This window comes from Gossypium hirsutum, chromosome D06 (genome assembly GCF_007990345.1).
Source record: "Gossypium hirsutum isolate 1008001.06 chromosome D06, Gossypium_hirsutum_v2.1, whole genome shotgun sequence".
NCBI lineage: Eukaryota > Viridiplantae > Streptophyta > Magnoliopsida > Malvales > Malvaceae > Gossypium > Gossypium hirsutum.
This window is the reverse complement of record NC_053442.1, coordinates 43,765,521-43,837,609: the sequence shown is the minus strand read 5'-3', so window position 1 is coordinate 43,837,609 and position 72,089 is coordinate 43,765,521. Positions and strand designations below refer to the sequence as shown.

The following is a 72,089-nucleotide window of genomic DNA, read 5'->3' as shown; positions in this document are numbered from 1 at the left end:
ATATTTCCCGAGAGAAGCTTTGGTGTTAGATTTTATATTCTTCCCTTGTTTCTTGTAAAAGAGATCAAATTACACATGCTTTTATCATTTATGTGATGTAAAATTTTGAAATTTAATGGTTTTATATTTTTCGTAATTTTTTATATATTTAATATTTTAATAATTTAATTATTATATTTCATGCTTTAGTAATGTAAATCAGTTTGGTATAAATTAAAATTTTCTAATTATTCATTTTATGTAAAAAAAACTTTCAACTATTAATTATATATTAATTTAGGCAATATTTTAGATCAATATTATATAGATATTGGATTGATTAAAAAAATTACATGCATAATAAATATAAATATTTTGATAAATTCAACAGTTGAATTGTTAAAATATTAAATGGTACACATATATCACTTACAAATTCGATTGAGAGAGATTATATCAACATTATTTAAAATTTGGTCATTTTAAGGATGAAATTGGATTGAGATAAAATTATAAAATTTTGACAGAAGAAAATAAAAAAAGGATTAAATTATATTATTGCTTTTAGAGGGGAAAAATATAACTTTTATTGAATTAAAAACTAAAAGGTTTAAAAGGGATGAAGAAAAAAAAGTATTAGTATAACAAAAGATTGTAAAGTATTATTTAAGGGTAGGGGTGAGCTTTTGATCGAATCGAATGAAAAAATTTTGAGTTAATCGAGTTGACGAATCATATTTTATTATCCTAATTTGATTTGAAATTTTCTCGAATCGAGTCGAGTGAGATGGAATTCGAATCGAATCGAATCAAATATATTTGTTCGAGTTAAATTTTAAAAAATAATTTTGGGTCCTTGTAACCACTGTAGACCCCGACGGCCCGCCCGAAATATGGCAGGGTTCGGGTAAAAATATAGGCCCGAAATATGGGCTTGGGTAAAAAAATGAGGCCCGTTTAAAAAATGGGCCGGGCTCGGGCTCAACTTTTTTGGCCCGGGCCCGGCCCGGCCCAAATATAATAAATATATTTTTTTATTTTTATTTTTTAATTTTAAAATACTTTAAAAATATTTTTTTTATTTTTTTATTTTTAAAATATTTTTTTTGTGTTTATTAAAAACTGGGCCGGGCTCGGGCTTATTATTTTTTCCCGGGCAGGGCCTGGGCAAAATTTTAGGCCCATATTTTGGGTCGGTTCGGGCCCAGGCCTAAGAGTCGGGTCGAAATTTTTTTCGGACCCGGCCTGGCCCATGGACAGGTCTAAACCACTGTCACCCACCGTAATAAAATTTGTCCACCGTAATCAATTTTTTTTATTAACTTTCATCACCTTATAATTTATTTATTAATATTTTATATACGGGTTAACTTCTTTGCTTGCTTAGTTGTTTCATTTATCTTCAGATTCTTGTCACTATGTATTTTGGAATTAAAATATATATTAAATTTAAAAATGTGATTTTTTTAATAAAAGTTATTTTAGAGATAAAATGTGAAATTGATACTGTCGAAACCGTTTTTGAAAACAAAAATTTAGTTGTCGACTTTTTAAAAAAAAATAAAACTGGAGTCGCCACCGATCCTTTATTTAGGTGTGACCGACCCACCTTAAAAATTATTTTGGTCTGCGAATTTTGAAAACAGGTTCGGGAGTCAGTTACGCACGAGGAAGGGTTAGCACCCTCGTAACGCCCAAAAATCAGTACCAAATTGACTATTTAATGTCTTAGTGTCGAAAGTTAAAAAAAAAGATTTTAAAATAAGCTTGAATGATGAAATTTGCAAAAGGATAATCAATTGTTCAAGTCATGTAAAGAAATCGAGTCCCAATACGTTAGGGTACAATTCCTCATAATCCCCAAACTTGAATATCACTTTTATTTTATACGAAAAATCTTCATTTCGAGAAAGTAACATGCCACACCCAATACGTTAGGGCACAACAAGTTAAGTTCCCAAAAATGATTTTTATGCATTTTGAATAAAAAATATTCTCGGTCATTTAAGATTGACAAAGAAAATCGGAACCCAATACGTTAAGGCTCAATTTCCCTCAAAAATCCCAAACTTCCAATAATGCTTTTATCCAAAAAAACCTTTAAGTCAAGAAGATAACTTTGATGAATGGTAAAAACCAAAATATATTTTCAAAAAGGGTATGTTAAAAAAATAATGTACAATATGATACAAAAACTTTAATGTAAAACACATATGAGTACATATTTACAAAATATATATACAAGTACAATATACAAGCAAATTCGAAAATACGAGTGGGCACATACTTAGCATACAAATATAAGTGTACATATAAAAAGGGTAAGTGAAGAAATACATACAACAAATTTATAATAATTTCTAAAAATATGCATGTATATATGTAATGACAATAAAATAAGAGTATAAAAACATGCAGATGTGTATACATTTTCAAAAAATAAGAAAAATGTATTAGCATATACATATAAAATATAGAGTATATAAAAGTAGAAAATAAAAAAAATGAAAACGTATGCATATGCATATATATTTACAAGAAAAGAACAATATATATAAATATAATATATAAATAAACTATGGGAATATATATATGTGTGAAAATCTGTATGTATATAATATAAAGAAAATGTATGAATTATAAAATGAAAAAAAATGTATATGTATTATAAAACGTATGTATGTTATAGAAAAATAATAATAAAATCATGATAAAATAGTATAACATAATTTAGAAAAAATAATAATAAAACAGTTTAAAAAAGGGTTAAACTGAACTAAAAGGGGAAAAATGGGTAAATTCGGAGTAAAAAAAAAGGACCACGTTGAATGCGCGCGCAAGAGTGGAGGACCAAAAGGGAAATTATCCCCTCCTTCCAAAACGCTTCAAAAGAAATCTTTGTATTTTTCAATCTTTTTCTTTTGTCTTTCTCTGTCTCCCTTTTTACAAAATCAAACGGCTTTATATAGCCTAAAACTTATTTGTTTTACACTATATTTTCGCTAATGGACTCTCTGAGTCCGTGTTTGCAGGTGCGTGGAGAGTTTGGCATGCGTGGAGGCCGAAACTTGCCGCGTCCGGATGCTGCTAGAGGCGCTGAAGGCGGGGGCTTGCGGCGCTACTTGCTGCTAGTAGGGTTTTCTGTTTTTATTTAAGCATTGGGCTATTTAGTTATTGGGCTAGGGTTAAATGTTGGGTCTATTAGGCTGTTTGGGTATTGGGCTTGTAAAAAATTGAGTCTTTATTTTTCCATGCGGGCCCGGGTAGATTGGGCTTATTACAGCTGCCCCTCTTTGCTTGTTGTCGTGTAACGGGAACAGAGCAAAGACTAAAAAGCCCAATTGTGTCTGGTTTTACTAAGCTTCAACTTCTTCAATGCTTCATTTCTTCAAGTAGCATCATTCCTTCCTACTGCATCTTCAGAGGTATAGGAAGTAGTGCTTCAATCTACTCCATTGTAATGTCAGGGAGATAGGATTCGTATGTTGTAGCTTCTCAAAAGAACAAAATTTACTATCTTTGATCTACTCCACTGCAACTTCAGGGAGATAAGTCCTATAGCTTCAACTTGTTCTGCTACAATTTAAGGATAAATCTTGACGCAATCTGCTCTACTGCAACTTCAGAGAGATGAGATCTGCGGTCTTAGTCCACTCCATTGCAACTTTAAGGAGATAGGATTGGTTACTTCTGTTTGCTCCACTGTAACTTCAGGGAGATAAGACTTATATCTTCGATCTACTTCACCACCAGTATGGGAAGACAAGATATACTTTCTTCGATCTACTTCACGCCAATACATGAAGACAAGATCTGCTTTCTTCGATCGATTCCACTGCCGACCGGGGAGATAGAATTACTGGCTTCAATATACTCCACTTCAACTTCAGGGAGGTAAAATCCGCCATCTTCGATCTGCTCCACTACTGCTTAGGGAGATAAGATCTGAAATTTTCAATTTGTTTAACTGCAATGTCGGGGAAACCAGATCTGCCGTCGTAGCTTCAATCTATTCTACCGCACCGTCAGGCAAGTAAGATCTGCCGTTGTGGCTTCAATCTTTTTAATTGCTATATCAGGGAAACCAGATCTGCCGTCGTAGCTTCAATCTGTTCTACTTCACTGCTAAGGAAGTAAGATCCGCCGTTGTGGCTTCAATCTTTTTAATTACAGTATCCGGGAAACCAGATCCACCGTCGTAGCTTCAATCTGTTCCACTGCACTGCTAAGGAAGTAAGATCCGCCGTTGTGGCTTCAATCTTTTTAATTGCAATATCAGGGAAACCAGATCCGCTGTCGTAGCTTCAATCTATTTCGCTGCACTGCTAAGGAAGTAAGATCTGCCGTTGTGGCTTTAATCTTTTTAATTGCAATATCAGGGAAACCAGATCCGCTGTCGTAGCTTCAATCTATTCCGCTGCACTGCTAAGGAAGTAAGATCCGCCGTTGTGGCTTCAATCTTTTTACTTTTCAACCCGCTCCATTGTTACTCAGGGAGACAAGGCTTTATGATTTCACCGATCTGCTCTCTGTGGAACATGACCTGTATGACTCACTTTATGAGCCTAATTATGCCTAATGATTAGGACGTCATGATCAGAATGAATCTGTAACACCCCGTACCCGAGACCGTTTCCGGAGTCGGACACGAGGGGTTCACAGACTAAATTCGCTTACTATCGCAGTCCATTTTAAAATTTTCCAGGCAGTTGGCTAACTGCGTCACTGTCACCTTAAAAATCATATCTTGAGTTTCACAACTCGAAAATCAGTTTTGTAATTTTTCCCTGAAACTAGACTCATATGTCCATCTACATATTTTTTTCTAGAATTTTTGGTCGAGCCAATTAGTACAGTTTATTAGTCAAAGTCTCCTATGTTACAGGGATCGACTACACTGACCTTTGCGCATTACGATTTGGATATCTCCCTGCACAGAGCTTCAACACTGATTCCGTTTGTTTCTATAGAAACTAGACTCATAGAGGAATCTATAAATATATGGCATGACTCCTAATTATCTCTGGTTAATTTATAATGAATTTCCAAAGTCGGAACAGGGAATCCAGAAACCGTTCTGGCCCTGTCTCACGAGAACCTGAATATCTCTTAACATACTGTCCATATGATCGTTTCGTTACTTTCCTATGAAAATTTATTCATCAAGGTTCATTTAAATAATTTATTCACTATTTAATTCCATTCCTAATATTTTTAGTGATTTTCCAAATCTACATCACTGCTGCTGTCAGCATCTGCCTTTAAGGTAGACTTTACCTATTTCATAGTTTCCATGATTCAACTAGCCCTTTTAGCATAAATAGCACAAATTATGATAGTGATTAACCATTCCCATGGCCAATCCTTGTTAAGCATATCCACACCTCTCAATGACCATATCCATACCAAATGATTATAACATTATGCTCAAACATATATAAGCCATTTTCGCATGGCTATCCAAAATTATACAAATCCAAAGGGTCCTTGACCCACAACAAAAAAGGTAGTCCTATACATGCCATTTTCAGAGTTCAACCAAAAGTGTACCAAAAGGGCTTTGATAGTGTGGGAGACTTCGACTTCCAAAAATCCCGAGTCCGATAGCTGACGAGCCAAAATCTATAAAAGAGAGAAACAAAGAAACGGAGTAAGCAATTTATGCTTAGTAAGTTTTGAGCAAGGGATTCCAACACAACAAAAGTATAGCATTCATATAGCTAAACGGATAATTTCATATGCACAAATTTTCAATATCATACTTGCTTCACATTACCAACCCTTATGTTCATACACAAAAGATCAACTTAGCCAAAGGCCGGTAGCTCATTTATCAACTGAGCGAATACTTATTTGTAAGGGCTCAACTAATTCAAAGCACATACGAAACATACCTCAATGTTGGGATGTTACAAGCGTATTAACTGAAATTTTTACAGCAAAATCATTCATTCCCAAATCACGTACCTTCGGAATTTAACCGGATATAGCTACTCGTTCAAATGCCTTCGGGACATAGCCCGGTTATAGTAACTCGCACAAATGCCTTCGGGACTTAACCCGGATTTAGTAACTCGCACAAATGCCTTCGGGCTTAGCCCGGAATAGTATCTCGCACAAATGCCTTCGGATCTTAGTCCGGATATGGTCACTTAGCACAAAGCCTTCGGGACTTAGCCCGGACATCATTCGAATAACCATGCACATTTAACAATAAATCATGACACATTCGTATTTCATTTTCATTAGCAAAACTCAAACACAAGACACTTATCACTCTTGTCATTTCGGCTCAATAGTCACACACAAAGAGCATGATTTTGATTTGCTTAAAACATGATCTAATCAAATCATAATTTAAGCTCTATTACTCAAGAACTTACCTCGGATGTTGTCGAACGGTTTCGACGGCTATTCGACCACTTTTTCCTTCCCTTATCGGATTTAGTTCCCCTTTGCTCTTGAGCTTAATTCAAACAAATTTAACTCATTAGAGTCTCATTTTGCTAGCTTATGGCCGAATATGACAAGGAGTTTGATAGGTCATATGGCCACCTTTTAGCTCAAATACACAATGGTCATACGCATTTTTAATCACATTAAGCAATTTAACACAATTCATTTGAACATCAAAAGAGAAGCTCAAGGTACTTAGCCCATATATGCATTAGACATTAGAGTCACATACGTACGAAATCACGAATCGAATTCAACTTATTAGCTAATATTCCCCTTTGCTGAATTTTCTAAGTCAAAATAAAAGCATCAATATGCTTGCCTCTAACCGAACACATACAACACAAATCTATTTCATGTGGCCGAATATACATGTCTAGGTTGAGGCCGATTATATGCTTAATACTTCCTACAAATATGGTTGCTTGTATTGACTACATACCATTTGTTTCAAATTCAAAACTCGGCTAATACACATATACACACTAGTAAATCAAACATTAACATTTGCTCTTCACCTTACTACCATTTCTCATCCAAACAACGTGAATAACAACCATATTTCTCCTCTACTTTCTACCATGGCCGAATGCATCACAACACCATACCATTTCAATTTTGGTCATGGTTAACAAAGAACTTAATGTCTCACTCAAAAATGCTAAAAAGAAGATTCAAAAGTCATCAATCACCATCACATGTATCATTACAAAGCTTTACACTTAGCATGCAAATGACATCAACACAAATCACCTTAGCCGAAACTTAACTCATCTTCATGCCTCATCACCACAACATCAAACATCAACCAAGAAGACAACACCCATGGCCGAATATCATCTCCATCTCATAGCAAAGATTTAAACCATGGGCTAGGTAGAACTCAAACTAACAACTAAAAACATGCATGAATCTCAAGGACAACATCAAACATACCTTAGTCTAGCAAACCACCATAGCCGATTTTCTCAAGCTCTTCCCATTCCTTTCTTTCCTCTATTCGGCCAAAGATGTTCAAGAATGAACACTTTTTTTTTTGTTTTCTTTCTTCAATTCACGGCAATGGGGGGGAAACATGGATGAGACAATTTTTTTTCATCATCATTTACCTTTCCATTATTATTTTATTACCCATACTCCTTATTTTATTTATTGTTTCCTCCCATGATGCACCAACACAACATGTCTATGACATGTTTTGCCCATCACCCTTTGTCCATCCTAATGTCATGGCCGGCCACTACTAGATGGGGGAAAAATTGACATGCAAGTCCCCCCTTTTTCAACATGCACTAATAGGTCCTTATGTTTTGATCTATCACATTTCAAAAAATGTCACACATAAGTCCTATTGACTAAATTCACATGCAATTTACTAAGTCGAAGCTTAAAATTTTCACACATTTATTTTAGACAATAAATATCATATTCAAATAATTTGGTGACTCGGTTTAGCGGTCCCGAAACCGCTTTCCGACTAGGGTCACTTTAGGGCTGTCACAGAATCAAATGCTCCTAACTAGACATGTATGAATGACATTTGAATGCTATGTCATGGGAATGATTCATTAATGTCGAAATTGTTATTGCCCATTATTCCTGAAGGCCTCTTTTGTGACGACAACGCTTCGAAAAAACTCGAAAAACTCTTAACCCAGGCTCTTTCTTCTTAAATATCTCCACCCTTTTAATCCGGTAAGGTCTAAACAATTGTCCTGTTTCAGGTTCCTGTATTATTTAGAAATTTCTAGAGTAATATGAAAAACTTCCTTTGTAAAAGTTTTATTAGTCCATTAATTGTCATTCTAATGCAACATGCTTGCGAAAAGATCATAACGATGAATAAAACAAAATTAGTTTGGGAGGATAGCTCGCAATGGATTGTCAATGATAGAGGAATTGTCTGGGGACATTTATATTGAAAAAGAATGAAATATTTTAACAACAAATTCAATACAAATACTATGAATAGGTGCCCCAGATATCTCTGCTTGAATTTGTCTATACAACTTTTTGAAGACCCTTCTGAATTCAACACGTGTTTAGGAGATTCACAGTATTTTGTTGATGCCCCAAGATGTCGTCTATTCCTTTCTGCCGATTTAGGTACAACAAGACTACCACGTGACAATCAAAATTTGAGCCGCCCTTTTCAAGTTTTCAACTCAAATCCCCTTTGGTCTTAAGGTGCCCTTTGCGGGTTTTCACCTTAGCCTCTCCATTTTTTTTGTTTTTTTTTTGGAATCAAAGCGCCCTTTGCGGGTTTTCACTTTGGTTCCTTCCCCTCTTTAGGTAAAGTATCTCTTGACCGAATCTAAATTTACTGGATTAGGCAAGTTTCTTCCATCCATTTCAGCCAGGATCAGGACTCCTCTAGAAAAGGCCTTTTTTACAACATAAAGACCTTCCCAATTCGGCATTCATTTCTCCCTAAAATCTTTTTGTAGAGGAAGAATTTTTCTCAACACCAGGTCCCCCTCGTGAAATTCTCTGGGACGAACCTTCTTGTTGTAGGCTCGCATCATTCTTTTCTGGTACATCTGACCATGCTGAATAGCCTTTAGCCTTTTTCCCTCTATCAAGTTCAACTGATCGTATCGAGATTGAACTCATTCTACTTCATCCAATTGTAGCTCAGTCAAAACCCGGAAAGAAGGGATTTCAACTTCGATGGGCAAGACTACCTCTATGCCATAAACTAAAGAGAAAGGCGTTGCCCCGGTGGAGGTCCTGATTGACGTTCGATACGCAAGGAGGGCAAACGGTAATTTCTCGTGCCAGTCCCTGTAGGTCTCAGTCATCTTCCCCACAATCTTCTTTATATTTTTATTAGCTGCTTCCACTGCACCATTCATTTTTGGGCGATACGGCGATGAATTGTGATGTCTGATCTTAAATTGACTGCAGACTTCTGCTATTGAGCTGTTGTTCAAGTTCAGCGCATTATCGGATATGATTCTTTCAGGCATTCCATACCAACATATGATCTCTCTTTTCAAGAACTTACTGACTGATGACTTTGTAACGTTGGCATACGAAGCAGCTTCTACCCATTTGGTGAAGTAGTCAATAACCACAAATATGAAACAATGCCCATTTGAAGCCTTCGGAGATATTGGCCCGATAACATCCATACCCCACATGGAGAAAGGCCATGGAGAAGTCATGACATGAAGAGGTGAAGGAGGTGCATGCATTTTATCACCATATATTTGACATTTATGGTACTTTTTGGAATAATTGATGCAATCCCCTTCCATGGTGGACCAGTAGTACCCGAATCTCATAATCTGTCTGGCCATTGTGAAACCACTAGCTTGCGTTCCACAGATGCCCTCATGGACTTCCTCCAAGATTTTCTTTGCTTCCACGGCGTCCACATATCTTAGCAGAACTTGATCCTTTCCCCTCTTGTATAAGATCTCCCCATCTAAGACGTAATCAATGGCTAGTCTTCTCAGAGTTCTCTTTTCATTCTCCGTTGCCTGGCCAAGATACTTACGATTTTTTACATACCGTAGTATATCTTGATACCAAGGACTATCATCGATTTCTCCTTCTTCAATATTGTAACAATGAGCCGGGTTTTCTTAGATACTCATTTGGATTGGCTTCATATCCCCATGTCCGTTCACCTTGATCATGGAGGCTAAAGTAGCTAGTGCATCAGCCATCTGGTTCTCATCTCGTGGGAGATAGCAAAAAGTGATGTCCTCAAACTCCTTAATCAATTCGAGGACCAACTTTCGATAACTGATTAATTTGGGATCTCTCGTTTCCCATGCACCCCTGAGCTGATATATCACCAATGCTGAATCTCCATAGACCTCTAACACTTTGATTCCTCGCTCTATAGCTGCACGAATACCCATGATGCATGCTTCATATTCTGCCATGTTATTTGTACAATCAAAATCCAATTTGCAGGTGAAAGGATAATGATCACCATTCGGGGACACTAAGACTGCCCCAATTCTATTGCCCACAGCGTTCGAGGCTCCATCAAAGTTTATCTTCCAACCGTGACTTTCTTGTGGATTCTTTTCAGTAGCCGCTATACACATCAGGTCTTCATTTGGGAAATCAAAACTCAACGGCTCGTAGTCCTCCAGAGCTCTACTAGCTAGAAAGTTAGCAATTGCACTCCCTTTCACAGCCTTTTGGCTCACCTAGACAATATCAAATTCAGACAGTAAAATCTGCCATCGGGCCATTCTCCCATTCAAAGCAGCTGACTCCATCATATACTTTAATGGGTCTAACTTTGAGATCAGCCAAGTCGTATGGTATAACATGTACTACCTTAATCTTTGGGTTGTCCAAATCAAGGTACAGCATAATTTCTCAATAGGCGAATATCTCATTTCACAGTCAGTGAATTTCTTGCTGAGATAACATATCGCCCTTTCTTTTCTTCCCGTTTCATCATGTTGACCTAGCACACACCCCATGGAATTGTCAAATACCGTTAGATACAATATCAGAGGTCTATCCGGGCTAGGTGGTGACAGCACCGGAGTATTAGACAAATACTGCTTCACCTTGTTAAAAGCTTCTTCGCATTCTTCATCCCAAGTACCAGGATTATGTTTCTTCAAAAGACGAAATATAGGGTCACATTTCTCAGTCAGTTGTGAAATGAACCTAGCGATGTAATTCAGTCTTCCGAGGAAACCTCGAACTTCTTTCTGAGTGCGAGGTGGAGGTAAATCTCGTATTGCCTTGACTTTGTCTGGGTCAATCTCGATTCCCTTTTCACTGACTATGAAGCCTAGCAACTTTCCTGACCTGGCCCCAAAAGTGTACTTCGCTGGGTTAAGCTGGAGCTGGAACTTTCTCAATCTTAAGAATAACTTTCTCAAGACCCGCACATGTTCGCCCTCTGTTCTAGATTTCGCGATCATATCATCAACGTAAACCTCGATTTCCCTGTGCATCATGTCATGGAACAAGGTTACCATGGCTCTTTGGTATGTCGCTCCTCTATTCTTCAATCCAAACGGCATCACTTTATAACAAAACGTCCCCCATAACGTAATGAACGTAGTCTTTCTCATGTCTTCAAGATGCATCTTTATCTGATTATACCTAGAAAAACCATCCATGAAGGAAAACAATGAAAAGCCCGTAGTATTGTCTACCAATGTGTCGATGTGGGGCAATGGGAAATTATCCTTTGGACTAGCCTTGTTCAAATCCCGATAATCCACACACATTCGTACTTTTCCATCTTTCTTTGGAACTGGTACGATGTTAGCCACCCACTCAGAATACTTGACTTCTTGCAGAAATCCGGCATCAAACTGCTTTTGGACCTCCTCCTTTATCTTCAACACGATATCAGGCCTCATCCTTCTGAGCTTTTGCTGCACTGGCTTACAATCTTCTCTTATAGGGAGACGATGGACTACAATGTCGGTACTCAACCCTGGCATATCCTGGTATGACCATGCAAACACGTCATTAAACTCTCGGAGTAATTCGACGAGGTCCTGTCTTGTCCTTGCAGAGATATCTGATCCGATCTTCACCTCTTTACCTTCCTCCAAGCTCACAATTTCTATTGATTCCCTGTGAGGTAGGATTTGCTTCTCAGCTCTTTCTACCATCTTCAACAAGTCTGGAGACAAACCACAATCTTCGTCATCCTCAAAATCATGCGATCCCTCTAAACACGTGTTTCGTTCAAAATGAGACTCTAAATTCATAAGAGTAACATTTGTATCATTGATATCATAGGACCTGTTATAAAAACAATATGGATTCAGGAATTTGTTTGGTGCAATATGGTCATGAATAAAATGCAGATGTAGTTTGGGAAAAATTCAAAATAACTGCTCTTATGGAAAGAAATATTTGCTCCAAAAATGACTGCAAACATGAACTTTATTAAAATAACGATTTTTTGGACATGAGCCTATTTCACAAAGGGATCCTTATCACTTCTAGGCTAAAAAGCAATAAGGGTGTTCTAGACATTACTCTGAGGAAATCCTAAAAACTACAGGTATTTTTTCTGCAGTCCAGTTGTTTAGCGCCCTTCCCGACTCGTAAGAATGAAAATCTGGCAAAGTTCATCCTCCCGTCGCTTCTTCATACACGGCATGAATACCCTCTAACTCCGTGTTAATGCTTCTGTCCCCTAGCATTCCTGGATAGACAAATCCTCCCGATACAAAAGTCTTGGATAGGTGAGGAAAGGTCATGGGTTCCCATTCAACTTCATCCCCTGTCAAACGAGCCCTTCTTCTCATTTGTTTCTTCTCTCACTCCAACCTCATTTGCTTAAAATCTGGCTTATAACCTAAGCCAAAACGATCGTGCTTTCCCTTCAATACTGGGACCTCGACTCAACCCTGAAGATATCTCCCCAATCCTTTCCCTGGTAAAGCTCCTTTTCCAACTGTCAATTGCAGCCCCATCTTTGTGGTCTTTGATATTCTCGGCATCGGGATCTTGTTTCCCTCAAAGATGAATGTTGCATTTACGAACTCTAAGGAACAGAAAGAGCACTCAATTGCATCATCACTCGTCTCCAAATAAGGTGCATCGTTAGTCACAGATGCAATGATATCCTCTTCAGCATCTATCGTCACTACCCGACCTTCTGACACCAGCTTCAGTTTTTGATGTAATGATGACAGTACCGCACCTGCTAAATGAATCCAAGGCCTTCCTAATAGGCAACTATAAGAAGGCTTGATGTCCATAACCAAGAAATCTACCTCATAGACAGTTGGGCCAATTAACAAGGGTATGTCAATTCTTCCCATGACTTTCCTCTCGGTGCCATCAAATGCTCTCACCACATTCTGACACGATTTCATATGCAAACTATTCACAGGTAGCCTGTTGAGCGTGGATAGGGGCAATACATTTAATGCCGATCCATTGTCTACCAGAACTCCCGGTAATATGCACCCTTTACACCTTGCAGTGATGTGTAAAGCTCTAGTTGATCCCATACCCCCAGGTGGTATTTCGTCATCGCTGAAAGAGATAAAGTTATCAACGCTTATATTACCGACCAGTCGATCTAACTTGTTAATAGAGATATCGTCGGCCACATAAGTTTCATTTAGCACCTTCAGTAGTGCATTTCGATGTCCCTCCGAGTTCAGGAGTAAAGCTAGCACAGATATGCGAGCTGGTTGTTTGTGTAGCTATTCCACAACGCTATACTCGCTATGCTTTATGAACTTCAAGAACTCTCTAGCTTCCTCCTCCTTGATTGGTTCATTGACCAACCATTCAGGTTCAACCGCCTTCTTCTTCTTTCCAACCGAAGTTTCTTCTTTTACTGGCTCTACTCGATCTTTCATCTGTTCGCAGTGCCTTCCTTTATCCTGATCCTCTTTACTGACCATATCCTTCTTCCCCGAGATTGTCACATTACAATCGTAATTCCAAGGAACCATCCTGTTATCCTTATATGCAAACACAGCCGATTTTTGAATGATTACTTTTGGTGTTATTCGTGCCCCAACCTCACTGTTCTGAGGTCGTGAGATGATGACCACAGGACGGTTAGCCTTCGGGACTCCCAATGCCATCTCTGACGTGCATACATGACTCTCCTCCTGAACTCCTTCACAAAATTCCATCTCCTTATTATCCATCATACCCTGTACCACGGCTCTGAACTCCGTACACTCTTGGATTTCATGCCCCATTTCACAGTGGAACTCACAGTAGTTCCTCCTCTTCTCACAGCTTTCTTCTAAAACAATTAGCCCCCTTTTCACCATCTTTTTCCAGACCTATCTCAAAGGAGTCTTCACGTCCGCAATGTCTACCTTAATTCTTCTGTCTTCGTCCATTATATTTACCCCACCATCAGTGTGATTTGGTAATGGGTTTTCTGCCTTGGTCGAGTCATCAAATTTAACACACCCATACCAATGAGCCTTTCAACCAACTTCTTAAAGGCCGTACAGTTCTCTATGGAATCCCTGTTATTCTCGCATGATAGTCGCACTGTGCATTCACATCATACCATTTGGGATACGAGGGTTGCAAGGGCTTCAGATAGAAAGGGGAAACTACGTGTGCGTCAAATAAGTTTCGGTATAGTTCCCTGTATGACATAGGAATTGGTGTGAATTGGGGCCTCTCAACATTTCGCCTTGTACCGACCTCCTGTCTCGACCAGCTTTACTGGCTGGCAGCCACCTTCCTTGGCTGACTCACTGTTACTGACTTCGAGTAACCCTTGTTGTACATGCTCGTGTTGTTCACCTCGTTTTCCTTCCTCTTCGAAGCCGATCTTCTATTACTCTCTCCAGCATCAATCTTCCCACTCCTGATGGCGCTCTCAATCATCTCACCATTCATGACTATGTTAGGAAAGCTTTTTGTGGCACTTCCTAACATATGTGTAATGAACGGTGCCTTCAGGGTGTTAATGAACAACATGGTCATTTCCTTTTCCAGGAGCAGTGGCTGAACTTGGACTGCGACCTCCCTTCATCTCTGCGCGTACTGCCTAAAGCCTTCGCTCGGCTTCTTCTCCATATTTTGAAGGGTGATTCTATCAGGAGCCATGTCTGTCACATGACTATATTGTTTCATGAATGCTTGCGCCAAGTCCCTCCATGAACCAATCGTGGCACAACTCAACTGATTGTACCACTTGGATGCTGCCCCTCTAAGGCTGTCTTGGAAGCAATGTATTAATAGCTGGTCATTATTAACGTATCGAGCCATTCGCCTGTAGAACATGGTGATATGAGCCTCTGGGCAAGTCGTCCCATTGTACTTCTAAAATTCAGGCATCTTAAACTTATGAGGGAGTACTAAATCTGGCACTATACTCAGCTCTTTTGCGTCAATGCCTCGACAACTCTCAGTGACCTCCATCGCCTTGAACTTCTCCTCGAGCCACTTGCATCTTTCCTCTAACTGTCTCGGTAACTCCTCCTTCACTCTTTCCTTCTCAACCACTTCATCAAAGTCAAGAATGGCAGAGTTAATAGGATTATTTTCGGGATTAGAACCTAGCCCAGTTTGGAGGTTTGAAATACCAGCCCGAAGCTGCTGAGGCATGATAGTGACAGTAGATTTGTGCGGGTATTCAGCTTGAGCTCGCATATGTGGAGGGGTGAAACCTGGAGGGTAAAAAATTTCATCATCAGTTCCCTCATCGACATTTGCCATGGGGCCCTTTCCTTTATCACCTCCCTTAGTTATCAGTTGGGTTAACTTTGCCACTATATCCTCTTGGGATTCTCGCATCTTCTCAGACATCTCTTGTTTCATCTTGTCTAACCGCTCCTGCATTTGTAGCTGAAGCCGGTCTTGCATCTCCTTCTGGTACTGTTCGAGCTTTTCTAATCTCTAATCCATATCTTTTGTCTTTGCTCGAGTGCCGTATCGGTGTCGGGTTGGTTGGTTGGTTTTCAGGTTAACTGAGCAATGATTTTAACTTATTAGGATTTAATAAAGGTCTTTAATGCATATGATGTGATGCATGAGGTGAATGTAAAAAATGCGTTAATTATAATTCAATTTCACTCAGAAAACTTTACTAGAGAAAACATTTCTTTACATAAAATGGCTATAAATAAGGCCTTGCCCTAATACTTAGCACTTTAATCTCCCTAAGTAATGATGCCAACTTCTGCCCCTGATCTAATTCCGATTCGTACTTCACACTTAGTATATCAGCCTGTATTGCCAAAGTCTGCAGGTGCTCAGCTACCCCTTGAATCTGAACCACAGCTTCTCCCATAATGTGATCCCTTCTTGCAACTTGACCCTGGAGATAGTGAAGCTGTTCACTTTGATGATCTTCGTTTGCTTCCAGATGCTCAATCCTGGCTTCATAGTTCTGTGATGTTATCTCTAATTCCTCTATAGTTTTCTTCATTTGCTCGATCCTGCTTAAACTTGCTTACAGTTCTGCCACAGAATTTCGATTTCGGTATTGATAAACAATCTTCTCAAGTTCGGCCACTCTAGCCTTTAGTTTATCTCTTTCATTCTGGCTTTCTCACAAACTCCTCTCAAATGACTTATTTTGCTTTTGAGCCTCCTGAAATCTTTTTTCCCACCTATCAGCCTTGGCCTTTTCTTCTTGAACCTTTTGATGCCACTGCTCTGAGGTTTTTCCCAATCCAGCAGTTCTCACTGACAAACGTAATTTCTTATAATCCGTCTTCAAGCTGTTCAGGTCTTCCTCGACTTTGCGCTTCCCTTTTCTCAGGCCTTCGGTTTCCAGTTTCTGAACATCTATGTCCAGCCTTAAATTCATTTTCTCCTCTTCCATTTGCTCTATCTTCTTCTCAAGCACAGAATTTTTTCTTTCAAAATCTTGCTTTATAATTTCTAGCTCAGAAGGGACCATATGTACATGCTTTTCCACAAATTGACTGTCTCCTTAACCTAGTACAGGTATGTTATCATTGATCCTTCTATTAAGCCACTCGATATATTCAGGCGTCGTTGATGGACCTACTGCCAACCTCTTCAATCGGCGAGTTTGGCTCCAAGCATTAGTCATTTCTCGTATCTTCTTCTTGTAACCATCACACTTATACGAGAATTCACACTGAGCTAATCCATGGGTTGTTGGTACGAACTGCCTTGACCTATACTGTCTCAGTACTAATAACGGTGCATAGCCAATAGCCCCCAAATCCCAAGTAAAGGGACCCAGTCAAAATCTCCACACCTATATAAGATCTCATCTGACAGCATCCAAGGAGCTCTCCATTCAATATCCCCCTCTTGAAGATTCTGAAGAGTTGCCATCCATTTTTCCTCTGAGATACCGTCCTGCCTGGGTAATGCCCCTATTTCCTTCAAGGGCGAATAATTTTCCGAAAAACCCGATAGGAAACCTTATCCACCTTCCAAAAGTGACTGTGAAACCATGCTAAAAGAAGTTGCTTGCATCCAATGAATCTACCCTCACCTACTCTTCGACATTCATTCAGAGATCTGAAGGTTTCTGCCAGAATTGCTGGAACCGGTGTAAACCCCTTGTCAAGACGGTCAAAAAGGTTAGTGACTGCTTCATCAATATGTCCCAAAACTTTAGGAAAGACAACCAAACCGTAAATACCCAAGGCAAAGACATCAACCCTCTTCCTCGTATCTGGGTGCGCTAGAATTAAATCTTTTAGGTTCCTCCAAGGAAATCACTTACTATCTCCCTTTTGTTTGATTCGTGCTGCGACCCATTGCTCACTCATCCCTGTAATATTCATCAGTTTCTTCAAAAAGGTTGGAACATTAGCAGCTCTTGAATAGACTTTGTCCACTTGAATTTTTGAACAACGAAGCAATGTCGTGTATTCCTCCACTGTAGGCACTAAATCAACACTTCCAAAGGTGAAACAGCTATAAGAAGGGTTCCAAAATTGGGCTAAGGCATGGAACAGGTGCTTATCCACCTTTACGTCGAGCAAGTAAGGTAGGTCTCCATAGCTAGAGTAGAAAAGCTGCTTAATCTCATCATTCCACCGGTCCCAAATTTCCTTTAATTCTTGTAAGTTATTCTGAGTCACGCTAACACGAGTGAAGTCCCATAACTCTGACACATATCCCTCGGCCAAACTATCGACTTTCTCTTGCTGCATTGTCTCAGACCAAGTTTAGACAGCCGCATTATCTTCCACCTTATCAAGAAACCCTTTTTCCATGATAAGCTTTCTATTTAGCAACCGAATATGAACTAACGCCCTTTTAGGATGAAATGCTATGCAATAATGATGCCATGCAATCAAAACAAAAGAAACCCAAGTCAGTATCACATATAGAAATATAATCAAATACAAACATGAAATAGTAAGAAACACTTAATCAGGAATCCACTAGGGTTTTGGGATAGTTCTACCTAGGTCAAGTTCCTAAAGCTCACTATATGAGGCTTGGTTTCTAGAGTAAGGGTACCCGAACCAGCAGATTCCTCGATCCTCACCCATTATAGGCTCATGTGGACCGAGTTCGGTTCAGGGGGACACATTTCCCTATGGTTGCACGAAGATGAAAATCTCACGAAGACATAGGTACGGATGTATCCCGGAAGTAGTTCACTACCCTGCACGGAGGTGAAAACCTCACGAAGGACTAGTTTCTCGCTCCCACTTAAAGGGTAAAATGCAAAATCCAAATGCAAAGTTGCCAACATCAAAATGAAAAAACGATGAATGCGAAGGGAACTCGTGAATTTTTAAAACTTTTGATTTTCGACACAAAGACAAACATAATCAATTTATGGCTTGACTCTCAGGGTCCCTAGTGGAGTCGCCAAGCTGTCGAAACCGTTTTTGAAAATAAAAATTTAGTTGTCGACTTTTTAAAAAAAAATAAAACTGGAGTCGCCACCAATCCTTTATTTTGGTGTGACCGGCCCACCTTAAAAATTATTTTGGTCTGCGAATTTTGAAAATAGGTTCGGGAGTCAGTTACGCACGAGGAAGGGTTAGCACCCTCGTAAAGCCCAAAAATCGGTACCAAATTGACTATTTAATTTCTTAGTGTCGAAAGTTAAAAAAAAAGATTTTAAAATAAGCTTGAATGATGAAATTTGCAAAAGGATAATCAATTGTTCAAGTCATGTAAAGAAATCGAGTCCCAATACGTTAGGGTACAATTCCTCATAATCCCCAAACTTGAATATCACTTTTATTTTATACGAAAAATCTTCATTTCGCGAAAGTAACATGCCACACCCAATACGTTAGGGCACAACAAGTTAAGTTCCCAAAAAGGATTTTTATGCATTTTGAATAAAAAATATTCTCGGTCATTTAAGATTGACAAAGAAAATCGGAACCCAATACGTTAGGGCTCAATTTCCCTCGAAAATCCCAAACTTCCAATAATGCTTTTATCCAAAAAAACCTTTAAGTCAAGAAGATAACTTTGATGAATGGTGAAAACCAAAATATATTTTCAAAAAGGTATGTTAAAAAAATAATGTACAATATGATACAAAAACTTTAATGTAAAACACATATGAGTACATATTTACAAAATATATATACAAGTACAATATACAAGCAAATTCGAAAATACGAGTGGGCACATACTTAGCATACAAATATAAGTGTACATATAAAAAGGGTAAGTGAAGAAATACATACAACAAATTTATAATAATTTCTAAAAATATGCATGTATATATGTAATGACAATAAAATAAGAGTATAAAAACATGCAGATGAGTATACATTTTCAAAAAATAAGAAAAATGTATTAGCATATACATATAAAATATAGAGTATATAAAAGTAGAAAATAAAAAAAATGAAAACGTATGCATATGCGTATATATTTACAAGAAAAGAACAAAATATATAAATAAATATAATATATAAATAAACTATGGGAATATATATATGTGTGTGAAAATCTGTATGTATATAATATAAAGAAAATGTATGAATTATAAAAAGAAAAAAAATGTATATGTATTATAAAACGTATGTATGTTATAAAAATAATAATGATAAAATCATGATAAAATAGTATAACATAATTTAGAAAAATAATAATAAAACAGTTTAAAAAAGGGTTAAACTGAACTAAAAGGGGAAAAAATGGGTAAATTCGGAGTAAAAAAAAGGACCACGTTAAATGCGCGCGCAAGAGTGGAGGACCAAAAGGGAAATTATCCCCTCTTTCCAAAACGCTTCAAAAGAAATCTTTGTATTTTTCAATCTTTTTCTTTTGTCTTTCTTGGTCTCCCTTTTTACAAAATCAAACGACTTTATATAGCCTAAAACTTATTTGTTTTACACTATATTTTCGCTAATGGACTCTCTGAGTCCGTGTTTGCAGGTGCGTGGAGAGTTTGGCATGCGTAGAGGCCGAAACTTGCGGCGTCCGGATGCTGCTGGAGGCGCTGAAGGCGGGGGCTTGCGGCGCTACTTGCTGCTAGTAGGGTTTTCTGTTTTTATTTAAGCATTGGGCTATTTAGTTATTGCGCTAGGGTTAAATGTTGGGTCTATTAGGCTGTTTGGGTATTGGGTTTGTAAAAAATTGAGTCTTTATTTTTGCATGCGGGCCCGGGTAGATTGGGCTTATTACAGATACCAATATAAAATTTTAACACGAATAATTTATGGCATCATTAAAAATTCAAATTTAATATAAATATTCAATATGACTAAAAATTCAATAATATAAATAATGTGAAATGTGAAATTTAAATTAATAATATAAATAGTAGATATAAATAAAATTATTACTATTTTATGTTTAGGAATTTTTTTTGAATAATTTTGATTTTTTATTTGGGAGTAAAGGGTGAGAAGTAAAAGTTTAGAGGTAAAATAAAAAGTTTTGGGGAGTAAAAGTTTGAGGGAAAGTAAATAGGGGGTTAAATTTTGAAGGGAAAATATTAAAAAAAAATTGGGTGGTGGGATGGGAAGGGAGTAAAAGTTTTAGAGGGAAAGTGGGAGAGAATAAAAATTTGGGGGAAAAATAAAATGTTTTGAGGGTTTTGGGGAGTAAAATTTTGAGGAAAAGTAAATGGGAGAGTAAAACTTTGGTGGGAAATGGATTTTGGGTAGATAGGGGGTTGGGATGGGAGAGGAGTAAAAGTTTTGGGGGGAAAGTGGGAAGGAGTAAAAGTTTTGAGGGAAAAATAAAAATGTTTGGGAATTTGGGGTAAAAATGTAAAATATTATAGTTGATATTCGATTTATTCGAATTATTCGAGTTATTTGAATTCGAAAAATCAACTCGATTCGAACTCGAAATTTTAAAAAAAAAATTGAGTTGGCTCGAATAACTCAATTCATTTAACTCGAAATTCGAATTTTTTTCGATTTTTTCGAATCAAATTGAGTTTTACTTACCCCTATTTAAGAGTTATAAGTTTTAATAAATGACTAACTCGTAAAGTAATGACCCACTTCTGAAACTATATGACTCATCCTTCAAAATATTATTATTTTCAAACAAATTATAAATAGTAAAAAAAAGTTTATTCTTCGTAGGCGAAGTCAAAAGTAATACATTGTAGTATGAATACAGCTTTATTCAAAAATCGAAAGAAACATGTTTTATGGAAAGCGACTGAGAATCCAATCGCTATAATCCTCCCTGGACGTGGATTGGGAAAGGGTTTGCATCTAAAAATTTCTTTGATTTCACAAACCTTAAAATCAAATTGTAAACACATATTGACTTGAGAGGCTTTGCATCTCAATCATGAAATATGAATCCAATCACACACTAATTTCATTAAAACTTAGAAAATTACAAAAACTGAAACTAAAAAATCATAACATATTTTTTAAAAATTAACAAAAAATTATTGTAAAAATAAAAATTCCTTAAATTTAAAATTTTCATTAAAAATTGAAGAAAAACCCCTAAAATTTCAAAGAATTCATAAAATTCTAAAAAACAAAAAAACTAAAATTGATTTAATGAAATTTTAGGAGGGTTCCATTATTAATGATTTTTTTTCTATTTAAAGGAAATTTTATTTTTTACATTAATTTAACAATATCTTTTATAATTTTCAAAAATATGTTATGAATTCTTTTCATTTTTTATAGTTTTCTAAGTTCTAAAATGGGGAAGTTGGATATTTTTAGATTTTTAATATTTTTTTATTTCTTGATTTTTTTAACTTTTTTCTTGACACGGAATAGCATGCTATTGGTTAAAAAATTATATTAATGTAAATTTTTAACAGTTTTTTTTAACATTAATATTAATTAAGGTAATGAGATAGATCAATTGTCAAGAAAATGTCCTTTTTTTCACAAAAATTACAGAAATGGGCCAGTTTTTTCAAGAATGACTGGAATGGTCCGTTTTTATAAAAACGCGCCGAGCTGGCGTCGCTTTCAGGGGAAACGCAGAAAGCACATCTAGTTCAGCCTTTTTTTTTCGCTGATGTCAGGTAAAACACACTTATGTGGAAGCGTTTTTGTAAAAAGCGTCCACGTGGGTAGCCTTTTGCCCGTGCTCCAACAATCAACTCCAACAACTATTTGAACTAGCCATTGGATCCTCAACGATCCAAAAAAAAAGTATAAACCCCCAACAATTTTCACACAATTCTCACAAATTCTCTCCTAATTTCTCAAATTTCTCACAATTCTCAAAAAACTCTCAAATTATTATCCTAAATTTTATTTTTATCTAAGTTAATATTTTTCTTTTTAGTAATTCCAATAAATAGTATTTTTATTAAAAATTTGTTCATGTTCAATTTAGTAATGGCCAGGTCTTTAATCTGTCTTGATGACAAGTACATCTTCATCAATCAATTACAAATGGTAAGAACAAATTTTTAAAAAATTTAATTTTTTTTATTTTTTTATTTCATAGTTATAATTGAACTTAATATTTTTATATTTTTTATGTAAATAGGTGGAAGATCAAATTTTGCAATGTCTTATTTGTAATCTATCCGGTCGTCCATCACCATTTATTGAAACATACTTGAGGGAAGTTAATTTTTTCCACGTGGCCTACTTAGGCTGGAGGTGTAAGTTGGACCCAAAACTCATAAGTGCATTGGTGGAGAGGTGGAGACTAGATACACACACATTTCATCTTCCATGCGGTGAGTGTACTATCATTCTAGAGGACGTGCAGTTACAGTTGGGGCTACATGTGGACAGATCAATAGTCATTGGGTCTGCTTAGTCTACTAATTGGAGGACCATCTATTTCAAACTTTTGGGTGTGGTACTGGAGATGATTACTGGAGGTTCGGATTGAAATGGCCTGGTTACAAAATAATTTCGCGGAGCTGGTGGAGGATTCTACTGCAGAGAGAAGAGTATGACACGCTCGGGCGTACATCCTTCAGATTATTTGAGGTATTTTGATGTCTGATAAGTCACGAAACCTTGTACATCTAAAGTGACTGCTGAAACTCGTTGATTTTAAACAGGCTGACGAATTCAGTTGAGGGTTCGCAGTGTTGGCGACATTGTACCAGGAGATGTGTCAGGCGATGAAACCAAAAAAAATTAAAATTGGTTGTTGCCTTTTACTACTACATCATGGGCTCGGTACCACCTTCTATTTTTACGTCATCGAGTGGACTATCCATATACATTCCAACTCATAACAAGGTAAAATTCAGTATAAATTAATATTATTAAATTAATTTAAAATAAAATTATTATGCTAATTGTAATAACCCAAATTTGTCCGACCCAAATTAGAAATAAATAAACAAAAATAAACCCAAAATCTTAAAATGTCCACAGTCCATTACAGCAGGCCTAATGGCCCAAATCCACTATCCAAAAAAAAACCAGCTTTAACCTAAACCCGATTAGCCTAAACAGCTTTAACCCAAACCCAACTAGCCTAAACCCAAAAACCAAGCCCAAATACTCGTAGCCCAAAACAGAGAAAATCAACACCTAAGCCCTAAAGACTAAAATCTGAAAACCCTAGCCTGCAGCAGCTTTGGCTCCCAGCACCGCAATGGCCAAGCTTCCCCCTCCCCCCCCCCGCGCGTGCTGTGCCACCACGCACGTGTGCATCTCCTAGCTAGCCTCCGTACACGCCCCCGTACGATTTCACTTGCAAACAAAATGAAGACAACACAGCAAAGAGGAACGAATAGGGGATTTTCTATTTTATTTTTTATTTTTATTTTTTTCAATTGTATTCGACGATTTTTCGGTTAAAAAAAAGGATATAAGAGCCGAAAGGAGGATTGGTACTACTACTTACGCGATTAAAATACAGAGAAAAATTCGAAAAGACGTGATTTTTCTGGGTTCTTCTTTTTTTTTCATTCACAGTTTGTTTCGTTCTTCTTTTTTCGTTTTGGTTTCGCTGATTATTAGTAAGGAGGGAATAAAGGAGGGGGAGGGTTCAGAAACCTTATCTGGTGGCCGATCTTCTTTCTGCTACGTCGCGATCGGAGTTGGAGGGTGGGTAAAGGCCCGAGGCGTCGCTTCGTCAAAACGGCGCAGAGTTTTTTGCTTTAGTTTAGGTTGTTTAATGTAGACGACACTCCTTTAGGGTTTACTTAGCCTTAAGTATAGGATTCAGACGACGTCGTTCAGAGCCCAAACACTGGCACTGAAACGGCATCGTTTGATGGCCCGACCCAAGCGGTGACCCGGTCCAGGAAGGATCCGCGCGATTATGAAGCATTTGGTTTATTTATGCGACGGGTCCCTCTGCGTTTACGGCTTTTGTAATTTGATTTTTTTTATTTATTTGTAATTTGTACCATATATTTGTTTTCGTGTTCATTTAGGTCCAGATTTGAACGGCACCGTTTTGTGGATAATTGAAACTATTTTGATGCTTGTGTTTAATTGCCTGATTAGTCCCTTAATTTTAAAATCGATTTCAATTTAATAAAAATCAAAATTTCCTTTCTAACTTCAACAAATTTTTCGAAAAAATAGAATCAGTTTTACTTTCATTTATTATAAAATTTGACATATGTTTTGATATTTAACTCTTAATAATATTTTAAATATATTGTTACCATAGTTTTAAAATTTAGTAAATTATTATTTTGATTTATCATCAATACTTTCAAATCCATTATACACTATTAGTTGGAACTTGTTAATTTTATCTATTAAATTTACTCTTTTTTTTATGTCAAATTCTATTTAAATTCTACTTTTTGATGTTTTATTATAATTATTGTATCATTCTTAAAATTGTTTTATCATATTTAAATTCATCTTGAAAAAATATTTTTTAATCAAATTAATTCTCATTTTTAATCTTTTAACATTATTTTGATATTTAGCTTAATATTGTTTTCAAATTTCCTTTTATTAGCATAATTTTAGAAAATAATACACAAATCCTTGCAAATTATTATTTTGAAAATATTATGCTCATTAAATATTATTTCAAAATATTATTGTATACTTTATTTTTCAAATTTAGTATTATAATTGTTTCCATAGTTTTTTCTAATATATCTATTAGTTACTTTATCTCTTTAAATGAGGAATTTTAGAATAACTTAAATCTTATTTTCATTATAAAATTATATGATTCTTTTGTAAATATATATATATATAATTCATATGCAAACATTTAGTATTCAAGCGTGGTATTAACTTCGAACCTTTTTCTTTTACATGGTTTTAAACATAATCATTTAGTTGTTTAAACATTTTTATTTTATTGGATTTATTAATCGCGTATTTATTAGTGTTCAAGTTTATATGATGTTGTTAAATTTAATATTGGTATTGGTATAACACTTATTTAATTGTTTCTTAGTTTAAACGTAGATTGTATTTCTTCTTTTACATCATATGTATCGTTATCCAATCGTTTCATTTCAAAATTCAAAAAGAGGCTTGGTGTTAAATAATTCTCGAGAGAATTGTGCCTTAACTTATAGGGCTTCAATTCTTCTCGATGAATTTATATCGTCAAGTATCTATTTCTAAGACGTACATTTTTAAAAACAAAATTATTTAGATTTCAAAATGTTGGATCCTAACTTACTGGATATGACATTTTGTGATCTCGTTTTTAAATAAAAGAAATATTTTGTGTTTAGGAATTTTAAGGAAATTGAACCCTAACTTACTGGGTTTTGGTTTCTCGACTGATCTAAATAACCAAATATCCTTCTCAAAATGTATTTTTTTTAGAAAGGATGAATCTAACTTCGAAGATTGAATTGTTGCGCTCTAACTCACTGAGTCTGACGGTTTATTTCTTTAAAGTGGGTAAGTCTTATTTTAAATTCAATTATTAAAATTTTCCTTTCAAAGGATCGTATTTTAAAAATTTTTCAAAATTTCTACATTAAGACATTAAACAATCAATTCAGTACCAATTTTGGGCGTCACGAGGGTGCTAACCCTTCCTCGTGCGTAACCGACTCCCGAACCTATTTTCTCAAAATTCGCAGGCCTAAAATTATTTTCAAGGTGATCCAATCACACCATAATAAAAGATCGGTGGCGACTCCCGTTTTATTTTAAAAGTCAATCCACATTTTTCAAAATTTGAAAAAATGGTTTCGACAGCTTGGCGACTCTGCTGGGGAAACCAAGAGAGTCAAACCGTAAAATTGATTTTTTTCTGTCTTATTGTCAAAAATTGATTTGAAAAATTACAATCTTTGCATTTGCTTGCATGATTATTGTAAATTGAGTTGTATATTTTGGCATCATATTGCATAAGACTGTTTAGTCTTGTCCTTTTAAGTGGGAGTGAGAAGCTACTCCTTCGTGAGGTTTTCACCTCCGTACAGGATAGTGAATCACTTTTGGGATACATCCGTACCTATGTCCTCGTGAGATTTTCATCTCCGTGTAGCCATAGGGAAATGTATTCCCCTGAACTGAACTCGGTCTATATGAGCCTATAATAGGTGAAGATCGAGGAATCTGCTGGTTCAGGTACCTTGACTCTAGAACCAAACCTCATGTAGTTGACTTAAGAAACCAACCTGGTTAGAATTGTTCGAACCTCTAGCAGTTATCCGGATAGGTGCTTGGTTTTCTTGTACTTGCTTTGAATTGTTGTGGTGTTATACTGACTTGTTTTCGTTTTGTTGATATGTTGTATGTCATTGCATATTTCAAGGAATGTCGATTCGAGTTCGGTTACCAAATTAGAAAATTGTCATGGCAAACGATTTTCTTGATAAAGTGGAAGACAATGCCATTGTCCGTATATGGTCAGAGAAAATGCAATTGGAAAAGGGAGACAGTCTAGCTAAGGATTATGTGTCAGAGCTTTAGGACTACACTCGTATTAGTGTGACGCAAAATAGCCTTCAGGAGTTGAGTGAGATTTGGGATCGGTGGGATGATGAAACTAAGAAGTTGTTCTACTCTAATTATGGGGACTTGCCGTATTTACTTAGCATCAAGGTGGATGAACGACTGTTTCGCACTCTTGCTCAATATTGGAATCCTGCATATAGCTGTTTTACTTTTGGGAATGTAGATTTGGTACCTACAGTAGAGGAATATACGGCTTTACTCCACTGCCCTAGGCTTCAGGTTGATAAAGCATATTCCAAATCCACGTATGTCCCAGCATTTTGGAAGAAATTAATGAGTATTACAGGAATGAGTGAACAATGGATCATGGCCAGGATTAAACAGAAGGGCGAGTGTAAATGTATCCCATGGAGGAATTTGCGAGACTTGATCCTAGCACATCCTGATGAAAAAAAGAAGGTTGATGTGTTCGCTTTGAGTATCTACGGATTAGTGATTTTCCCGAGGGCACTGGGGCATGTTGACGAAGCTGTTTCAGATCTTGTTAATCGGTTGGGTAAAGGGGTCACACCTGTTCCTGCGATTTTGGCTGAAACGTTTAGATCTTTGAATGCGTGTAGGCGAGCTGGTGAAGGCAGATTTATAGGTTGTACGCAACTGTTGATAGCCTGGTTCCATAGTCATTTCTGGAAGGTGGACAAAGTTTCATATCGGGTTTTCTCTCAGCATTATTCCCCGTTAAAGGAAATAGTGGCTACCCCTAGAAGGGAAGATATATCAGAAGAAAATTGGATAGCAATTCTGCAAAATCTTCAATAGGATGATATGGAATGGAGAGCTCCTTGGTTGATTCCTGATGGAATTCTCTACCGCTGTGGAAGCTTCGACTGGGTTCCGTTGCTTGGGATTTGAGGAGCCGTCGGATATTCACCTTTGCTGGTCCTAAGGTAATACAATTCGAGACAGTTTGTGCTGGTAACATATGGTTTAGCTCAATGTGAGTTCTCGTACCGAGGAGACAATTACAAGAAAAAGGTGAAGGAAATTTCCCAGGCTTGGAATCAAGTTCACAGGATGAAAAGGCTAGCTGTGGGTTCGATGACAACTCCAGAGTATGGTGAGTGGCGACGTAAAAGGATTAATGATAACATCCCGGAGTTAAACTTGGAGAGTGCTCGACCAATGGAAGAGTATCTACAAGTGATCCCATCAGAGTTGGAGATTATAAAACAATATTTTGAAAAGAGGAATTTAGAGCTTGAAAAGAAAATAGAACAGTTGGAAGAAGAGAAGATGCACTTGAGGCTAGACGTCGACGTCCAAAAATTAGAATCTGAAAAGTTAAAGAAGGGGAGGAATAAATTAGAGGAGGATCTCGATAGCTTGAAGACAGACTACAAGAAATTACGAGTATCAATGAGAACTGCCGGGCTGGGAAAGACTTTAGAGCAGTGGCGACAGGAGATCCAGGAAGAAAGAAGCAAAGTCGATCGGTGGGAAAGAAAGTCCCGGAAGACTCAAGTTCAGAGAGAGGCCTTAGAGCGGTAGTTTTTAGAAACTCAAAATTATCAAGCGGACCTGAAAGCTAGAATAGCGGAACTCGAGAAGTCGCTTGCTGTGTATAGAGGTCGTAATTCTGTAGTGGAATTGAGGACAGGTTTTTGCAAGATTGAAGAATTGAAAAAGAGGATAGAAGAATTGGAGTACACATTACAAGGCTGTAGGCAACGAATCGAATCTTTGGAAGGAAATGAAGAGTGTTGGAGGGAGCAACTTCATCATTCGCAGAATCAAATTTAGAACAGGGATTATATTATAGGCAGAGCTATTGCTCAGGTTCGGGAAGTAGCTGATCATTTGCAAACAATAACGGTTCAGGCTGATGTTTTAAGTGTAAAGTACGGACTAGAATCGGATCAGGGTCAAGATGTTTTTGCATGGTCCTACTAGGATATGCCAGGGCTAAATACTAGCATTGTGGTACATCGTTTACCTATAAAAGAGGATTGCAAACCCGTTCAGCAGAAGCTCAGAAGAATGAGACATGATATTGTGCTGAAAATAAAATAGGAGGTCAAAAAGTAGTTCGATGCTGGGTTCTTACAGGAGGTAAAGTACTCAGAATGGGTAGCAAACATCTTCCCTGTTCCCAAAAAAGATGGAAAGGTACGGATGTGCGTGGATTATAGGGACCTGAATAAGGCGAATCCAAAAGACAATTTTTCACTGCCACACATTGACACCTTGGTAGATAACACGGCTGGCTACTCATTATTTTCTTTCATGGACGGCTTTTCTGGATACAATCAAATAAAGATGCACCCGGAGGACATGAGGAAAACCACTTTCATTACCCTATGGGGACCATTTTGTTACAAAGTAATGCCCTTTGGATTGAAGAATGTAGGAGCAACGTATCAAAGGGCAATGGTCACCCTGTTTCATGACATGATGCACAAAGAAATTGAGATTTATGTTGATGATATGATTGCAAAATCTAGAACTGAAGAGGATCATCTCCGAGTCTTGAGGAAATTGTTCTCAAGACTGAAAAAATTTCAGCTCAAACTCAACCCAGCAAAGTGCATATTTGGAGCCAGATCAGGAAAGTTGTTAGGCTTCATAGTCAGTAGGAAGGGGATTGAGATTGACCTGGATAAAGTTAAAGCAATACGAGATCTGCCTCCTCCAAACACCCAGAAAGAGGTCCGAGGGTTCCTAGGAAGGTTGAACTACATTGCTCAGTTCATTTCACAATTGACTGAGAAATTCGATCCAGTGTTTCACCTTCTGGAGAAGCATAATCCGGGGGAATGGGATGAGGAATTTCAGAAAGCTTTTGACAAAATAAAATAATACTTGGCTAATGCTCTAATACTATCACCGCCTAGTCCAGATAGGCTATTGATATTATATCTAACGGTGTTTAACAATTCCATGGGATGCGTCTTGGGCCAACACGACGAAACAGGGAAGAAAGAAAGAGCAATATACTATCTCAACAAGAAATTCACTGATTGTGAAATGAGGTACTCGTCTATTGAAAAGTTGTGTTGTGCTTTAATTTGGACAACCCGAAAACTAAGGCAATACATGTTATATCATACGACTTGGCTGATTTTAAGGTTGGATCCTTTAAAGTACATGATGGAATCAACTACTTTAAATGGGAGAATGGCTAGATGGCAAATTCTGCTATCTAAATTTGACATAGTGTATGTAAGTCAAAAGGCTATAAAAGGAAGTGCAATAGCCGATTTTCTAGCCAGCAGAGCCTTGGAAGACTATGAGCCTTTGAACTTTGATTTTCCAAATGAGGACTTATTGTACGTGGCAAACACTGAAGAAAACCCTCGATTAGACCATATCTGGAAGTTAAATTTCGATGGAGCTTCAAATGCTACAGGTAACGAAATTGGGGCAGTCTTGGTATCCCCAAGTGGAGATCATTATCCTGTCGCTAGCAAGTTGGACTTCGATTGCACAAATAACATGGCAGAATATGAAGCATGTATTATGGGTATTCGTGCGGCCATTGAACGTAAAATCAAAGTGCTTAAAATGTATGAAGATTCCGCGTTGGTGATATACCAACTCAAAGGAGAGTGGGAAACCAGAGACCCTAAGTTGATCAGTTATAAAGAGCTGGTTCTTGAATTGATTGACGAATTTGATGACATTACTTTCTGTTATCTCCCACGAGAGAAAAACCAAATGGCTGACGCATTGGCTACTCTAGCCTCGATGATTAAGGTGAACAAGTTAGAAATCATAAAGCCTATTCAGATGAGCATATACGAACCTCCGAATCATTGTTGCAGCATTGAAGAAGAGGAGAAAGATGATCATCCTTGGTATCAGAGTATACTACAGTATGTGAAGAATCGAAGATACCCTGATCAAGCGACAGAAAACGACAAGAGAACGCTGAGAAGAATAGCCATTGGGTATGTCCTAGATGGGGAAGTGTTGTACAAAAGAGGGAAAGATCAAGTGCTGTTAAGATGTGTAGATGCCATGGAGGCTAGAAAGATCCTGGAGGAAGTCGATGAGGGCATTTGCGGAACCCATGCAAATGGTTTTACAATGGCCAGACAGATCATGAGATTTGGATACTATTGGTCTACTATGGAAGGGGATTGCGTTAGCTATGCCAAGAAGTGTCATAAATGTCAAATTTATGGAGATAAGATACATGTACCTCCCTCACCTCTGCATGCCATGACTGCTCCGTGGCCGTTCTCCATGTTGGTCATGGATGTTATTAGGCCGATATCACCAAAGGCTTCGAATGCGCATCGTTTCATCTTTGTGGTCGTTGATTACTTTACTAAATGGGTGGAAGCCGCTTCATATGCAAATGTCACGAAATCGGTAGTTAGTAAATTCTTGAAAAAGGAGATCATTTGTCGATATGGAATGCCTGAAAGAATCATATCCGACAATGCATTGAATTTGAATAATAACACAATAGTGGAGGTTTGTAGTTAGTTCAAGATTAGTCACTATAACTCGTCCCATATCGCCCAAAAATGAATAGTGCAGTGGAGGCGGCCAATAAGAATATTAAGAGAATTGTGAGAAAAATGACTGAAACTTACAAGGATTGGCATAAAAAGTTATCTTTCACTCTCTTAGCTTACCGAACATCTGTTAGGACCTCTATTGGGGCAACCCCCTTTTCCCTAGTTTATGGGATGGAAGTTGTTTTACCCATCGAAGTGGAAATTCCATCTCTTCGGGTATTAGCCGAATTGATATTGGATGAAGCAGAATGGGTTCAGTCTTGATACGACCAGTTGAACTTAATAGAAGGGAAAAGGTTGAGAGCCATCCAACATGGTCATATGTATCAAAAACGAATAATGCGAGCCTATAACAAAAAGGTTCGTCCTAGAGAATTCCACAAAGGGGATCTGGTATTGAAGAAAATTCTCCCTATACAAAAAGACTTTAGAGGAAAATGGATGCCAAATTGGGAGGGTCCTTATGTCGTAAAGAAGGCTTTTTCTGGTGGAGCTTTGATTCTAAGTGAGATGGATGGAAAAGACTTGCCAAATCCTGTAAACTTAGACTCAATCAAGAAATACTTCACTTGAAGGAAAGAGATCAAAGTGAAAACCCGCAAAGGGCGCTTTGATTCCTAAAAAAAAAGAAAAAAATGATGATAAAAATGGAGAGGCTAAGGGGAAAACCCGCAAAGGGCACCTTAGGCCAAAGGGGATTTGAGTTGAAAACCCGAAAGGGGCGGCTCAAATATTGATCAGAATGGGACATGAAATGTTTAGAGCAGCTGGTATCTTGATCAAATCAGGATGTGTGGCAATCTTGCTATGCCTGAATTTACAGGAAGGGATAGGCGACGTCTTGGGGCATCGACAAAGCATTAAAGGTCTCCTAAACACATGTCAAACTCAGAATGGCCTTTAGAAAGTTTGTACAGAGAAATTCAATGTGCGATATCTGAGGGACTTAATTCCCCTATTTTTTATATTGAATTTTGTTGATTCTTGGAATATTTTTTTTCTTTTCCAAGATATACATTCCCAATCAATTTCTTTATTATCCTTCTTTACTATTTGTGATAACTTATTCATTTTGAGTTATGCTCAGAACCAACTTTATTTTTATCCATTGTTATGACCTTGTGCAAACATGTTGCATTCGAATAATGATTAATGGACTAATAAAACTTTCACAAAGAAAGTTTTGCATATTACTCTGAAAAGTTTCTAAATAATATAGGAGCCTGAAACAGGACTATTGTTTAGAACACACCAAGTTTAAAGGTTGGAAATTTGAGAAAGAAGAGTCTAAATTTAGACTTTCTCTTTAGATTTTGTTGTCAAATGCATTGATTGAACAAAATAACAAGATGTCATGTTAATGATAATGTTTAAATAAACGAGTAAGCAATGATCATCAGGCAATGGGAAGAGGTTACCTTGGAAAAGAGAACCTTCACTTGTGCATGAGCCTTTTGGTAAGAAACCCTGAGAATGGTGTAAGAAACTAGAACGTTTTAGATCTTATATCCTTGAGTCATGATAAGAGAGGTTTGAGGAAAAGACACCTATTTCTACTCTTAGATTGCAGTGGGAGAATGATGGTACAAATCTTGCGCCCCAATGGATTGAACTTTTTCGGTTTACAGTAGGGCAATCTGGCTAAGTGATTCTTTGAAGAAGGCGGTCAAGCGAGGAGGCGTTATAGCACGTCAATGTTAATGCCTTGATAAATTCTGAGTAATGACAACCTAAGCGGGATCATTTTTAAAAAAAATAATAATAAAATTCTGCATTCATGCAAACACCATTCACACATGTCTAGTTAGGAGCATTTGGTTCATTTTGATCATGCCGTCCTAATTATTAGGCATAATTAGGTTCATTATATAGGTCATGTTCCCCAGAGAACAGATCAGTGAAGATAGTAGATCTTGCCTTCCTGCATTGACAACGAAGCAGATCGAAAACAAAGCCTTGCCTCTATCAGTTACAGTAGAGCTGGTTAAAGATAGCAAATCTTACCCTCCTACGTCGACAGTGAAGCAGATCAAAGATTACAAATCCTATGTCCCTGACCAGCAGTGGAATAGGTTGGAAATTACAAGTCTTATCTCCCTAAGCAGTAGTGGAGCAGATAGAAGAAATCCTATCTCCTTGAGATTACAGTAGAGCGGATTAAAATAAATGATCTTATCTCTCTGAAGTTACAGTACAGTAGATCGCATCAGATTGACGCCAGAAATCTTATCTCCCTAAGATTACAGCGGAGCAGATTGAAGCTAGTAATCCTATCTCCCTGAGATTACAGTGGAGCGATTAAAATAAAGGATCTTATCTCTCTGAAGTTACAGTAGAGTAGATCGCATCAGATTGAAGCCAGAAATCTTATCTCCCTGAGATTACAGCGGAGCAGATTGAAGCTAGTAATCCTATCTCCCTGAGATTACAGTGGAGCGGATTAAAATAAATGATCTTATCTCTCTGAAGTTACAGTAGAGTAGATCGCACCAGATTGAAGCTAGAAATCTTATCTCCCTGAGATTACAGCTAAGCAGATTGAAGCTAGTAATCCTATCTCCCTGAGATTACAGTGGAGCGGATTAAAATAAAGGATCTTATCTCTCTAAAGTTACAGTAGAGTAAATCGCATCATATTGAAGCCAGAAATCTTATCTCCCTGAGATTACAACGGAGCAGATTGAAGCTAGTAATCCTATCTCCCTGAGATTACAGTGGAGCGGATTAAAACAAAGGATCTTATCTCTTTGAAGTTACAGTAGAGTAGATCGCATCAGATTGAAGCTACAACAGCAAATCTCACCTCCCCGACCTCACAATTAAGCAGATTAAGGTTACGAGTTATGAATCCTATCTCGTTGATGTTACAGTGGAGTGGATCAAAGCACCAATTCCCATACCTCTGAAGATGCAGTAGGTTGGAATGAGGCAACTTGAAGAAAAAGAGCACCAAGGGCCAGCACAACCGGGCTATTTTGGCCATTTTTTAGTCTTTGCTTCATTTCCATTACACGACAATGAGCAAAGAGGGGCAGCTGTAATAACCCAAATTTGCCTGGCCCAAATTAGAAATAAATAAACAAAAATAAACCAAATAAAATAAACCCAAAATCTTAAAATGTCCACAGTCCATTACAGCAGGCCTAATGGCCCAAATCCACTATCCCAAAAAAAACAGCTTTAACCCAAACCCAACTAGCCTAAACCCAAAAACCAAGCCCAAATACTCGCAGCCCAAAACAGAGAAAATCAACACCTAAGCCTTAAAGACTAAAATCTGAAAACCCTAGCCTTCAGCAGCTTTGGCTCCCAGCGCCGCAACGGCCAAGCTTTCCCCCCTGCGCATGCTGTGCCACCACGCGCGTGTGCATCTCCTAGCTAGCCTCCGTACACGCCCCCGTACAATTTCACCTGCAAACAAAATGAAGACAACATAGCAAAGAGGAACGAATGAGGGGGGATTTTCTATTTTATTTTTTATTTTTTTATTTTTTTCAATTTTATTCGACGATTTTTCGGTTAAAAAGAGGATATAAAAACCGAAAGGAGGATTAGTACTACTACTTACTTGATTAAAATACAGAGAAAAATTCGAAAAGAGGTGATTTTTCTGGGTTCTTTTTTTTTCATTCACAGTTTGTTTCGTTCTTCTTTTTTTGTTTTGGTTTCGATGATTATTAGTAAGGAGGGAATAACAGAGGGGGAGGGTTCAGAAACCTTACCTGGTGGTCGATCTTCCTTTTGCTCCGTCGCAATCGGAGTTAGAGGGTGGGTAAAGGCCCGAGGCGTCGCTTCGTCAAAACGGCGCAGAGTTTTTTTCTTTAGTTTAGGTTGTTTAATGTAGACGACACTCTTTTAGGGTTTACTTAGCCTTAAGTATAGGATTCAGACGACGTCGTTCAGAGCCCAAACAATGGCACTGAAACGGCATCGTTCGATGGCCCGACCCAAGCGGTGACCCGGTCCGGGAAGGATCCGCGCGATTATGAAGCGTTTGGTTTATTTATGCGACGGGTCCCTCTGCGTTTACTGCATTTGTAATTTGATTTTTTTATTTATTTGTAATTTGTACCATATATTTGTTTCTGTGTTCATTTAGGTCCAGATTTGAACGACACCGTTTTGTAGATGATTGAAACTATTTTGATGCTTGTGTTTAATTGCCTGATTAGTCCCTTAATTTTAAAATCGATTTCAATTTAATACAAATCAAATTTTCCTTTCTAACTTCAACAATTTTTTCTAAAAAATAGAATCAGTTCTACTTTCATTTATTATAAAATTTGACATATGTTTTGATATTTAACTCTTAATAATATTTTAAATATATTGTTACTATAGTTTTAAAATTTAGTAAATTATTATTTTGATTTATCATCAATACTTTCAAATCCATTATACACTATTAGTTGGAACTTGTTAATTTTATCTATTAAATTTAGTTTTTTTTATGTCAAATTCTATTTAAATTCTACTTTTTGATGTTTTATAATAATTATTGTATCATTCTTAAAATTGTTTTATCATATTTAAATTCATCTTGAAAAAATATTTTTTAAGCAAATTAATTCTCATTTTTAATCTTTTAACATTATTTTGATATTTAGCTTAATATTGTTTTCAAATTTCCTTTTATTAGCATAATTTTAGAAAATAATACACAAATCCTTGCAAATTATTATTTTGAAAATATTAAGCTCATTAAATATTATTTCAAAATTTTATTGTACACTTTATTTTCAAATTTAGTATTATAATTGTTTCCATAGTTTTTTCTAATATATCTATTAGTTACTTTATCTCTTCAAATGAGGACTTTTAGAATAACTTAAATCTTATTTTCATTATAAAATTATATGATTCTTTTGTAAATATATATAATTCATATGCAAACATTTAGTATTCAAGCGTGGTATTAACTTTGAACTTTTTTCTTTTACATAGTTTTAAACATAATCATTTAATTGTTTAAACATTTTTATTTTATTAGATTTATTAATCGCGTATTTATTAGTGTTCAAGTTTATATGGTGTTGTTAAATTTAATATTGGTATTGGTATAACACTTATTTAATTGTGTCTTAGTTTAAACGTAGATTGTATTTCTTCTTTTACATCATATGTATCATTATCCAATCGTTTCATTTCAAAATTCAAAAAGGGGTTGGTGTTAAATAATTCTCGAGAGAATTGTGCCTTAACTTATTGGGCTTCAATTCTTCTCGATGAATTTATATCATCAAGTATCTATTTCTAAGACGTACATTTAAAAAAAATTATTTAGATTTCAAAATGTTGGATCCTAACTTACTGGATATGACATTTTGTTACCTTGTTTTTAAATAAAAGAAATATTTGGTGTTTAGGAATTTTAAGGAAATTGAACCCTAACTTACTGGGTTTTGGTTTCTCGAATGATCTAAATAACCAAATATCCTTCTCAAAATGTATTTTTTTAGAAAGGATGAATCTAACTTCGAAGATTAAATTGTTGCGCTCTAACTCACTGAGTCTGACGGTTTATTTCTTTAAAGTGGGTATGTCTTGTTTTAAATTCAATTATTAAAATTTTCTTTTCAAAGGATCGTATTTTAAAATCTTTTCAAAATTTCGACATTAAGACATTAAACAATCAATTTGGTACCAATTTTGGGCGTCACGAGGGTGCTAACCCTTCCTCGTGCGTAACCGACTCCCGAACCCGTTTTCTCAAAATTCGCAGGCCTAAAATTATTTTCAAGGTGATCCGATCACACCACAATAAAATATCAATGGAGACTCCCATTTTATTTTAAAAGTCGATCCACATTTTTCAAAATTTGAAAAAATGGTTTCGACACTAATAAGTTATTCGATATATTGTTCAACATTGATCAAGGCATGAACACAAGTAGCAATGACGTGTGCACAGGGGTAACGAAGTGACTGGAACCTCCCGCAATCGCACCGTTTGTTTCAAAAATTAACTCCGTAAAACCTAGGTGGGATACTTGGTCGACGATCGATGAGCTTTGTAACTCGAAAATTTTCAAACTATCGAGAATATATTTCTACAATCATTGACCTCGATCTCCAACAGTTTGTATCCATTGTCTTCCTAGCATCTTCAACAAACACGTGTCTTGCGTCCATCTGATTGCTTTTTTCAACCCTATTATTGGCATCAAGGTTGTCAGCCTGTAGAATATAGCTAAGAAAACAAATGAAATTGGAAGATGTCGTCTTCACCTGAAAATGTGTGGTTCTAGCTCGTACGCTGTGTATATATTAAGAAAAGACAAGTTACGGTCTCAAATTAGTTTGTTAAAGTATCAAGAACATTTAAAACATATGTTAAAAATAAATTTTACCCATTTTCACATCTTGTCTCCACCAGTCTGCATTCTTGTAGTCTTAGTGAAAGTTAGACATGATTTGCTGGATGCAGTAACGGGATATCCATGGAATACCGGAATGCCTAATCAAAGTAATTATTCCCTTCCCTTTATCGGATATGATGCAAATATTGTCGTTCCAAACAACATACGTCTGTAAGTTTGTTAGGAGGAATTCTCATGATTCCATATTCTCTTTGTCCATGATAGCAAATGCTATCGAGAGCAAGTTCCTGTTCCCATCTTCAACATCTGCAATAGGTATGATCTGTGTATATTTTTCGTATAGCCATGTCCCATCAACTTGCACATTCAACTTGCAATAGAGAAATGCTCGCACGTATGGATCGAACGTCCAGAATATTCGATGGAAAACTCTTCTTCCCGATTGTAGTTCGTCGTTCGGGCTGTAATAAGGTTGTGTCTCCAACTTAATGACAATCCCTGGCACGTACTCTTGCAAAGCGACTATCCACCCATGTAGCTCATTGTACAATACATCCCAATCTCCGTAGAACTGTTTCATGGCCATCTGTTTAGCTATCCATGCTTTCTGGTATAACACTTGGTACTGGAATCATTCTTGCATTTCGAGAATCAATAATTAAACAGGAATGATCGGCATATTTTTCACCATTGGCATGATGCATGTGCAAATAGTTTTGGAATCAAGTTTGCGTTGATCTTGCGTCATACGTTTTGAAGTGCATGTCTGAGGCCCAACAAATTTTTGAATCTCCCACATTTGTAACTTCTGGATAAATGCGGCTCATACCTACCAATTGCAACCTTTTGCTAACCATCAACACTCCCCAATATACAATGTCGGTTTATACACGACGACTTTGTAGTCAACAAATAAATTCATGCTATACTACTTAATAGCAAATACACACTCCTCACTGGTTGTGAATTTTTGGCCCACAAAAACCTCATCACGTCTGGATTCTACGGCCAACCGGTGAGCAGGTACTATATCGGGGTACTCCGGGAACTCTGATACATGAGTCGCATCGAGGTCTATGTTCCACATGTGTGCCCTAAGATCATTGTGTATTACAATGCCTCGATTCAGGCTCCCACCTAAAGACGCATTAACATTTTCATCGTCATTCGCACATTCATCACCAATATCATTCGGGACCTCATTTAGATCGGGGTCACTAAAATCTTCAACCTCATGATAAAAAAGATCATTATTATCATATCCATCATCTCTATTCGCATCGATCTCAATCACCACTAATATATTTGTAAACGGGGACACGGTTTAAGGTTCTCAAGCGCAGGTAGAGCATTGCGTATAGTTGTTCACCTATAAACGAACGCTATCAAAATCACCGTACATGGATCTTGAACTTCATATTCTTTACTTAATGGAGTGAAATCTTCAACTGGCTTCACATCAACTAACTCAGTAAACAACTTAATCGAATTAGTTTGATGACTCCAATTCCGACAATAAAGAGTGACCATTGTCTCCACATCTTCGTCGTCTACAAGTTCCATCTCGGTGAATTTAGGGGTGAGCATTCGATCGAATCGAATAAAAAATTTTCGAGTTAATCGAGTTTTCAAATATCATTTTATCATCCTAACTTTATTTGAAGTTTTCTCGAATCGAGTCGAATGAGATGGAATTCGAATCGAATCGAATCGAATCGAATCGAATATATTTGTTCGAGTTAAATTTTAAACCATAATTTTGGGTCTTTGTATCCACTGTCACCCATCGTAATAAAATTTGTTCACCTTAATCAAATTTTTTATTAACTTTCATCACCTCATAATTTATTTATTAATTTTTTATATACTGTTTAGTTTCTTTGCTTGCTTAGTTGTTTCAATTATCTTAAGATTCTTGTCACTATGTATTTTGGAATTAAAAAATATATTAAATGTAAAAATATGATTTTTTAATAAAAGTTATTTTAAAAATAAAATATGAAATTGTTACCAATATAAAATTTTAACACGAATATTTTATGGCATAATTAATAATTCAAGTTTAATATAAATATTCAATATGACTTAACAATTCAATAATATAAATAATAAAAATGTGAAATTTAATTTAATAATATAAATAGTAGATATGAATAAAATTATTACTATTTATGTTTAGTGATTTTTTTGGATAATTTTAATTTTTTATTTGACAGTAAAGGGTGAGAAATAAAAGTTTAGGGGGAAAATAAAAAGTTTGGGGAATAAAAGTTTGAGGGAAAGTAAATAGGAGGAGTAAAATTTTAGAGGGAAAATATTAAAAAAATGGAGGAGGAAGGGTTTGGGGTAGATGAGAGGTGGGATGGGAAGGGAATAAAAATTTTAGGGGAAAAGTGGGAGAGAGTAAAAATTTTGGGGAAAAATAAAAGGTTTTGAGGGTTTTTTGGAGTAAATTTTTGAGAAAAAGTAAATAGGAGAGTAAAATTTTGGTGGGAAATGGATTTTGGATAGGTAGTAAAAGTTTTGAGGAAAAAGTAAAAAGGTTTGGGAGTTTGGGGTAAAAATGTAAAATATTATAGTTTGATATTCGAATTATTTGAATTATTCGAGTTATTCGACTTCGAAAACTCAACTCGATTCGAACTCGAAATTTGAAAAAAAAAATTCAAGTTGATTTGAATAACTCGATTCGTTTAACTCGAAATTCGAATTTTTTTTGATTTTTTCGAGTCGAATCGAGTTTTGCTCACCCGTAGGTGAATTTGATGGGATCTGATGAAACTGCAAATTTGTAGAATAGTTTCAATATCCTCCTCCCACAACGTCTAACAATTTTTGCACTTATCATTTTCTTTCATTTCATCAACTCAGACATTTATATTAAACCTCAGAACTATTTTTTGGTGACATTCAAATATACATCCAACTACTGTTGTCAAAATTACTCCATCAAAATAAACGCATGTGAAGAATTAATATCCTGCTTTAATACTAAATCTGTAAAAATAATTAAATTTCTCAACATGCAATTTCAAAAAAAAATTACTATAAAAATAAATAATTAAAATTACAAATCAAAGTAATAAATAACACAATACCACAAATCCAAACAAATATTAAATTTTTTCCATAAAAAATATTTACAAATGTACCTTCAAGCTAAATAAAACTACAAAATCAAACAAATATTTAGTACTAAAAAGAATTAATTACAAAAAATATTAACAAATAACTACAAAAATCAATTTACCTTTAAATAACAATTTAGGTGCTGCTTCCTCTCCTCCTTGAACAAAAAAAATAAAAAAATTGAAATTGAAAAATAACAATAAACACTACACTAAAAAAATTACCTTTCTCTTCCGCTTGTATCTTCTCTACTACTAAGTTGTTGTTTCTTTTTTTTTTTTAAACCATTTTCTTTCCCTTGTATTTCTCAACTAAGCTAAGCCTTCTAAGCATATCTTTTTTTTTCAACACCCTAAAACTATTTATAAACTACAAAACCCTATTTTCTAGTGAAACCCTAAAATATAGTGCTTATGGGTTTAATCAAACTGGTACCGCCTATCAGGAAAGTACAATTGTGTTGCCTATCAAGAAGGCACCGCCAAATCCATATCGTATCTCGTATCTTTTACTGTATAAAGCAATGCTATCTCTACACCTCTCCCGTAAAATATTATTTTTTAAACAGTAGGGTAATGATTGGGGTTGAAAATATAAGGTTGGTGTCGCCTCTACACCACCCACAACAAACCATTTTGGTAAATAATGTGGGTGGAATACCATTTTCATATATTTTTGTTTATTTTATATTATAAAAGTAAAAAAATAAAAAATTTCACAACCCAATCTTAAGATAAGCTTCCTTATTAATTAAGCATGTTACATAGGTGAAATCTATATCGGTCAATAAAATGACAAAAAAAATATTAAACTAGATTTAGGCCTCCTTTGGTTTACCAGTGAAGACCAGTGTGGTGCAGTGAGGGATAGTAAACTCACTGGTATGCTGTTTGGTTCAACAGCACAATGCAGTGAAAACTTATTTCAGCCACACTGATATGCTGAAAACAGGCTGGAGGATTCAGCTGCAGTGAAAGCCAGTACAATTGTAGGTATTTTTTTGAGACAAACATACCCATACTTTTATTTATTATTTTACCATTTTAGCCTTGAAACTTAAATTAATTTCTTCCCCAACCACAGTTGTTTTCAAATTTGGGAACGGAACAGCCATTTTCTTTTTCATATTTGTGAAGTAAAACACTAATTTCTCCCCTCTTTTTTGCTTTGTTCTTGATTGTGGCTGCTTTTTGAAGGTATTTTCATTAATTTCTTGTTATCTCTAGTTCTGGCTTCTTCTACTCTTCTTTGTCACAGTTGTTATTATTATTACTATTATTTTTGAGAACGAAACAACCATTTTCTTTTGCAACACTGATTTCTCCCCTCTTTTTTGCTTTGTTCTTGGTTGTGGCTGAGGTATTTTCATTAATTTCTTATTATCTCTAGTTCTGGCTTCTTCTACTCTTCTTTGTCGCAGTTGTTAGTCCTTTTGACTATTGATGTTAAAGCAGTAGATTAATGATCTAATGTTTTAGAAGTGTATTTGGTTAATTTTTTGTCTGTTTGCTGAGAAATGTGAGCTTAAAAAAAGAACTTTTACCATTTCTGTTTTGTTATTATTGCACTCAAATTTAAAACCCTGAACAGCAAAAAATGAGCTTAGTTGAATTTGGAGAATTGAAAAGAAAATAGACTTCGGCCTTGATGGGGTTGAGTTTTTGGAAGTACATACAAATAATTCTTTGTTTGTTTGCTAATAAATATGAGGAAAAGCAAGATGAACTTTTCCCATTTCTGTTTTCTTCATATGAGCCTATTTTGATTTTCTTTGGGACTTAAATTTGAAGTCCTGAACACCAAAACTAAACTTAGTTGAATTTGGTTAATTGAAAAAATATATGGGAACTGAAAAAAAAACAAGTCCTTGTTGTGTTGATGGGATTGAGTTTTTAGAAGTGCATTGGGATAAATTCTTTGTTTGTTTGCTATGAAAAGTGAGAAGAAAATGAACCTTACAATTAAATAAATTCTTTGTTTGTTTGTTATGAAATGTGAGAAAAAAAAGTGAGCTTAGTTCAACATTCAATATTCTGTTCTTATGATTTGTGTCTTGCAGGTTGGAGGCTCTGAGGTGCCTACTTCATTTGTTAGTGTAGAAGCAGGCAAGGTATGTATTTGAAATAGTGAAACTTGTTTAAAATCGTGTAACTGCGAGGAAAAATGTAAAATCTTACCTACAAGTTTGATGTCTGTGTTATCAACCAACCATTGTGCCCCATCTTTCTTAAATCCTGTGAAGTCTGAAGTAAACTCTATTTTATGCATCAGCCTCCTGAAAATGAAAACATATCAACAATTTTAAGCCATTTCTGTAGAACAAAACAAAAGTCAATCCTATCAAGTAGTATCACCATTATTAAAGACATCTGATATTGTCATGCTTCAAAAATACTCTTGATAGGAGCCCACTCAACTATATTCGCTTCATGCATATGTAAATGCAGACAAATGAAAGTCATTACTCCGAAACAAAAGTCATTTCACATGCATAGTTCATGCTTTTCTAAGCTGATCATGCTAACTTTCATAAGCCGAAACACTAGTAAAAGTCATTACTCCAGCACTTTCAATTCACATTTACAATCAGCAATCCAAATATACCACATCTAGAACAATTTATCAATTTAATTTATATTCAACAAGTACTATTAAAATTTTAAATCTGAAACTAAGAAGGAACAAAGTTTTTTATTACAAAGAGATAAAAAAAAACAAAAGAAAAAAGAGAAGAGAGTGGAAGGTCAAACTTTATCAATGGCATGGGTTCTTAAAAAATTATTTGATAACAAAGTAGCTTCTTTTTATTGGGAAATCTGGGTATTCTTTCTCAAGTTTGCTGAGAGAGAAAGAAATGGCAATAATTTTTTTTTCTTTTAACTTTATTGTGTTTTGGTTTAGTTTACAATACTTTTATGTTTGTTTCCCGAGAAAATTTCAAATAAGCTGAGAATTATGGAATTCATTTTATCAAAAACTCTTGTTCTTATTATTTATATTTAAATTTCTATCATAAAAACTCAAATTCCATAGCTTTCTAAACCATAGCAGATTATCAATTAGTCACTATAACAAAAATTATCAAGTGGGTTTTGAAGAGAATTAAGCAAGGAGTTCAAAACTACTAAAATGTAACAAAATTAACTAGAAATTCACCTTGAATTTTGATCTCAAATTGCCGAAATTTCAAAGCTTTTCTTCTCCAACATTCGGCTCCCCAAAAGATGAACATGCAAGCACTAACATTTTTGTGTTTTGTTTTATCAATATTTGAGTTATTACTAATTTACTATATTAGCCTTTCTAATTGATTTTAAACCGGCACATATAGCATGGACATATACGGCACTCATCAAATTAAAAGGGTTATTTACCAATTAAGTACTTAAGATCAATCTTCACTAATAATTTCATCTTAACAATCTCCAAATTACCGTCTATGCTTTTGTCTAAGGTTAATTTACAACATAAGCACTCAAAGTTATAAAACCAATCCAATTCGGCACTAAAATGAATGCATGCATGGCTTTCTAATTTTTATGTTTTATAATACTTACAATAATAATTATCTTACCAAAATAAACTTAAATAACATATAAAAAAATCATGCATAATGCCATTTAAATTATTATTCTACCGTCCATTACAACTAAATGGTTTAATAACCATGCAAACACTTTAATTAATAAAACCACATACAATTCAATCCTATTAAAACTGCCCTCAATATTTTCATAATTTGCAATCATATCCTTTTTAATTAATTAAGCACACAAACCTTAAAATTTAAACACGAGTTACCTGTTAGTGTTAAGTGTTTTAAAAAGCACACGATGTACTGCTCTGGTAATTTTCCCTGGAAGAAGAGAAGAACTAAAGACACTCAAATTGTAGACTATGACAGTAAAGATAATTTTTAGTGACACCAATGATGAAAACTAGAGAAAATTATCTCAAAAATGCAAAAATAAAAGCTAAAAATAACCAAAATATCTCATAAAGTTTTTTTCAAACTTATAAAAAAATGCTAGTAAGTACAAAAAGTATAGAAACAACAGTAGCATGAAACCACAAAACAAAGTCCTTTAAAGTCAGAGCTCAATCAATTGATCACTAAAGCCATAAACTTGCAATCAAATACAGTCACAAACTGCACATTCATGACCATGAATACTTCAAATGTCGATGAAAAAAATCAGAAGTTACCATGATGTTTAAAGCATGAGTTAGATAGTCTTGAACACCATCTTGCCAAAGCTCATCAAGGTGATTTTACAATACATACATAGCCTAATCCTAAGTTGTAAAACCATCTTAATAGTTTGCTGAACCAAGTAAAACAGAACTAAGGTTGTGGTTGGGGAGGAGGGCCCTGATGAGCTTATTTAGGATATTTGAGAATTTTTTCTTTAGTGTTCATCTTATGGCTTTCATCCATTCGTGATGTACTATTCTTATTTTTTATGAAACTATATTATTATATCTAATTATATATTTATGGTCTATTGACATTTAAAATCAAAATAATAATAGATGGTAAAGACACGAAATTTTGTGGAGGGAGATAGTAGCTTAGCAACAAAAGCTGTTTGGGACGATGAGTTGACGTTGATATTTTGTGAACTTTGCGTAAATGAAGTCAATGCTGGCAATAGACCGACAACTCATCTAAACTCAAAGGGATGGGAAAATGTCATTGCTCTTTTTCAAGCAAAAACACAAAAAATTATGGAAAACCTCAATTGAAAAATAAGTGGGATACATTAAAAAAGGAATGGAGGTTATGGAGGGAGTTGCTTAAGGAATCTACAGGTATTGGATGGTGTCCATTAAAAAGACGGTCGATGCTACCGAAGAGTGGTGGGCTGAAAAAATACAGGTTAATGTTAACTTTATCATTATTTTAATGCATAAAGTTTATTAAAATTAATAATTTACAGTTATAAAAATCTTAGTATAACATTTAACGTTTAACATATTATGTAGGAAAATCCTGATTTTAAAGGATTTAAGAAGAAAGGAATTGAACCACGATTGAATGAGTTAATGTGGCAAATGTTTGGTGGCATTGTAGCCACTAGAGAGAACGCATGGGCACCTTCGTCTGGTGTTCTTCCACGTGGGGTTCCTATGGGAGATGATGCACCTAATAAGGGATTTGGTGATTCAGATGAACATAGTAACGAGAATGAAGGTATTCCCCCTGATGAGGTACCATCAAACCCTTCTCATGGAATCCCTAATCGAAGAAAGGAAACACTTGGGGTTGTACACGGTAAGGGAAAAAAATCAAGTTCAAGTAGAAAATCATCAAGAAATACATTAACTACTCAGATTGAGAAATTGTGTGAGAGTATGGCTAGTCCAAGGAAGTCAGTGAACGAAATTATTTTTCCTCACTCTCAATATACTATTTCAAATGCAATGGATGCTTTGCGTGCTTTGGGAGATGAAATTCCAAAAAGAGATGAATTGTACTATTTTTCCACCAAAATGTTCCAAATACCGGTGAAACGAGAAATGTTTTTGAACTTAGATCCAGATGATAGGGTTTGGTGGCTTCGACGTGAGTATGCTGAACAAAATCCAATTGCATCATTTTCATCCTTAGTAGCAACATCCCCATTTCCCTTCCAACCATACCATCAACCACCTCCACCATCAGCTCCTTAGAAATATTATTGTAATATAACTATACTACTTTTTTATATGTAAGACTAATGTATGCTACTTTGTATGTTTGGTATTTTTATGTTATGCTTTTAATCAAGTTTCTGTGTTGTATAGAATGTCACGAGATTTTAAAGGATTTATTTTCATTTGATTACTTTTTCAGGTTATGGATGAATTTAACAATATGTATAATAGTTTTGATATGAATTATGATACCTCTGAATTAAGTGAAGAAGCTCAACGAAGAATAGCCACAATTGTTACCCAAGTTGAGCACAACAATTATCATAATGAGGAAGAATATGTGTTAAGCAGTGTATTGGTACACCATGAAACTTATTTCACTATGCAACCGCGTATGGATTCAAATTATACTGGTCAAATGTGGGTGGACGAAGTATTAAATAGGCACGATGATCGTTGCATGATTAGTTTTAGAATGCCAAAAAATATATTTCACAGATTGTTGCATGATTTGCAAACAAATTATGGCTTAAAGAATGGGAAAGTATCGGCGATGGAGAAGTTAGCATTATCATTGTACATTCTTGGAAATAGAGAATCAAATTCAAATGCAACAGAGCGATTTCAACGATCTGGGGAAACTGTTAGTCGAATTTTTACTGATATGTTGCATATATTTGCTCGAATGGGAATAGACACGATTAAACCCATTGAAGGTCAATTCGAGGAAGTACCGAACCATATTCGACATGATACAAGATATTGGCCTCACTTTAAGGTAAAATTACACAATCTTTATATTTTAAAACATAAATTATTTCTAACTTTTATCTCATTACTTGTATTTATTTTAAAGGATTGTATTGGGGCCATAGATGGAACACACATAAAAGCATGCATTTCGCCTTCTTCTCAAATACCTTATATCGGACGGAAAGGTGAACCAACTCAAAATATTATGGCAGCTTGTGACTTCAACATGTGCTTTATTTTTGCATTTCCTGGTTGGGAAGGAACAGCACATGATAGTAGAATTTTTTTGCAAGCACTTAGAAAGCAAGAGTTGAAGTTTCCACACCCTCCACCAGGTCGAACTTTAATTTTTAATTACTTTTTATATAAAAATATTTTTAATTTATTTTTAAAATTGATATTATGTTTTATGTTTTTTGCAGGAAAATATTATCTTGTGGATTCCGGATATCCACAAATGGCAGGTTTTCTAGGTCCATATAGGGGGGAACGATATCATTTACCTGATTTTCGTCGAGGTAATCATCAAGTATCTAGAAAAAAAGAAATCTTTAATCATGCCCATTCTTCGTTACGCTCTGTGATTGAACGAACATTTGGAGTGTGGAAAAAAAATGGCCAATATTAAGAGATATTCCAAGTTATTCATTCGACAAGCAAGTTTTAATAGTTATTGCAACAATGGTTTTGCATAATTACATTCGAAGACATGCTTGGTCAAATGATGAGGATTTTCGAGAATTTGAGAATATACCGGACATGCCAGTCTCTTCAAGCCAATTTGACAGAGGTGAATCGAGTTCTTCTAACAGAGAAAGTGACCTTGAAATCACAATGTTAAGGGAAACCATTGCAACTAGTTTAATGAATCAATATTTGTAAACACATTTTGTATCATAACCTAATTTCTAGTAATAATGAAACTTGTTATGTCTTATGTTACTATATTTTTTTATTAAAAATCATCCGTTTAGATACTTCAAAATTAGATCCAAGTATAATGTTATTATTTATGAAAATAATATTTATCATTGTTATAAAAAAATATTTAATTATAACTATAAAAAAATTAAAAATAATTATCATTTTATCTAATAAATAATTTAAATTATTTATATAATTCATTAAAATATTGAAAGATACATTTTAATATTTTATTAAATGAATTTGCATATTTTAATAATTTTAAAAAAATAAAATAATTTAAATAACTTCTATTATATATCAATTCTAATCTGATGTCCTTAATAGTCATTTTTCATTCTCACCTCACCGCTACAGCTGCTTTTGAATCCAAACACACACTCCACCATTGTTTCTAATCTCACCGCTACAGTACCCAATCTCACCGCTACAGTAACTAATCTCACTGCCACCGCTGTTTTTAACCTTACCGGGGGTAAACACACCGCCCATCCAAACTAGCCCTTAGAAAAAAAAAGAAGAAGGAGAAGAAGAAGAAAAATGGTCAAAAACAGACATGCTTGCATGCACGCCTCTCACACTCTTTTTCTCTTGAAAAATTAGTTTTTCTTGAACTAAGCTTGAAGCTCGTACATAGGAAAAGCATGACATGGAAAGCGTATAGACAGCTCGAAACCTACGATCCCAGAACCCTGTCCCTTCCCAATTTTCTTGCCTTTTGTCCGCCTATGTGGTCCCTACCAACCCATGCTCTCAACCTGTCAGCACACCACTGAAACATCCTACGTGCCATCCGACCATTGGTGTCAGCCAACCCATTGTTCCCCCCTCCCCTTACCTTATAACATTTAACATGTAATCCGAAATTTTGTCCATTACTTTCATCTACCAAGTTACCAATTCTTTGAACTCCATAGATTTCATGAAAAATTAGAAAGAAAATGTTAAATATTGCAAACTAATGGAGAGTACAGATTCATCATCCACCTCGCCGCACCCGCAGCTCCCACCAGGGTTTCGGTTCCACCCGACCGACGAAGAGCTAGTGGTTCACTACCTCAAAAGGAAGGTGGCTTCGGTTCCTCTACCAGTTACAATCATAGCAGCAGTTGATCTTTACAAATTCGATCCATGGGAGCTTCCAAGTACATAAAGAGCCCAAAAATTTAATTTTAGACCATTCTTATTGGTTGATCAAATCATATATTTCAGTCAAATACTTGGTGCATAACTCTTTGAATTGTGCATATTTTGTAGGTAAAGCAAGCTTTGGAGAGCAAGAGTGGTATTTTTTTAGTCCAAGAGATAGGAAATATCCGAACGGAGCAAGGCCTAATAGAGCGACAACTTCGGGTTATTGGAAGGCCACGGGGACCGATAAGCCCATCATAACTTCGAATGGAAATCAAAAGGTTGGTGTCAAGAAGGCTCTGGTTTTCTATGGAGGTAAGCCTCCGAAGGGGATCAAAACGAATTGGATTATGCATGAATATAGACTCATCGACAGTAATTCTAATTCAAAGGCTCAAATTGTTGACTTACCCAACAGGAGAGCTTCTTTACGGGTACGTACAAAGATATCTATAATCTGTTAACAGTCCCATATATTTAAGACTTTCATCATTTTCTTTTTCTTGTTTGTCTTCTCTTCAGCTTGATGATTGGGTTCTATGCCGGATTTATAAGAAGAACAACAGCCAAAGATTGATGGAAAGGGATAAAAACCATTCAGCCTTGCCAAGTTTTAGCCATCAAAATCATGGTTCATTGCTAGAACATGAAGAGAATTGCTATGAAGGGATGTTAACAGGAGACAGCATGCAAAACAGTTCCATTTCACAAATCGCAGTCTCTTCCAGCTCAAAGCAAAGTCTTCCCATGGTGTTTTTATCAGCAACTACGACAAATTCAATCCTAGTTAAACAAGCAATAGCAGGTCCACAGTACTGGAATAATGAACCAAATTCAACAGGTTCACAATCAGGGAAACCCAGATTCCATGGTGATTTAAATAGTATTTCCATTGCTGGCCCTGACATTGATGATACCAACTCATCGTTCGTTTCTTTGCTCAGTCATCAGTTGCCTCAGAACGCTCCATTCAACACTGGCACGATCGTTGGATCTCTTGTCAATGGGGTTTCTCGGCAACAATTTATACTTCATGGCATGAATTGGAGCTCTTAGTTTCGAATATATATATATATATATATTTGTTTTGTTTTAACGTCTTGATGGGTATTACAATTCATCTTTGTTCTTTTTTTTTTCTTCTTTTTGCCATCAATTAGTACATCTTAGTTATTAAAATCCGTTTTTTTCCCTCTATATAGGCAAATTATAAATACACTCACACAGGAAAAGACATAAACATAATATAAAAATTGAATTATTGATTTTTATAAAAAGTAATTCTTATTGATAAAGCAATAAAAAATGTGAATATTTTTGTTAAATTAGATTTTGATTGTGTTGGTTGTTCACCAAATTTTAAATCCTTAGAAGAAGATTTTTTTTAATTTATTTTTGAAATAAATTAATTTTCCTATATAACTCTTTCAATATATGATTTTTTATTTTAAAAGTTTCATCATTTCCTAATTCTCCAATAAATTTTAAAACTTTTCGAATATTTTAAATTCAGAGCAATTTGAAATTAGGTTGTTTCAGTTGTGTCATTTCTAGTTTGAATCATTTTGAGTTTGTCAATTAATCTTATCATAACGAGTCATCTCGAGTTAATTTCATTTCAAATTCGATTCATTTTGGGTTCGATTGGAAGGCTTTAAATTATTAAGTTTTTATAACCAAATGTTGGATCAGATTGAAATTCATGTTAGATTGGATCAATTCATATTTATGTTAATAGAGCCAAGTTTTCATATTCAAATCATAATTTGTTTCTTCTTTTGAAGAAATAATAACCGTTAAGATCATATATAACTACAAGCTTCAACGTCAGTTGCAACTTAAGAAAAAATTGACAAAATTTAATTGTCATATTTTGACCAAAATTATTTGGGCCTTTAATTGTTTATTCTTTGAGGATTGTTAGCAACTTATTAACGAAGATTTTGCTTAGAATTATCAAGCCAAAGACTAATTTCAGATTCTCAATACAATCAAGTCCCCTTAAATAGAAAATTTGGTCTTCAAAAGAGTTTGATAACAAGATATTGCAGACCTTTTTAAATGGTTGTTTTATGGGAATCAGAGATTGCTATTGATTGTAATTGAACAAGGCTATTTTGCTCTTATATTGAACAGCTTGTTTAGGTTAAAAGTACAAATGAGAAAGAACTTATTGGTTCAATTAGGAATTGTTTTGTTAATATAAAAAATATAAGTGAATTGCCTTGTGTTTATAGTTTACATCTAAACTTTTAGAGGAAAGGCTTAATGAGAGAATGATCTAATTCGAAGTATAAGAGAAAAGTAACTTGGTTAGTGAATTGAACTTAAATCATATATTGTACTTGTTGTTTATAGCGGATTACTCTCTAAAGAAAACCTTACAAAAGTAAGAAGTTTCATCTCTATTGTGTAGACAATTTTTTAGTATTCATCTCCATTTTCCTACTAATAATCACTACGTTTAATTTCAACTAAAAAATATAAAAAGACGAGTATATCAAATTATTATTAAAAGAATCGGGTGCATCTATTATAAACTAAATACACGTGTTCAAACAAAATTTAAAAGCTGTAAAAGTTTTTCTTAACACATAAGTGGTTAATTTTGAAACACAAAATACAACCATGATTTTCCTAGTTTATGGTATTGTTAAGGATATGATAGGAGAAAAGTGTCATAATAAATCAAACCATATCAATATTTATATCTATATCTAATATAAAATTAGTTCTTAAAGAAGGCTTGTGAAATAAATACGATCTTTTATATTTTATTTGTTAATAGAATTTTTAGAGTACATGAGAATTATATTCTAATGCTTAGGTATGAAAATTTATTGATTTTTTTCTGTTAATTATTTGTTCAATTGTAATTGAACGAAGTAATTATTAGTAAGAAAATAAAGATGAACATGAAAATATTGCTTATGCAATTTCAAAAAGGTTTACATTTGTCATGCCTTACTTAAAAAGGAATTCACTATCAACAATGGATACAAGACATGATTTAAGTTTAACTCATTCACCTAAATTGTAACTTCAACTTTAAACAGATCAGTCTCCTTCTAAGACTTTCCTCCTGAAAGATTAGATGTAAACTAAAAAAATAAATCGATTTATTTACAAATTTTGCACTAACAAAACATTTCCTAATCAGATAAACAAAATATTCTCTAATGCCTACTCATAACCTAAATATACATGATAAAAGGATCCTAGAAGGATCCAGTTTAATTTAGGGGGTCTGATCCTCCCATATATTGATATGCTTCAATTTAATTTTGAAAAGTAAACCTGAAGTCAATTGCAAAATTAGACCTATCGGGCCTTCAATTGTTGTTAGTTATCAACTTCTCCTTTTAAGCCTTTCTTATGATATGGTCTGAAATTACTTTAAAACATTTTATGTTATATTATTGAATTATCATATATTAATAAATAATTATGGTATAAATATTTTTAAAATTAAATAAAGTTTTAATTTTTTTATAAAATATTAGATAAATAGTTGGCTTTTAAAAAATTTCACATAAATTTATAATTGTTATTATTATTATTTAAACATTTAAATTTAAGTATGTAACTTGCTAAGAATGCTTTTACTTTCACAATTATAATTTCTAAAATATTAGAAATTTGTAACAAATAATATTCTTATGTAAACAAGCTATTAAAAATTTCAAAATTAAATATATATAATATTTTATTTTTGTTATGAATATCTTATTAAATGGATGTCTATCAAGATCAAGATAAGTTTTCATGTAATTTAAATTCTAATAATTATTAGAATTAGATGTCTACTTCATTTATACTTCTTATGTCTATAAATATAGACTTTGGAGAAACATTGTAAAATATTCTCATTGATCTCTCTTTGCTCTCCCATTCTCTTTGTTCTTTACTTTCTGTAACACCCCTAACCTGTATCCGTCGTAGAATAGGGCTACGAAGCATTATCGGAGTTTACATTTCAGAACTATCAAAAATTTTAAAACATTTAATTCATATCATCAATCATAGCAAAACCAATCAATAGCATACATATTGTCCCTTATACGAGCACTTGAGTCTCTAAAAACACATTAGCAACAAATCGAGACTAAATCAGAAACATATAGAAATTTCAGGGAAAAGATGAAAATTTACAAATTGCAGGGGTCAAACGGTCGTGTGACTCACACGGCTGTGTACCCTTCAAAATAACCTCACACGCCCATGTGCCAGGCCGTGTGCTAGGCCGTGTAAAACTTGACTTGCAACCCTTTGAAAACCACAGGGGACACACAGCCGTGTTACCTGGCCGTGTATCACACACGGCTAAGACACACACCCAAGTGGACGAAAATAAGCTATTTTACAAGCCATTTTTCTCACCTTTTTCAATATGTACCTATAATCCCTTTTGCACATAGACCTAAGCCCTTAAAAGGCACCAAAACCATGCATAATATAGCCAAACACATATGGTACAATAACATCCAACCAATATGCCCAAAGACACCTCAAATGACAACATTAAAACATGTATAACCATGTACTAAATTTGGCCAAAATAATTGATTAACTTCTAACTAAGTTTGCATCATTACACAACATGTAAATCACTTACCAAAACATACCATTTGGTACCAACTGTACCACATAATCATTAGCATCAAAATATATATATGCTTACTATGGCAAAACACCAATTCACAACAAGTTATATGTCATATCTAATATGCACATTCAACTACTTTGCTATCTACCATCATTCAACCATAACAAGTCATATATCAACCATTACAAGGCTACTTATATACACCTTATAATATATATATCATTTTACCAACACAAGGCCAAGATGCAAACTAACCAAATGGTCATTTCCACAACCAAAACAAATAGGCTAACTTTAGCCAAAATACCTATACATGTCATTATAACCTTAACCAAGATATCAAAATCTACCAATATAATTGCTAGATAGTGTGATAAATCTCCGACGAGCTTCCAACCCAATCGAGCTTCCGATAGTCTGAAAAGTAAAGAAAAATAACTACGTAAGAAATGAATGCTTAGTAAACTCGTATAAACTTTGTAACACCCCGTACCCGAGTCCGTCACCGGAATCGGACACGAGGGGTTTGCAGACTTAAATCACTTCTTTGCACAATCCATTTTAAAATTTTCCAGGCAAGCTGGCTAACTGCGTCACTGTCACCTTAAAAATCATATCTTGAGTTTCACAACTCGAAAATCAGTTTCGTGATTTTTCCCTGAAACTAGACTCATATATGCATCTACAAATTTTTTCTAGAATTTTTGGTCAGGCCAATTAGTACATTTTATTAGTCAAAGTCTCCCCTGTTACAGGGATCGACTATACTGACCTTTGCGCATTACGACTTGGATATCTCCCTGTACAGGGCTTCAATACTGATGCCGTTTGTTTCTATAGAAACTAGACTCAAAGAGGAATCTATAAATATATGGCATGACTTCTAAATGTCTCTGGTTAATTTATAATGAATTTTCAAATTCAGATCAGGGGATCCAGAAACCGTTCTGGCTCTGTCTCACGAAAACTTTAACATCTCATAATCTACTGTTCATATGAACGTTTCGTTACTTTCCTATGAAAATAGATTCATCAAGGTTCGATTACATAATTTATTCACTATTTAATTCCATTCCTACTATTTTTAGTGATTTTTCACATCCACATCACTACTGCTGCCAGCATCTATTTTTAAGGTAAACTTTACCTATTTCATGATCCTCCATGGATCAACTAGAGTTTGTCATACATATTCCAAAAATGATCATGAATAACCATTCCCATGGCTATCCGTTACCAACATTTCCATACCTCTCAATGGACAACATACAAAACGATTATAAAGCTATGATCAAAGTATATTTAAGCCATTTTCGCATGGCTATCCAAATTTACACAAAACCGAAGGGTACATGACCAACAACAAAAGGGTAGTCCTATACATGCCATTTCAAAGTTCAACCAAAAGTATACCAAAAGGAGCTTTGATAGTGTGGGCGACTTCGACTTCAAAATCCCGAGTCCGATAGCTGAAGAACCAAAATCTATAAAACAGAGAATCAAAGAAACGGAGTAAGCATTAAATGCTTAGTAAGTTTTGAGCAAAGAATTTAGACACAACCAAAGTATAGCATTCATGTAGCTAAACAGATAATTTCATATGCACAAATTTTCAATATCATACTTACTTCACATTCCCAACCCTTTTATTCATACACAAAGATCAACTTAGCCAAAGGCCGATAGCTCATTTATCAACTGAGCGAATACTTATTTGTAAGGGCTCAACTAATTCAAAGCACATACGAAACATACCTCAATGTTGGGATGTTACAAGCATATTAACTGAAATTTTTACAGCAAGATCATTCATTCCCAAATCACGTACCTTCGGAATTTAACCGGATATAGCTACTCATTCAAATGCCTTCGGGACATAGCCCGTTTATAGTAACTCGCACAAATGCCTTCGGGACTTAACCCGGATTTAGTAACTCGCACCAATGCCTTCGGGCTTAGCCCGGAATTAGTAACTCGCACAAATGCCTTCGGATCTTAGTCCGGATATGGTCACTTAGCACAAAGCCTTCGGGACTTAGCCCGGACATCATTCGAATAACCATGCACATTTAACAATAAATCATGACACATTCGTATTTCATTTTCATTAGCAAAACTCAAACACAAGACACTTATCACTCTTGCAATTTCGGCTCAATAGCCACACACAAAGAGCGTGATTTTGATTTGCTTAAAACATGATCTAATCAAATCATAATTTAAGCTCTATTACTCAAGAACTTACCTCGGATGTGGTCAAGCGATTTCGACAGCTATTCGATCACTTTTTCCTTTCCCTTATCCAACTGTGGTCCTCTAAGCTCTTGAGCTAATTCAAACAAATTTAACTCATTAAAGTCTCATTTTGCTAGCTTATGGCCGAATATGACAAGGAGTTTGATAGGTCATATGGCCACCTTTTAGCTCAAATACACAATGGTCATACGCATTTTTAATCACATCAAGCAATTTAATACAATTCATTCGAACATCAAAAGAGAAGCTCAAGGTACTTAGCCCATATATACATTAGACATTAGAGTCACATATGTACGAAATCACGAATCGAATTCAACATACTAGCTAATATTTCCCCTTAGCCGAATTTTCTAAGTCAAGCTAAAGCCATCAATAGGCTACCTATGGCCGAACATACACATAACTTATGTACTTATTCATGAGGCCGAACATACATGTCTATGTTGGGGCCGATTGCAACACTTAATACATTCTACAAGTATGGTCACTTGTATTGACTAAACACCATTTTGTTTCAAGTTCAAAACTTGGCTAATACACACATATACACTAGTAAATCAAGCACTAACATTTGCACTTCACCTTACTACCATTTCTCATCCAATAACGTGAACAACAACCATACCATTTCAATTTTTGGTCATGGTTGAACGAGGAACTTAATGTCTCACTCAAAGATGCTAAAAAGAAGATTCAAGAGTCATCAATCCACCATCACATGCATCATTACAAGCTACTTTTAGCATGCAAATAACATCAACACAAATCCACCTTAGCCGAATACCATCTCCATGACATAGTAAGGATTTGAACCATGGGCTAGTTAGAACTCAAGCTAACGAAAAAAAACATGCATGAATCTCATGGCACAACATCAAACTTACCTTAATCTAGATACAAGTATGGCCGAACCTCCTCCTAATCCTCTTCCAAACCAAACATGAAGCAAGAACTCCTTCCTTCTTCCTTAAAATTTTCGGCCAAGGATGAACCAAAGGATGAACATTTTCTTTTTGTTTTTCTTTCCTTCAACTCACGGCAATGGGGGGACAATCACACACATCCTTTCTTTCTTTTTTTTGTTTCTCATCCTACTAACACTAATATTTTATTGCCCATGCTCTTTATTTTATTAATCCTTACATAATGCATTACCCCAACATGTTTATGACATGTTTTTAGCCATAACATCTTGTCCACCCATGCTCATGGCCGGCCACTACATATTAGGGGGGGAAAATTGACATGCAAGTCCTCCCTTTTGATTACATGCACTATTAGGTCCTTGTAGATTAGCCTATCACATTTCAAAAATGTCACCCATAAGTCCTTTTGACTAAATTCACATGCAATTTACTAAATCGAAGCCTAAAACTTTCACACCTTCATAATCACATATTTTAGACAATAAATATCACATTCAAATAATTTGGTGACTCGGTTTAGCGGTCCCGAAACCGCTTTCCGACTAGGGTCACTTTAGGGCTGTCACAACTCTCCCCCACTTAAGAAATTTTCATCCCCGAAAATCTTACCGGTAAATAGGTTTGGGTATCGCTCTTTCATAGAGTTCTCGGGTTCCCAAGTAGCTTCTTCGATCCCGTGTTTGAGCCATAACACTTTCACTATCGGAACCCTTTTGTTTCGCAACTCTTTCACTTCACGAGCTAGGATACGAATCGGTTCTTCCTCATAACTCATATCGGCTTGAATTTCGACCTCGGAGGGGTTTATTACGTGCGAAGGATCGGATCTGTAACGTCGAAGCATCGAAACATGAAAAACGTTGTGGATTCTTTCGAGTTCAGGGGGTAAAAGCAACCTATATGCAACTGGGCCAACTCGTTCAGAGATCTCATACGGCCCAATGAATCTCGGACTCAATTTGCCCTTACGGCCAAATCTGAGTATCTTTTTCCAAGACGAGACCTTAAGAAACACTTTGTCTCCCACTTGATACTCAATATCTCTTCGTTTTAAATCCGCATACGACTTCTGACGATCTGATGCTGCCTTCAGACTTTCACAAATTATTCTTACTTTCTGTTCAGCATCTTTAATCAAATCCACTCCGAAAATTTTACTTTCACCGAGCTCGGTCCAAAACAATGGTGTACGGCATTTACGCCCGTACAAGGCCTCGTAAGGTGCCATCTTAATACTTGATTGAAAACTATTGTTGTAAGCGAATTCAATCAAAGGCAAATACCGTTCCCATGAACCACTAAACTCGAGGATGCAACATCTCAACATATCCTTAAGTATCTGAATTATCCGCTCGGATTGACCATCGGTTTGTGGATGAAAAGCGGTGCTAAAGTGCAGCTTGGTACCCAAAGCTTCTTGCAATTTCTTCCAAAATCGCGAGGTGAATCTCGGATCTCTATCCGACACAATAGAAATCGGTACCCCGTGTAATCTCACAATCTGAGAAACATACAATTCAGCTAGTTTATCCAATGAAAAATTCGTACGTACGGGGATAAAGTGAGCCGACTTAGTCAGTCTATCCACAACAACCCAAATCGCATCTTTCTTACTTGCCGATACTGGCAACCCAGATACGAAATCCATCGTGACTCGATCCCATTTCCATTCAGGTACCATGATTGGCTGGAGTAAACCCGTAGGCACTTGATGTTCCGCCTTTACTTGCTGACATATTAAACACTCGAAACAAAATTGGAAATGTCTCGTTTCATACCATGCCACCAAAACTGGCGTATCAGATCGTTGTACATTTTCGTACTCCCCGGGTGAATTGACATTCAGCTACAATGGGCTTCGTTCAGAATCATCGAAATGAGTTCTGAATTTCTTGGAACACACAACCGACTTCTGAACCTCAAACAATCGTCATCATCAATTTGAAATTCGGATTCCATATTCGAAACACATTCAGCCCGTTTTGCAACCAATTCATCGTCGACTTTCTGAGCTTCACGAATTTGATGAATCAATAATGGTTTGGCCTTTAATTCAGCTACTAACACATTGTCGGGTAGAACAGACAAGTGTACATTCATCGCTCGTAAAGCAAACAGTGATTTCCGGCTTAAGGCGTTCACAACCACATTAGCCTTTCCCGGGTGGTAATCAATGACAAGCTCATAATCTTTCAACAACTCAAGCCAACGTCTTTGTCGCAGATTTAAGTCTCTTTGAGTCATCAAATATTTGAGACTTTTGTGATCCGAAAATACATGGCACTTCTCACCAAATAAGTAATGTCGCCATATTTTCAAGGCGAATACGATGGCAGCTAATTCGAGATCATGGGTAGGATAATTTTTCTCATGTGGCTTTAATTGTCTCGACGCATAGGCCACAACTCGACCTTCTTGCATCAACACGCAACCTAACCCAAGTAGGGAGGCGTCACTATAGATGACAAACTCTTTGCCTGATTCGGGCTGCACTAAAATTGGGGCTTCAGTCAAATAAGTTTTCAGTTGATCAAAACTTTTCTGACATTTTTCTGTCCATTCGAACTTAATATCTTTTTGAAGTAGCTTCATCATGGGTGTGGCTATCATCGAGAAACCTTTTACAAACCGTCGGTAGTAACCGGCGAGTCCCAAAAAGCTCCGAACCTTAGTAATATTTCTCGGAGGCTTCCAGTTAAGTATGGCTGAAATTTTGCTCGGGTCAACTCGAATACCCGATGCAGATACCACATGGCCCAAGAAGTTAACCTCTTTTAACCAGAACTCACACTTACTGAACTTAGCATATAACTGCTTATCCCGTAAAATTTGCAACACTAATCTCAGGTGCTCAGCATGTTCGGTCTCATCTCTTGAATAGACCAAGATGTCATCAATAAACACAACTATGAACCGGTCCAAATACTGTCTGAAGATCCGATTCATCAAATCCATAAATACCGCAGGGGCATTAGTGAGCCCAAACGGCATCACTAAGAACTCGTAGTGGCCGTATCTCGTTCTGAAAGCAGTTTTGGGTATATCCGAATCGCGAATTCGCAACTGATAATAACCCGATCTCAAATCTATCTTTGAAAACACTGAAGCTCCCTTTAGTTGATCAAACAAATCATCAATACGCGGTAACGGATATTTATTCTTTATCGTCATTTTATTCAGCTGACGATAGTCAATGCACAACCTCATGGTTCCGTCCTTCTTTTTCACAAACAATACTGGTGCACCCCAAGGTGAGAAACTTGGTCGAGCGAAACCTCTATCCGTCAACTCTTGCAACTGAGCTTTCAATTCTTTTAACTCGGTTGGTGCCATACGATACGGAGCTATCGAAATTGGCGTAGTTCCAGGTACAAGCTCAATACCAAACTCTACCTCCCGAACAGGTGGTAAACCCGGTAATTCTTCAGGAAAAACATCTGGGTATTCACAAACCACCGGCACAGATTCGGGTTTCTTTTCTAATTCTTTGGCATCAAGTACATACGCAAGGTATGCTTCACACCCTTTTCTTACATATTTCTGGGCCAACATTGCTGATATTACAGTTGGCAACCCCTTTAAGTCCGTAGACTCAACTCGGATTATCTCGTTATTTGCGCACCTCAAATCAATAGTCTTGCTTTTGCAATTCACAACCGCATCATGCGCGGTCAACCAATCCAAACCAAGAATAACATCAAATTCATCAAACGGAAAAAGCATCAAGTCCGCCGGAAAACAGGAATCTCGAATTACTAGGGGGCATTTCTTACACACTTTGTCGACAAGCACGTAACGACCCAAGGGATTTGACACCCGAATTACGAACTCAGTAGACTCAATAGGTAAAGTCTTACTGGATGCTAAGGTTTCGTATATATAAGAATGAATAGAACCAGGGTCAATCAAAGCAATCACATTAGTATCGAAGAGAGTAAAAGTACCGGAAATAACATCTGGCGAGGAAGCATCCTCGCGTGCGCGTATAGCATAAGCCCTAGCAGGAGCACGAGCCTCAGATCTGGTCGTAGCATCTCTGGATCCTCTCTGACCACCACTAGCATTGCCCGTATTTCTGGATGGTCTACCTTGAGCAGTGGTAGCACCCGGTTTCCCGCTTTGATTTATATTCTGTTCAGACAACCTCGGGCAATCTTTAATGAAGTGGTCAACTGATCCGCACTTGTAACAGGAGCGATCATGGAATCTACAACTCCCCGAATGCCATTTACCACAATACTGGCACTCCGCTCTGTCCCGACGATCATTTCCAATACTAGCGACCGAAGTGACTCGTGCACCCACAGGGGGTCGATCGCGATCTCGTCTAGAAAAGCCTGAAGTGTCTCTAGATCGGCCTAAGCCATCTCTAAATTTCTTCGATGACTGTGGGAAGGGCTTCCCTGAAGACCTCTTACGAAACTCCTTTGCTCCCACCTTAGCTTTTCTTTTCTCCATACTGAGCTCCTCGGCCTTGCAAGATCGCTCGACCAGTGCCACAAATTCTCGGATTTCCAAAATGCCTACATACAGCTTTATATCGTCATTCAGCCCATCCTCGAAACGTTTACACATCACGGCTTCTGAGGAAATGCATTCTCATGCGTACCGGCTAAGCCTCACAAATTTTCGTTCATAGTCGATAACCGACATGGAACCTTGTTTGAGTTCAAGAAATTCCTTCCGTTTTTGGTCAATAAATCTCTGACTGATATACTTCTTTCGAAACTCGGTTTGGAAAAACTCCCAAGTTACTTGCTCTCTAGGCACAACAGAAGTCAACGTATTCCACCAATAGTAGGCAGAATCACGTAGCAAGGAGATAGCACACTTTAGGCACTCATCAGGTGTGCAAGATAGCTCATCCAGTACCCGGATAGTGTTGTCCAACCAAAATTCCGCTTGCTCGGCATCATCGCTGTCCGTGGCTTTAAATTCAGTAGCCCCGTGTTTTCGGACTCTGTCAACTGGGGGCTTATTTGACCTTATTTGGTCAGTTACCGGAGGTATGGTAGGTGCGGGGGTGGTATTTGTCGGGAATGGAGGTTGTGGAACAGTCGTATTAGTTCGAATGTATTGGTTGAACCAATCATTCATCACGCTATAGAAAGCTTGTCTAGCTTCATCATTCGGGTTACTAGCATTAGGTTGAGAGTCCGCCGGCGCTGTCCCTTGCGCGGGAGCAGGCGCTACACTCTCAAGATAATCAGCTACCGCTCGGTCGGGATCGGGATCCATTACTATAAATAAACACATTTGCAAATGTCAGAAATCACCACACTATCAAATAATCACATAAAATGGCATGTATATCTAGACCCAACGCATTACGGTAGTCCTAGAATCGACTAAACCGTAGCTCTGATACCAATAAAATTGTAACACCCCGTACCCGAGTCCGTCGCCGGAATCGGACACGAGGGGTTTGCAGACTTAAATCACTTCTTTGCACAATCCATTTTAAAATTTTCCAGGCAAGCTGGTTAACTGCGTCACTGTCACCTTAAAAATCATATCTTGAGTTTCACAACTCGAAAATCAGTTTCGTGATTTTTCTCTGAAACTAGACTCATATATGCATCTACAAATTTTTTTCTAGAATTTTTGGTCAGGCCAATTAGTACAGTTTATTAGTCAAATTCTCCCCTGTTACAGGGATTGACTACACTGACCTTTTTGCATTACGACTTGGATATCTCCCTGTACAGGGCTTCAATACTGATGCCATTTCTTTCTATCGAAACTAGATTCAAAGAGAAATCTATACATATATGGTATGACTTCTAAATGTCTCTGGTTAATTTATAATGAATTTTCAAAGTCAGATTAGGGGATCCAGAAACTGTTCTCGCCCTGTCTCACGAAAACTTTAACATCTCATAATCTACTATTCATATGAACGTTTCGTTACTTTCCTATGAAAATAGATTCATCAAGGTTCGATTACATAATTTATTCACTATTTAATTCTATTCCTACTATTTTTAGTGATTTTCACATCCACTTCACTACTGCTGCCAGCATCTATTTTTAAGGTAAACTTTACCTATTTCATGATCCTCCATGGATCAACTAGAGTTTGTCATACATATTCCAAAAATGATCATGAATAACCATTCTCATGGCTATCCGTTACCAACATTTCCATACCTCTCGACAGACAACATACAAAACGATTATAAAGCTATGATCAAAGTATATTTAAGCCATTTTCGCATGGCTATCCAAATTTACACAAAACCGAAGGGTACATGACCAACATCAAAAGGGTAGTCCTATACATGCCATTTCAAAGTTCAACCAAAAGTATACCAAAAGAAGCTTTGATAGTGTGGGCGACTTCGACTTCAAAATCCCGAGTCCGATAGCTGAAGAACCAAAATCTATAAAACAGAGAATCAAAGAAACGGAGTAAGCATTAAATGCTTAGTAAGTTTTGAGCAAAGAATTTAGACACAACCAAAGTATAGCATTCATGTAGCTAAACGGATAATTTCATATGCACAAATTTTCAAGATCATACTTACTTCACATTACCAACCCTTTTATTCATACACAAAGATCAACTTAGCCAAAGGCCGATAGCTCATTTATCAACTGAGCGAATATTTATTTGTAAGGGCTCAACTAATTCAAAGCACATACGAAACATACCTCAATGTTGGGATGTTACAAGCGTATTAACTGAAAATTTTACAGCAAGATCATTCATTCCCAAATCACGTACCTTCGGAATTTAACCGGATATAGCTACTCATTCAAATGCCTTCGGGACATAGCCCGGTTATAGTAACTCACACAAATGCCTTTGGGACTTAACTCGGATTTAATAACTCGCACCAATGCCTTCGGGCTTAGCCCGAAATTAGTAACTCGCACAAATGCCTTCGGATCTTAGTCCGGATATGGTCACTTAGCACAAAGCCTTCGGGACTTAGCCCGGACATCATTTGAATAACCATGCACATTTAACAATAAATCATGACACATTCGTATTTCATTTTCATTAGCAAAACTCAAACAAAAGACACTTATCACTCTTGCAATTTCGGCTCAATAGCCACACACAAAGAGCGTGATTTTGATTTGCTTAAAACATGATCTAATCAAATCATAATTTAAGCTCTATTACTCAAGAACTTACCTCGGATGTGGTCGAGCGATTTCGACAGCTATTCGATCACTTTTTCCTTTCCCTTATCCAACTGTGGTCCTCTAAGCTCTTGAGCTAATTCAAACAAATTTAACTCATTAAAGTCTCATTTTGCTAGCTTATGGCCGAATATGACAAGGAGTTTGATAGGTCATATGGCCACCTTTTAGCTCAAATACACAATGGTCATACGCATTTTTAATCACATCAAGCAATTTAATACAATTCATTCGAACATCAAAAGAGAAGCTCAAGGTACTTAGCCCATATATACATTAGACATTAGAGTCACATATGTACGAAATCACGAATCGAATTCAACATACTAGCTAATATTTCCCCTTAGCCGAATTTTCTAAGTCAAGCTAAAGCCATTAATAGGCTACCTATGGCCGAACATACACATAACTTATGTACTTATTCATGTGGCCGAACATACATGTCTATGTTGGGGCCGATTGCAACACTTAATACATTCTACAAGTATGGTCACTTGTATTGACTAAACACCATTTTGTTTCAAGTTCAAAACTTGGCTAATACACACATATACACTAGTAAATCAAGCACTAACATTTGCACTTCACCTTACTACCATTTCTCATCCAATAACGTGAACAACAACCATACCATTTCAATTTTTGGTCATGGTTGAACGAGGAACTTAATGTCTCACTCAAAGATGCTAAAAAGAAGATTCAAGAGTCATCAATCCACCATCACATGCATCATTACAAGCTACTTTTAGCATGCAAATAACATCAACACAAATCCACCTTAGCCGAATATCATCTCCATGACATAGTAAGGATTTGAACCATGGGCTAGTTAGAACTCAAGCTAACGAAAAAAAACATGCATGAATCTCATGGCACAACATCAAACTTACCTTAATCTAGATACAAGTATGGCCGAACCTCCTCCTAATCCTCTTCCAAACCAAACATGAAGCAAGAACTACTTCCTTCTTCCTTAAAATTTTCGGCCAAGGATGAACCAAAGGATGAACATTTTTTTTGTTTTTCTTTCCTTCAACTCACGGCAATGGGGGGACAATCACACACATCCTTTCTTTTTTTTTTTGTTTCTCATCCTACTAACACTAATATTTTATTGCTCATGCTCTTTATTTTATTAATCCTTACATAATGCATTACCCCAACATGTTTATGACATGTTTTAGCCATAACATCTTGTCCACCCATGCTCATGGCCGGCCACTACATATTAGGGGGGGGAAATTGACATGCAAGTCCTCCCTTTTGATTACATGCACTATTAGGTCCTTGTAGATTAGCCTATCACATTTCAAAAATGTCACCCATAAGTCCTTTTGACTAAATTCACATGCAATTTACTAAATCGAAGCCTAAAACTTTCACACCTTCATAATCACATATTTTAGACAATAAATATCACATTCAAATAATTTGGTGACTTGGTTTAGCGGTCCCGAAACAGCTTTTCGACTAGGGTCACTTTAGGGCTGTCATAAACTTTAATCATATCTATCCATTTCAAATATGAAATTTATACATATCAGGAATAATCATATATTGATACCACACAATTCTGAAACCAAATTGAATAATTCCACAACATCACTTATACCTATCATCCCTAACAAAGTAGGATTTTATAAAAAACTTTAAATCTCTTTCAATTTTCTTCCTTTCGTTTGCATGTCATTACTTTCCATTACATTTACTTTATTTAGCTTAAATAACATCATCAATTTAACTCATCGTTCCATTTCATATGCATAATACACAAGACACAAGCCTATCATCAACCATAGCCACAAGCTAGTGCATTTAAACATAGCTCTTTTAGATTTAATCACATGATAAACCATTTCATAAGAATTTGCATAATTTAAACCTTACCACTTATTCAGAAGTACAAGTATATTTTCATTTGAGCACTTACCATTTCATTACGACTTATAAGTAAACATAATACCATTCAACCAATAGCTTGGCACTTGCCTAAGCATCAAACAGCAACACATGTTAGCATACTTGAACATATTTCATATAAATTCAACATTGATAACCTTATTTTCTCAACATGTCACACTTGAGTTCATTACTCGTCTCAACTTACATAATTACCATGTATCAATATATCAAAGATATTCATATATGTACATGTCATGATACATATCATTATCTTACCGTTTCATCATATACATATATCATCCATTACAATATATCAATATATCATGTATCATCATTTCCATATATTTCATGTATATACCTATATTAGTTCGTATCAAACTCATATTGTCTCGTAACAGAATTGTGTCCGTTGAACCACTTATAATATCGGTGGATACGCGGGTAGTACACACGAGGTATACTAAACTGTAATTTGTCAATTCCTATACATTTATGCTCATACGAGCTATAAACGGTAAGCTCCTCCGAGCTGAATAACGGTAAGCTTATATGAGCTGAGTATCAGTAAGCTCATAAGAGCTGGAATCGATAACCCTAATGGCATTTCATTTGTATCCTATGAATTCCTAAGGTTCAAACGGGGCTCGGTATTCTTCGTGCGTCGTTGAATTTTCCTCGTTTCATTATAATCTAGATGGTATAATAACATATATATCGTTTCATTTTCAATAAAATTCATACAATAACATTCAATTTAATCAAAAATATACATAGTATAATTCATGCGAACTTATCTGGGTAAATTGCAGAAATACCAAAGTTTAAAGGCATTTTGGTAATTTTTTATTTCCTCGATTTTTTCGCCTGATCTCGGTCTAAATTAATAATTCATTCAATATATTAATTTAGAAAATGAAAAAATTTATTTCATACAATTTGGTCAATTTTGAAATTTTTACAAAATTACCCTTAAAGTTTTACTTTTATTCAATTTAGTCCCTGAGCCCAAAACATGCAAATTAACCATTTTTATCTAGAATTGAGCTAAGCCAAATTTTCATGGTATCCAAATCAGCCCATTTATGAAAAAATTTCACATTAAATCCTTTTACTTTTATTAATTTAACAAATTAGTCCCTAATCGAAAAAAGTCATCAAAATCACTTAACAAAATACTTTTAAATAAAAATAAACATTCCAAATTCATCATCTACATCAAAAATCACAAGATTCATCAATGGCAACATTCAAAATCTTTAACAGTTTCAAAATCGAAGGTACGAGCTAGCTGGACCTAGTTGCAACGATCTCAAAAACATAAAAATTACAAGAAACTGATAGCTTAGCGACTTACATGGAAGAAATTTGACTAGCTGAAATTTTCCAGCATCCATGGCTTCTTTTCTTTCAATTTTCGGTTGGTGAAGAAACAATAAAGATGAAGCCATTTAATTTTTGTTTGTTTTATCACCTTTTTACCTATTTACAAAATTACCCTTACTTAACTTTAAAAATTACTCAATTGCCAAGGCATGGACATCCACTAACACTTTTAATGGTCTATTTACCATGTAAGGACTTCCACTTTAAAGTTCTATAGCTATTTAATACATTTAGCTTATAGAACACAACTTTTGCACTTTACATGGTTTAGTCCTTTTTGCTTAATTAACTATCGAAACGATAAAATTTTCCAAAAAATTTTAATACCACCTTAATTACACTCCATAAATATTTATTCGATTTATAGAAACGAGGTCCCGACACCTCATTTTTTAAAACCACTTGAACTTAATAAATCATTTATACAACAAAAATCATTATATCAAAAACCTTTTTAAAATAACAATGAACTCGTAAATATTGAATATAATATTTAAAAACTTACTTGCCAGATTTGGTGGCCCCGAAGCCACTGTTTCTGCCACCATTGAAAAACGGGCTTTACACTTTCTGTCTTTTTATTTTATAACACGTTATCAGCACGATTCTCTTTTAATTGTTTTTCTCCATAAGTCACTAAAAATCCCAAAATTTTTCTATTGTTGATTGCCTCCTAGAGTTACTGTTATTTCAATTGAGGCATGCGCACTATAGGTAATCATTAGAGCCTTTAACCACTCAACCAAGGTAATAATGATGATGTTAAATAATTTTAAGTATATTTTTCTATGATTTATTTATTATATCATATTTACTATAATTGGAGGCTAATCATACAATATGAATAGATATATTTTGTTTTGAAATTCATGCTGTCGAAAACCATTTTTTTTCATGTTGAAAAAAACGGGGATCGACTTTGAAAATAAAATGGGAGTCGCCACCGATCTTTTATTGAGGTGTGATTGGTTCACCATTAAAAAATGATTTTTGGTCAGCGAATTTTGAGAAAATAGGTTCGGGAGTCGATTACGTACGAGGAAGGGTTAGCACCCTCATGACGCCCAAAATTGGTACCGAATTGATTTTTTAATGTCTTAACGTTGAAATTTTGAAAAGATTTTAAAATACGATCATTTTATCTTGAATAAAATGGATTGGATGATAAGGCTCACTTATTTCAAAGGAATAAATTATCACACTCAATAAGTTAGAGTGCAACATTTCAAATCCTCAAAATTAAGTTTATCAAAAGCTATGAATTTTGAGAAGGATATTTGATTATTTGGATCAAATGAGAAAATCAAAATCTAGTAAGTTAGGGTTTGATTTCCTCGAAATTCCTAAACACCAAATATTGCCTTTATTATTATTTTTTTAAAAAAAATTGAGATACAAAATGTCATATCCAGTAAGTTAGGATCCAACATTTTGAAATCTTAAAAATTTTATTTTTAGAAGTGGTATGGTTTCGATAAAATGAACACTTGGATATCTAAATTCGTCGAGAAAAATTGAAGCCTAGTAAGTTAGGGCACAATTCTCTCGAGAACTATGAACACCAAGCTCTTTTGGAAATTATGAAATAAAAAGATTGTAATGCTTTAGTGAAAAGTAACTTTTCAAACAAATATAGTGATTGAACTACAATGTACAATGTAATAGGATAACTTGTAATCTAATTACACACCAAAAAAATAGGTAGACAATATATAAATTCAAACAAGAATAACAACAATAATTTTTGCCATATTATGTAAATGCCAATATTAATAGTCAAACATCAAATGAACAACCTTCTAAAAATATACCAAAATAATAAAAGGGGAATTATGCTTAATCCTATGTACAAAAGTTCTTTTTTTTTTTGTTTTTTTAAAAAAATTATACATAAACTTAAAATAGATTTGAAATAAAATTATAATAACATTGAATAATGGTTTTTGAAATAAATTTGAAACAAGTAATATACATTTATTAATTTAACAAGTAGTACGCATAAGGTGAAAACTCAATATAAATAATGATATGTATAATAATATGTAAAAGTTAAAATATATAAAATATAGAGGAGGGTAATTAAAATAATTATGTACATACATATAATAATAGTATGTTTAAAAAAAAGCTTTTATACAAATAAAGCATGTAATGAGTGAAATTAGAAAAACATATTATAGAATAAAATATTAAAGAAGGTATATATGATAAAACAAATTTTCATGAAAATGATTAATCTAAGTAATAATGAATATATAACAATTTATAATACAAAATAAATTTTAAAAAGATGGCATATAGTAGATTTTAAGGCGAATGTATAATAAATTTAAAATGGTTATTTATAATATAAATAAAAATATAATGAAATAGTATACTAATATGTGATAATGTAAAACTTAATGTTAATACATAACAAGAAAAATATAAAGAAGTAAATAAACACGTGTAGATTAGTATCAACAATATTATCGACAATCATAATGATAGTAATATTAAAAATATAATTGTAATAATAAGTATTTAGTTAATAATAAATAAACATATATATAAAGCTAATCTAAAATTGAAACATAAAGTTAGGGAGTAAATACACAATGAAATGGAATAAAAGAGATCATATTGAAATCCACTTAAAATCATAGGGACTAATAAAGAAATTAAACGCACAAACTCATAATCAAATCAGATCACAGGAAACGGCACCGCTTTAAAAAGGATTAAAATGAAATCGAAACTAAATGTGATGCAAGTTTTTTTTTTTTAAAAAAAACAAAATCAGATTGAAACAACACAAAAGAGAAGGGGACTTGTTCCGCAAATAAACCGAAAAAACCCATGTACGCGGATCCTGCCCTCGGGTCGGGTCACTGCGCGGGTCTCAGCACCGAACGACGCCGTTTTTCATCGCGCCTTAACGTCCTATTAACCTAATCAGCAGCCTCCCCTTTTATTTTCAAAACAACAGTTAAAAAAGAAAAAAAAAAAGAGAACCCTAGGCCCTCATGCGTCGCTCTACGGTTCATCGCCTCCTTCGGAGACTCTAGAACCCTGCCCCTAAACTCCGATGACGACAGATAGAGAGAAAAGGGTCCAGTCGCGAGGTACGCCCACCTTCTATTCGCTTTCTATTTCCTCTTTAATAAATGTTTCATGAACGCAAAGAAAAAGGTAAACAACAGTAACAAAAAAAAAAGAACCAAAAACCCAGAAAATCACCTCTTGTTTTTGTATTCTCGATTTCTTTTGTATATTGAATATGTCTATTTTCTCAAAAAAGGGTACATCCCTGGGGTTTTATATCCTGAAAATAATAAATATAAAAATGAATACAAATTTCTATTTCTTTTTGTTTTTCTTTTTTGTTTTTCTCTTTTTTACCGATTCTGCCCCTCTTTTCGTTCGTTGTCTGTTTTCTGCTGTGCGTTTGCTCGTCTCCTGCAGGTACGGTGTGCAGAGGTGCGGACGTGGCACGTACGGAGGTGAAGGTGTGCGCGTATGAAGGCTCATTACGTGTAGAGGGAGAGCGAGGGGATGCCACTACTGCGGCATTGGGATCCTTTGCTGCTAGGGTTTCCGGTGCTTGGGCTTAGTGGGTCCTGAAAGTTTAGGCTAGTTGGGTCTACTAGGATTTGGGCTTGTTGATGTAAAGGATTGGATTGTGTTACTTTTTGGACTTTTAATTTTTAATTTGGTTTTATTTTATTCATTTGTTTATTTGGTTTATTTCACTAACGGGCTGGGCAGATTGGGCCTATTACAGCTGCCCCTCTTTGCTCATTGTCGTGTGACGGGAATGAAGCAAAGACTAAAAAGGGCCATTTTTTCCCGGTCGTGTCGGATGTTGGTAGCTCTACTGCCTCTTCAGAGGTGTAGGAATTGGTGCTTCGATCCACTCCACTGCAACATCAGGGAGATAGGACTTGTAACTTTAACTTATTCTGTTGAAACTTTAAAGATAAGTCTGATGCGATCTGCTCTACTGCAACTTCAGAGAGATAAGACCTGTAATTTTCAACCTAGTCCATTGCTGCTTAGGGAGACAAGGCTCGGTGGCTTAAATCTGCTTCCCACTATCCTGGAAAGATAAGATTTACCGTCTTTGATCTGCTCCACTACTGCTTAGGGAGATAAGATCTGCTATCTTGAACCTACTCTGCTGCTGCTCAGGGAGACAAGCCTCGGTGGCTTAAATCTGCTTCCCACTATCTTGGAAAGATAAGATTTACCGTCTTTGATCTGCTCCACTACTGCTTAGGGAGATAAGATCTGCTACCTTTAACCTACTCCGCTGCTGCTCAGGGAGACAAGGTTTGGTGGCCTAAATCTGCTTCCCACTATCT

General features: G+C 35.6%; 4 protein-coding genes and 1 long non-coding RNA gene across 7 annotated transcripts in view; 4 read left to right on the top strand and 1 right to left on the bottom strand.

The window, feature by feature from the left end:
- LOC107952644 (TIR-only protein) overlaps positions 1–3,134 on the top strand; it is a 5,204-nt gene extending 2,070 nt beyond the window's left edge. Inside the window, exon 4 of the mRNA XM_016887836.2 lies at positions 3,012–3,134. Within this exon, the coding sequence (XP_016743325.2) occupies positions 3,012–3,134 (123 nt within the window). The remainder of the gene's footprint in view (positions 1–3,011) is intronic.
- A 27,138-nt stretch (positions 3,135–30,272) lies between these two features.
- On the top strand, positions 30,273–31,888 carry LOC107952448 (uncharacterized). The gene is made up of 3 exons (XM_016887697.1): positions 30,273–30,504; positions 30,598–31,176; positions 31,737–31,888. The coding sequence occupies exons 1-3, from the start codon at positions 30,273–30,275 to the stop codon at positions 31,886–31,888; spliced, it is 963 nt and encodes a 320-aa protein (XP_016743186.1).
- A 9,468-nt stretch (positions 31,889–41,356) lies between these two features.
- Positions 41,357–44,353, bottom strand: LOC107952003 (uncharacterized). The gene is made up of 2 exons (XR_001698706.2): positions 44,230–44,353; positions 41,357–43,348 (listed from the first exon to the last, which is right to left on the bottom strand). It is a non-coding gene; the product is annotated as an uncharacterized lncRNA (long non-coding RNA).
- LOC107952002 (uncharacterized) lies at positions 41,662–46,843 on the top strand. Of its 3 annotated transcripts, none has more exons than XM_016887212.2 (4): positions 41,662–42,061; positions 43,133–43,183; positions 45,607–45,952; positions 46,060–46,843. In XM_016887212.2, the coding sequence occupies exons 3-4, from the start codon at positions 45,893–45,895 to the stop codon at positions 46,744–46,746; spliced, it is 747 nt and encodes a 248-aa protein (XP_016742701.2). In that variant the 5' UTR covers positions 41,662–42,061; positions 43,133–43,183; positions 45,607–45,892; the 3' UTR covers positions 46,747–46,843. The 3 variants fall into 3 exon arrangements, with proteins under 3 accessions (XP_016742701.2, XP_016742702.2, XP_016742700.2); XM_016887213.2 differs by having other exon boundaries at positions 41,662–42,065; XM_016887211.2 differs by lacking the exon at positions 41,662–42,061 and adding an exon at positions 42,136–42,269.
- Positions 46,844–49,123: 2,280 nt separating this feature from the next.
- On the top strand, positions 49,124–50,614 carry LOC107952643 (NAC transcription factor 25). The gene is made up of 3 exons (XM_016887835.2): positions 49,124–49,532; positions 49,645–49,952; positions 50,041–50,614. The coding sequence occupies exons 1-3, from the start codon at positions 49,349–49,351 to the stop codon at positions 50,572–50,574; spliced, it is 1,026 nt and encodes a 341-aa protein (XP_016743324.1). The 5' UTR covers positions 49,124–49,348; the 3' UTR covers positions 50,575–50,614.
- The last annotated feature ends 21,475 nt before the right edge of the window (positions 50,615–72,089 follow it).

Coding starts and splice junctions, on each gene's coding strand:
- LOC107952448 (XM_016887697.1), top strand. CDS start 30,273: ATGGCTAGATGGCAAATTCTGCTATCTAAATTTGACATAGTGTATGTA. Junction 30,505..30,597: donor TGGAGCTTCAAATGCTACAG/GTAACGAAATTG, acceptor ATAACATGGCAG/AATATGAAGCATGTATTATG. Junction 31,177..31,736: donor TTGCGGAACCCATGCAAATG/GTTTTACAATGG, acceptor TCACTCTCTTAG/CTTACCGAACATCTGTTAGG.
- LOC107952002 (XM_016887212.2), top strand. CDS start 45,893: ATGGTGTCCATTAAAAAGACGGTCGATGCTACCGAAGAGTGGTGGGCT. Junction 45,953..46,059: donor GGTGGGCTGAAAAAATACAG/GTTAATGTTAAC, acceptor CATATTATGTAG/GAAAATCCTGATTTTAAAGG.
- LOC107952643 (XM_016887835.2), top strand. CDS start 49,349: ATGGAGAGTACAGATTCATCATCCACCTCGCCGCACCCGCAGCTCCCA. Junction 49,533..49,644: donor CGATCCATGGGAGCTTCCAA/GTACATAAAGAG, acceptor CATATTTTGTAG/GTAAAGCAAGCTTTGGAGAG. Junction 49,953..50,040: donor ACAGGAGAGCTTCTTTACGG/GTACGTACAAAG, acceptor TCTTCTCTTCAG/CTTGATGATTGGGTTCTATG.